Consider the following 72,089-nt stretch of genomic DNA (forward strand, 5'->3'; position numbering starts at 1 on the left):
GTGGAGGGTCTGCTGGTCCCACAGCTTCGGTGCACCTCCTGCAGGCATGCCAGCGGAGGATTCGCTGGTCCCGCAGCTCCACCGAAGAGGTCTACCGGAGCCACGGGATCAGCGGACCTCCGCGGGCATGCTACCGAATGCTGCCTGCCTGCTGCCCTCCCGGTGACCTGCAGAATGCCCCCCGCAGCATGCCACACCAAGTATGCGCTTGGAGTGCTGGGATGTGGAGCCGCCCCTGCCTGTCCCACTGGTTAGGGAGCAAATGGTTTGCAATCTACCCCCAGGATGACCAGCGTCACAGGAAAGAGGGCAAACCTGATTCTGACAGGAGCCCTGCACAAAGGGAAGATCCCCATCAGACACACTCACGGCTCATTCATAGACTTCAGGGTCTGAAGGGTCCATGATGATAATGTACTCTGACCTCCTGCATGCTGCAGGCCACAGAACCTCACCCATCCCCTCCAGTAACAGACCCATAACCTCTGGCTGAGTTACTGACATTCTCAAATCATGGTTTAAAGAGTTCAAGTTACAGAGAATCCACCCTTTGCTCTAGTTCAAACCTGCAAGTGCCCCATGCTTCAAAGAAGGTGAAACCCCGCTAGGGTTTCTGCCAGTCTGAACTAGGGGGAAATTCCTTCCTGGCCCCTCTCAGCTCCCCACAGACTGACCAGGGAAACCCTGAGTATCCTTCTGTCCCTAGTTGCACCCTGCAGCCCAACTGATAGGGACAGGGCTGGCTTTAGAAAGTGCAGGCCCCAATTTGAACTTTTTTGGCGGGGCCCTGGCAGGGATGACTTAAAAAAAAAGTGGAAAAAAAAGCCTTTAATTTCTTTCATGTATTATTTACTTTCCGTAACTATATAAATAATAAAATTATATATTATGTACATTGCATCATATTTGCTGTTGATTGGTTATTAATGACTGCCGTTTCACATGTGTGGGTCCCAGCTGCTCCCTGCCCCCCTCATTGAAGCAGTTGTGCAGGGTTACTGCCCTGGGAACTGCAGGGCACAAGTGGACATGGGGCTGGCTGGAGGCAGGGTCTGGCTGCAGGCAGGGCAAAGGGTGAGGGGCTGGTTGGAGATGGGGGGGTGTGGGGTGGGCTGGCTTCAGGCAGGGCCATGGGGGGATGCAGCAGGGGTTGGCAGGGCTGGAGACAGAGGAGTGTGAGACTGGCTGGCTTCAGGCAGGGGGGTGCAGCAGGGGTTGGCTGGAGACAGGGCAGGGTGTGCAGGGCTGGTGCGGGAAGCAGTGTGTGTGGGGCTGGCTGGCTTTGAGCAGGGCCACGGGTGTGTGGCAGGTGTTGACTGGAGACATGTCAGGGGGTTTGACAGGGACTGTCTGTGGGCATGGGGTGCAGAGCTGGCTGCAGGCAGGGGGAGAGGGGCTGGTGTGGGCAGGGCAGGGGGTGCAGCAGAGGCAGCTGGATCCCCAGTCCTTTAAATAGCCCCCAAGCTCCCTGCTATCCCAGGGATTTGGGGGCTATTTAGAGGGCCCGGGGCTCCCCAGCTTCTACCCTGCCCTGGACCTTTTAAATAGCCGCGGGAGCCCTGGGGAATGCATGGGGGTCGCGGGGCTCTGGCGGCTATTTAAAGGACCAGGGTGGCAGAGGCAGCTGGAGCCCTGACCCTTTAAATAGCCCCTGGAGCCCCTCACTACTCCAGGGCTCTGGAGGCTATTTAAAGGCCCGGAGCTCCAGCCGGGAAAGCAGGGCCATGGGGCTTGCCGCGCTCTGCGGAGCTCCAGCCGGGAGAGCGGGGCTTGCCGTGCTCTGGTAGGGGCTCCAGATGGGAAAGCGGGGCCTCGGGGCTTGCCACGCTCCGGCCGGGGCTCCAGCCGGGGCCGTGGGGCTTGCCGCGCTCCGGCCTGCGCCTAGCTCAAAGGAGTGGGACCACGGAAGACCCCTGAGCAGATCGCAGCCAGGCACCCAGGGTAAGTTTAAAAAAAAAAAAGTGTCTAAGGCGCGGGGCCCGATTCCTGGGAATTGGGCTAATCGGCCTAAAGCCGACCCTGGATAGGGGACAAACCAAGTCTCTGCTGTGTCCCTGCTGCTATGGACTAGCCATAACTCACTGTTCCCAGCCCCTCTCTACAGCCTTGCAGCACAGCAATATCAAGAGGTGCTCTGAGACATATCAACGGGAGAATAGGAAGGGAGACAGAGCAGGAACTGTGATGTTAATATGCATCCTATAGTGACAGAAGAGGCTAGTGTTTCCAGATATGCATGGATTTTCCATGCACCATGAATGTCTCTTAAAATGTACTGCAAGCCCCCATCTCCCACTGTAGGGGATAGCAAAAATGAAACGTCTCTATTTAGCTAAAAATCCCAACCAAAAAAAAAAAAAGCACAGATCCTGAAGTCCAGACTCAAGCAAATCTCCCATTGATCCTGCTCAGTGGGAGTTTTACTGGAGAAAACACTGAGCAAATGAGTCAGAGCACAGGATTTGCCCAAAGGATTGCGGCACTTACTTTTAATCCTGACCGTGAAGTGGCAACTGCTCCTCAGAAGCAGACTGGGCTTGGGAAGATAGAGCTGGTTTTCACTGTCTTTCTGCTTTTCTCGGTCTCTTCACAAGGTCTGCCTCCATCTGCACCTGGTTTCTACTGCTCTGCTTGACTGCATGCATTACACCAAGGTATAGTGCCTCCTAACACAGTCTGCCTTGAGACAGCTAATTTTAATGATCACTTTTAAGTGATAGTGATTTGGGGAATCAGTTATATGTGCTTGTTAAATCAGTGTAATGCAGTGGGCATTCCATTCTCCCTTTTCACCAGGCCCCCCTGGGGAATGAGAAGTAAACAGGTAGTTAGGCACTTAATTTCCCCTGATTTGTGGGGGAGTTAAGTGCCTAAATATCTTTAAAAACCTGGTGGGGGGTTAGAGAATCTTCCTATGGAGCTAGGAGGACTAAGGGATGAGCATTTAAGAGAAATCTGTGATTACCTGGTCATTTCTGGGCTAGGTTATAGTAACATTACTGCAAAAAGACTATTCATTTGAATTAAATTAGGGCTGTCAAGCAATTAAAAAAATTAATCACACAATTAAAAAAATTAATCGTACTTAATCATGCAATTAATTGCACAATTAAATAATAATAGAATATAATTTATTTAAATATTTTTGGATGGTTTCTACATTTCCAAATATACTGATTTCAATTACAACACAGAATACAAAGTGTACAGTGCTCACTTTATAATTATTTTTATTACAAATATTTGCACTGTAAAAAACCATAAGAAATAGTATTTTTCAATTCACCTAATACAAGCATGCTAGTGCAATGTCTTTGTCATGAAAGTTGAATTTACAAATGTAGAATTATATACAAAAAAAACCTGCATTGAAAAATAAAACAGTGTAAAACTTTAGAGTCTACAAGTCCTCTGAGTCCTATTTCTTGTTCAGCGAATCACTCAGACAGAGAAGTTTATTTATATTTGCGGGAGATAATGCTGCCTGCTTCTTGTTCATAACATCACATGAAAGTGAGAACAGGCATTCCCATGGCACTATTGAATGTGGTGTTACAAGATATTTACATGCTGAATGCACTAAAAATTCATATGTGCCTTCATTCTTCAATCACCGTTCCAAAGGACATGCACCCATGCTGATTCTACTTGATAAAAATCCAAACAGTGTGGACCGATGCATGTTCGTTTTCATCATCTGAGTCAGATGCCAACAGTAGAATGTTGATTTTCTTTTTTTGGTGGTTCGGGTTCTGTAATTTCTGCATCAGAGTGTTACTCTTTTAAGACTTCAAAAAAGCATACTCCACACTATGTCCCTCTCAGATTTTGGAAGGCACTTCAGTTTCTTGAACCTTGGGTGCAGTGTTGTAGCTATCATTACAAATCTCACATTAGTACCATATTTGCGTTTTATCAAATCTGCAGTGAAAGTGTTCTTAAAACAAACAACATGCGCTGAGTCATCATCCGAGACTACTATAACATGAAATATATGGTAGAATGAGGATAAAATAGAGCTGGAGACATATAATTCTCCCTCAAGGAATTCAGTCACAAATTTAATTAACATACTATTTTTTTAACGAGTGTCACCAGCATGGAAGCATGTCCTCTGGAATGGTGGTTGAAGCATGAAGGGACATATGAATGTTTAGCATATTTGGCATGTAAATACCATGCAATGAAAACTACAAAAATTCCATGTGAATGCCTGTTCTCAATTTCTGGTGACATTGCAAATAAGACGTGGGCAACATTATCTCCCATAAATGTAAACAATCTTGTTTGTCTTAGCGATTGGCTGAACAAGAAGTAGGACTGAGTGGACTTGTAGGATCTAAAGTTTTACATTGTTTTGTTTTTGAGTGAAGTTATGTAACCAAAAAAAAATCTACATTTCTATGTTGCACTTTCTCGATAAAGAGATTGCACTGTAGTACTTGTATGACATGAATTGAAAAATACTTTTTTTTTTAACCATTTTACATTATAATAATATAAAGTGAGCAGAGGACCCTATGTGTTCTCTGTGGTAACTTAAATCACTGTATTTGAAAATGCAGAAAAACATCTAAAATATTTAACAAGTTTCAATTGGTATTCTATTGATTAACAGCATGATTAAAGTGTGATTAATTATGACTAGTTTTTTTAATCACGATTATTTTTTTGAGTTAATCATGTGAGTTAACTGTGAGTAATCGACAGCCCTAAATTAAATGTATCAGAAACAATTTAAATTGTGAAAAGCAGAATGAATTAGAAGGTCAGAGATTGTGTGCTTTCCTGCCTCCAAAGGATAAGATTGAACCCCTCACTGCTATGTATTTGTACCACGCCCTGAAGATTATCTGATCTGGGTTGTTTTTAATAAGCGTGGGGAGCAAATTCAAAAGCTGAGGCAGGACATAGCAAACCTAAACCATCCCTGGCAGGTGTATGTGCAACCTGTTCTAAAAACTTCCAGTGATGAGGATTCCACACCCTCGCTAGGTAACCAGTTCCAGAGTTTAACTATCCTAAGAGTTAGAAAGATTTTTCCTAATACACCTCTACCTCGATATAACACTGTCTTCCGGAGCCCCAAAATCTTACCGCGTTATAGGTGAAACCACGTTATATCGAACTTGATTTGATCCCCCAGAGTGCGCAGCCCCGCCAACCCCAGCACACTGCTTTACAGCATTATATCCGAATTCGTGTTATATCGAGTGGCGTTATAATGGGGAGAAGTGTACCTAACCTAAACCTCTCTTGTGCCAAATTTAGCTGATTATTTCGTGTCCTATTCTTGGGAGAAAGAAAGAAGGAAAGAAGGAAAGAAAAAGAAGAGTTAGTTAATTCTACGTGGCCGCATCCATGCAGAAGTTACAGCAGTTTAACTGCAACTGTTTTTAAAAACAGTTGAATTAAAGCTGCGTTTTTAAACTGATTTAGTTAGTCCCCTGGGTGAGCATTTGTATCAGTTTAAACCTGGAATGATCAATTTAGTTTGTGCCTGTAAATTTACCTGTGTAAGCTCAGGGATCACATTACATCATGGTCCAGAGGGCTGGTGATTTAACTCATTAAGCACCTTTTTCTCCACGGATCTTAAAAGCACAGAGTAAATATTAAGACATATCAGTTCAGTATTATCTATCTATCTATCTTTCTAATCTGTCCTATATACTGACATATCCTCCAGCGCCATATTAGATGAGGGTCAGATGTTAATACCCTATTAATGTTCAGAAATGCCTTACTACACCTGTTCTTCCATTGATTTCAAAGGGATAACTCTCAGAGTGCAGTCCTATACAGTATGAATAGCATACTGGGTACCTAGAGAACCTGTCTCATGAAGTTATTTTGGGGTGGATATCTGTCCCCATATTCTATGTTAGGGGTGTAGCTCTTGATGTTCTGGGGAATGGGACTATGTGGAGGTGTGGTATTGGCTGCCTGAAATACAACATGACCCCAGGCAGAGAATTGCCATCTGAAGCTGGGTAAGGCAAACCCAACGCTGATCTAGGCAAAATCAATCTAGACATAAGACTCAGAACACATGGCGTTGGCTTGTTGCAAGTACATGTGTGACAGGGTGGATTAGCTCTTTTAGGCTCTGGGTACCATCCTGCCTTAGTTTCCCCTCCTTCACCGAGTGCAAGTTAGATTTTGGAGCTTTCTGAAATGCTGGTGCTCTGTTGTAGAATGTCAAAGAAGCACGCTGAGCTGCTTCAGTTATAATAATACAGAAATGATTAATGAATAGAGCTGGTCAAAAAAAATCCACTAAATCTGTTTTGTGACGGAAAGCTGGTTTTTGACTAAATGAAAATTTTCATGGAAACTGTCCGGTTTTGACTTTTTCTCAAGAAATCTGAAAATCAAAACATTTTTAATTTTCTCGGAGGGGGATTCCCCCACCACCAAGCTCTAGCATTTGTTCGCTACAATCATTGATGGAGCTGTTTAAGCAGTTTTGTTTTAGCCCACAACATACATCATATAAACTTACACAGAATATATAATTGCATGGAAAAGAGCTTGTTTCTGCATCAAAACGCTTTGTAGAGGGGCCTGTCCAGCTATCATCAAAAATATTTAGAAGATACCTGTCAAAATGCATATAACTACCATACCAGCATGTATGTAGCGAGTAGTCAACTACACTGTTGGGCCTGTTTCTCATTTACACTCAGGTCACTTGAAACCATTCTAGGGGTGTTATGGGGCATTAAAATAGGAGAAGATTCTGTTTATGGCATAAAGGGGCCTCACTATAGATGCAAATCAGGATTCTTATGCATTGGCCTCACTTCTCAGATTCTCATGTCAGTATTTTGCATTGTTCAAGACTAAAATGTCTGTCTGTTGGTCTGTTGCTGCTATTCATATCACCTAATGACCAAAAATAATACACTGTATCATCAAAAAATATGGCACATTTGCTGAGGTCAGGAGTCCTGGGTTCAATTCCTGCCTCTTAAACTGATTTCTTGTGTGGTGTTGGGCAAATCACTTCTCCTTCCATTATCCCAGTTTCCCCATCTTAACATGTCTGTGAGAAGTGCTTTGAAAATCCTGGACTGTAACAGTATTGGTCAGAACAAGTATGTAAGTGATGATGTGTATTTCTATGTGAGGGACCTACAAAAGGGTTGTGGCACAGAGCTCCACAATGCCTAACTTTTAGATGCCTACAAAATACCTGGAACAGCAACTGGATCCATAAAAGCTGAATTAGCCACCCAGGTTCCCTAGGCAATGTATGGGGAGAGAAAAGAATTCACAAAAGCCAGCATGCTAGTCAAGGAGCTGTCTCAGTTGGCCAAATGACCTAAGTTATCCTTTCAGAAAATTCAGTGCCTATGGCTATGGCTGTGTTGGCACAACTTATGTTGCTCAGGGGTGTGAATATTCCATAGCTTCTGCTGCTCACAGAGGTGGGTTTTTTTATGCTGATGTGAGAGCTCTCTGCCGTCGGCATAGAGGGTCTTCACCAGAGGTGCTGCAGGGAGGCACCTCTCTCTGCTTATGAGAATGAGTTGGGCATCAGCCTAACTCCACACAAAATGGCTGGGGAAAGGATTAAGCACAAGAAGCCCCATGTTTAGGGTGCTCCTCTGTAACAAAATAGATCCAGGTTCATTTTCTGAGTATGCAAACCTAGGCAAAAGGATTTGAAGAGAGTTCTGCCACTTCTGAGGAGAGCACCCCAAGCAGAAGACCTAGAGTGGTTCTCACTTCTTTTCCTGGACCATTTAATACTTAATTAAAGTGAAAGAACTTCAGTAGGAGACCTGGATAGATGGAGTATAGTCTAGTCCAGATACTCCACTGATACATGGGGAGCCCCTCCTCATCAGTCCGAGAGGGGAATTGAATCAGGATTTCCCACAGATGGGTGAGTACCATCACCGCTGGCCTAAAAGTTATTAAAAGAAAGGTCAGCTGCTTCCTCCTCTCTTTGTGTGTAGGTAGTCATGCTCTGAGAACACCTACTGGATTAGACTCAAAGGCAAGGTATCTTCCCCCAGTTTGAGAATTGTGTTAAAATTTAGGCATGGAATAGGTGTCAGGACAACTAAAGTCAGCAGTGCCTGTGTACAGAGGCTGAAATATAGGTTTCTAAAGAACTTTTACAGTGGAGACTTAGGCACAGAGGGACGTTAGGTGCCTAATGGGTTGGGCAGAAGCCAAAGAGGAGTTTTTTAGATCCCTTGGTGCTTAAATGTGAAACTTGGGTGCCTAAAATTGGGATTTGTAACCTAAGTCCCTTCTGCATTTCTGGGCTAGGGTAGACCATGGTCCATCTTACTCAGTATCCTGTCTCTAAGAGTGGCCCATATCGGAGCTCCAGGGGTAGTGCACAAAACAGGGCAGTTGAAATGATCCACCACTGTCTTCCACTCACAGCTTCTGGCATCAGAGGTTTAGGGTTGCTCCTTCATGAGATTACATGCCTGACCATCTTGGCCAATAGCCATTTATGGACTTGTACTCCAGGACCTTATCAAGTTCTTTTTTGAACCCACTTACATCTCTGGCCATCACAATATCCCATGACAATGAATTCCAAAAGTATTCTGGGTGGAAAAGTATTTACTTTGATTTTTATTAAGCTAGACATCTGTTAATTTAATCAGGTGACCCTTGGTTTTTTTATCAGGTGACATGGAAAACAGCACTTCTTCATTCACTTTTCCTATACCACTCATGATTTAATAGGCCTCTATCATATCCCCCCTTAATAAGGTGAATGACCTCAATCTTTAGTTTTCCTTTCGATGGAAGCCAATCCACATCCTTGATCATCTCCGTGGCCCTTCTCTGAACCTTTTTGATTTCCATTTTATCCTTTATGAGATAGGCCAGCTGGAACTGGACCCAGTATTCAAGGTGTCTCTTAGCACATACACACACAGGGCCAGACAAAAAAAGGAGATACCCTGGGGGGTTCAGTGGGGATTGCACTGGACTTGATGTTTACACTGTTTTAACAGGCAACACAGATTCAATTCTTCCATGATGGCAAGTTTAAGCAGCCTCAAGGGAGATCCAAACAGCAGCCAGAACCAGGATGAGGCTGTTGTCTCCTATAAACCATATAAGAATACAGAGCAGCCAGCACTAAGGTTCTGTGTAATATACACCACAGAGTGTATACAGCAGGAAAGCAAGAGCAGCTGCAGCAAAATGACAGTGTCTTTGCAGAGAGAGTGAGAGTGCATGAGACACTGAAGGGCACAGAGTAATGGTGAAATCCACGTCCTGATCCCCAGACCCAATCACCACTGATGGAGATGTCCCATTTCATGCTGGGGATTAAAGGTAAATCTGATAATTCCTGGGTAAAATCCTGAGGATTTTAGGGAGAAAAGGCTGCACCATAGGAAAGAAGAGCAGCTTGAAACATCTCTCTGATAAGCAATATGCTTGTTCATTTACCACTCTGTATTATTCCTTATACTACACTTGATATGTCTCATATTGCTGAACCCAGACATTACAGAGAGTGGCTGTGAGTAACGCAGAATAGAATTTGCCTACAGTTCCCTGCCAACACACTCACACACGTGAGCTGCGTTACAAGATGCAGCTGGGGGTGGAATGTGTGCCAGGGTCTGTTGGAGAGTCACTTAGGGGTAAGAGTGAGAGAGATCGATGGAGTCTGCTCAGGGAGTTCTTCTTCCCATCTGTGCTGTTGGTCAGTGTCACTATGTAGTTTCAGGCACTAGCATGATACCATCGTATTCACGTCCCTCTCTGGGGAAGCTCATGAGTGTGACCCTGACCACCATCACAGCAAGTTTAGGGGTCAGAGTGGGCAAGGAACTCAACATGAGCTCCTTGTGTGCTGCTGGGACAGAAAGGGTTAATGGGATCTTGTACTGTATAAACTGAGAAGTGTTGAGTAAAGTAGGAAGGTGTTGTAACTCATATTAGACATTTGAGACCGAACAGTATCCAGTCTTTTTCTGTGACCACATTTTAAAAAGTACATTGAGAAACTGGAGAGGGTGCAAGAAAAAGTCATAGTAATATAGGGGCAGAGACGGAGAAAATGCCTTACAATGAGAGTGAAGGAACAGAAATGGCATTACTTATGAGAAAAAAGATTGAGAGGTGACTTGCTTACAGATGATGATCACCTTCATGGAAAGAAAATACAAGGGCTGAAGGGCTCTTTAATTCAGCAGAAAAAAGTCAAAACAAGAACCAGAATTTTTTTTTTTGAGGAATAAGGAACACACTATGAAGGGAGAAGGTGGCTAACCATTGGAACAAAGTGCTGAGGGAAGTTGTGGATTGTCAGCCTCCTGATGTCTTCAAAATTAAGACTGGCAGCCATTCTGGAGGATTTGCTCTCATGCTCCATGGGTATGCTTTCTGTACTTAAACCATTGTCCGCTACCCCAAGCTCTGTGAAATCACGCTCTTCTTACACACATTGAACTTTTCTAGTATCAAATGGCTGGGAATTTACTGTGTTTGATTGCACAGCAAACTTTTTCAATACTAACGACTGTTTATCTGTCATTAGATAATTTCACGGAAAACAGAGGAAGGCGCAATCTACATGGATGTCATGGAGAAAGAAGAAGGGAAAAATGAAACATATATCACAGAATTCATCCTCTTGGGATCTGGGAATCATGTTGAACTGCAGCCCCTTCTGTTCCTGCTGTTTCTAGTGATCTACATTGTGACCATGGCTGGGAACATCATCATCATCACACTGGTTGTCACTGATCAGCACCTTCACACACCCATGTACCTCTTTCTGGGGAACTTGTCCTGCTTGGAGACCAGCTTCACTTCAACCATCCTGCCCAGGGTGTTGGCCAGTCTCCTGACTGGGGACAGAAACATTTCTGTTACTGGCTGTATCACTCAATTTCATTTCCTTGGTCTTTGTTTGGGAGTTGAATGTTATCTCTTGGCACTTATGTCCTCTGACCGGTACTTAGCAATATGCAAACCACTACACTACACAGGTCTTATGAATAGCAAAATCTGCCTGCAGTTAGTAGCTGTGTCCTGGATGAGTGGATTTATGATAATTACCATAGTTACATGTTTAATGTCACAGTTACATTTCTGTGGCCCCAATGAAATTAACCATTTCCTTTGTGATTTTACCCCAGTGATTAAACTCTCCTGCACTGACACCAGCCTGATCACACTCGTGACGTTTATATTGTCTTCCATATACACCCTGCCCCTGTTTCTATTAACTCTGGCATCCTACATTTGTATCATCTCCATCATCCTGAGAATCCCGTCCACCACCGGGAGGAGAAAGGCATTTTCCACTTGCTCCTCTCACCTCATTGTGGTGACAATCTACTATGGGACGCTAATCATTGTCTATATGTTTCCAGACACTGACACACTTAGAGACCTTAACAAAGTGTTCTCTCTCTTCTACACAGTCCTAACTCCCCTGGTCAATCCCCTCATCTACAGCCTGAGAAACAAAGAGGTCAAGGTGGCTCTGAGAAAAGTCATCAGCAATGTATGGAGCTTATAGAAATTGAGAATTAGTGATTGATATGGCAATGAATGAATTTGGAAGAGCTAGAGAGGGAGTTAGCATTTAGGCTGTCTCTAGCTCATGACAATGGGAGCTTTCTTGAGGCACATGAGGACATGCTAATTTGAGGGACGTCTGCATTCCCATTGTGTAAGAGTTGATGCTTGCTTCTCCCCTAGCAGGAATCTTAACTTTCCTGTTCTCTGCATTTAAGTGGAATTCAAAGATATTACTTTCATGTTTTGTTTGCATCTTTCCTGTGAGCTGGGAAAAGTCTAGGTTTTACATTGCAGTGTTCATGAATACCTACAGGTGGATTTGGATTATTAAAGTATTTAGTCTCTCACTTTGGTATCAGGTGTCCTATACAATTTTAGATTTGGGTAGATTGAACTGGTCTTTATAATTTTTTTTTGTTATATATGTTGTCATGAAATGATTAGTGGCATGTAAGATCCTAAATGCATTCCTGGATATTGAAATAGAACAATTAATTGACTTGAATAATTTCTGGTGAAACATCTCTTTACCCTAAAGAACATTTTAATGTCCAATGAAAAAAAAATAATGTGTGGAGAAACTGCTAATCAATTCTATATTTCAAAATTGAATTTGGAAAAAGCACCTAAATGACTAAAGTTCCTAAGTCCCAATGATTTTTCAAAATTTTTTTGAATTTGTAAGGGACAGACTTTGAAAGGTTCTAAAGATGCAGATAAGTGTCTAGGCGTATATCTAAATGTGGCCAGGCCTTAGACTCCTGGCCCACGTCCACAACAAGCATTACAAAAGGGAAGATTCCTGGAGGTTTGGGTGAGGATTGCAATGGCCTGGATTTAATAACCTCCATGAGGGCTATCGACCAATGATCATTATCAGCAATATCAAGGGAGAGACCAATAACAGCCAGGGTAAGTTGCTGTTCTCTGTAGCCCATGTAAGACTCCAGAGCAGGCAGCCCTAAGGTTGGTTGTCATATATCCTAGTGTGTGCATCAAGCAAGAAAGCAAGAGCAGCGCAGCCCAGCAGCAAACTATAGGTGTCTTTGCAGAGTGAATGGGATTGTCTGAGACACTGAGAAGAGAAGAGTGATGGTGGAATACGGATCCCAATTCCAACCCCTAGCCACCATCAATGGAGAAGTCAACACTTCATACAGAGGATTAATGGTAAATCTGACCAATCCTGGATCACATACTAGGGATCTGAGAGAGAAACACCTGCTATATTGGGAAGCAGAACAGGCTGAACTATCTCTCCAGTACACAGTTTCCTTGTGCATTTACGGTGATATATCATTCTGCATTGTCCCCTTGCTATGGCTTATCGCTTCTCTGAATATCATTGATCTGAGACTCTCCAGAGAGTGGCTGTGATTTCTGCAGCAGAGTCCTCCCACAGTTCCACCCCAGCAAATTAAAACACAAGATCTGGGTTATGTTGTGGCTTGGGGATGGAATGTGTCCCCGGGCTTGTTAGAGAGTCACTAATGTGATAAGAGTGAGTGGGATCTGTGGAGTTTATTCGTGTTCGTGTTATTCCCTTTGTGAATTGAGTGAAGTGCTTTTGGTCAGTGTCATTGTCTAGTCCCAGGCACTAGCATGATGCCATCACATTTTTGTCCCTCTCTGGGGTAGTTCATGTATGTGACCTTTACCATCATTAAGCATGCTTGGGGGTCACAGTGGACAAGTAACACAACATAAGCTCCAAGTGTGATATTGTGGAGCTAAAGACTAATATGATCCTACAATGTGTAAATAGAGGAGAGATGAATAGGAGTATGGAGGTGATCTGACCTCTATTAGGGATTGTTGAGACAGAATTGCATCCATTTAAAAAAGGATGTTGAACAATTGGAGAGGGTGTAGAAAAGTGCCACAAAAATGTGAGGGAGGCGTGGTGCAGGGAGGTGCTGGAGAAAATGACTTCCAGGGAGAGCAAAGGAACTCAAACTATTAAATGTATAAGAAAGACATTAGAAAGGTGACTGGACTATAGTGGATTCATAGCTTCCTGGGGATAACATATCAGATACTAAAAGGCCTTGAATCCATCAGAGAATGACAAAACAAGAACGAGTGGCTGGAAGCTGAAGCCAGACGTATTCAATTTAGAAATAAGGCACAAATGACATGACGATTCATGGGAGTGATTATCCACTCGAATAAAGCACAAAAGGAGGTGGTGGATTCTCCAACTTTGATGTCTTAAAAAATCATGACTGGCTGCATTTGTGCAAGATTTGCATTCACTTTCACTGGGCAGGCTGCTCCTTCCTGGAACTTCCTCCAGTTTCCCCAGTACAGCACTTGGAAGTGAGAAGCCTATGCTTCCCCTTCTCTTGGGTGGGATACTGAGATCCAACCATTCTCTGAATCTCCAGATTACCACCTCTTTGGTGCCAGCTGTGTTATCCCACCAGGTCTAACGGGAGTTTGGCCTTGCTATAGATTTCCATCCCTCAGCTGGTGATGGAATGAGCTTGCAGGTCGAGTCCTTCATAGATACAAAATTTGTTTCCACATCTCATCTGCAAATATGACCCACAGATACAAAGCGGATGTCTGCAGATTTGCACGGCTTTAGATATAAAATTTGGATCTGCTTCCATCCGTGATTCGCAGAACTAGTCCTCAGATATCTGCATTCACATCTGCAGGTGCAGATATCTGTGGATATAAAGCAGATATCCACATATATGCAGTGCTGTATTTGCAGGACATAGGAAGAGCTTCCTCAAACCAAAGTGGCATGTATTAGCCCAAGGGATCACAGCATTGAGGAAAATGGGTTAAAACAACAAAGAGTCCTAAATATCTCTTGTTTTGCCTGCACTTAACTCATCTATCTATAGCTCAGGTTCTTCCAGATCCCATTTCTGAGTCTGAGGGATAGTTGAAACCCTGCAGACTCTCTCTCTGTGTCTCATAGGGAATCCTTTACTTGGACAGTTTCTTTTAATCTCTCTTTTCTCAGCCTTGGTAAACAACTGTGTAACCCTGCTGGCTACTGACATGGTCATAGTCTGTGTGCTTTGCCTTTCCTGTCTGGTTCCTCTAAAAACCCCTCTTGATCTCACCCATATAGCAAGCAATCCATCATTATTTAAAATACACAGCTCGGCACTTTACTGATACAAAATAATGCAGATATGTCCCACTTTGTCACATATGGTTTACTTAACCACAAGATATTCGGGGTAAATTCAGCGTAAGTTGGGAAGTGTTATGGTTCCTCACATACAGGAGTCAGGTTAGATGATGCCAGTAGTCCCTTCTGCTTTAGTTCAACCAAGGAATTAATTCAAGGAAGCCCTGTGACATGCAACATACACTCCTCTCTGGCCTTTAGATCTGTGTGTCTATGAATGAAAGAAGCTGGGGGCAGAAATGTGGAGAAAGTAGAAGGGGTAAATAAAATCCATATCACAGAATTCATCCATCTGGGATTTGGGAATCTCTCTGACCTTCAGCCCCTTCTCTTCCTGCTGTTTCTAGTGCTCTACATAGTAACCATGGCTGGGAACCTACTCATTGTTGCACTAGTTGTGACTGATCAGCACCTTCACCCTCCCCCTCCCCCCATATTTTTCTTCTTGGGGATCTTGTACTGCTTGGAGACCTGCTACATCGCCACCATCCTGCCCAGGAAGCTGGACAGTCCCATGAGTGGGCAAAGAACCATTTCTGTTGGTGGGTGCATCACTTATTTTTTTTCTTTTGTTTCATTGTAGGAGATGAATATTATCTCCTAGCACTTACGTACTATGACCAGTATATAGCAATGCACAAACCACTATACTACACAGCTCTTATTAATGTCAGAATTTTCCCCAAGTTAGCACCTGTGTCCTGGATGAGTGGATTTCTAGCAACAATCATAATAACATGTTTAATGTCACAATCACGTTTCTGTGGTCCCAATGAAATTGACCATTTCCTTTGTGATTCACTCCAGTGATTAAACTCTCCTGCAGTACCACCAGCCTGATAAAACTGGTGATCTTTATACTCCCTTCCATATATATCCTGCCCCCATTTCTTTTAACCTTGGCATCTTATGTTGCTATCATCTCCACCATCTGGACAACCCCTTCCACCAGTGGCTGGAGAAAGGCATTTCCACCTGCTTCTCACACCTCGTTGTGGCAACAGTCTACTATGGGATTCTAATAATTGTCTTTGTGTCCAACACACTTAGAAAGCTCAACAAAATGTTACCTCTCTTCTACACAGAAATAACACCCATGGCCAATCTCCTTATATACAGCCTGAGAAACAAAGAGGTCAAGGAGGCCCTGAGAAAAGTCATCAGTAAATGTCCAGTGTTCACTTGGACTCCGATGGAGTGGTTGATATGGGAATAAATCAATCTGGCACACCTTTAAGGGAATTAACATCTAGATTGTCCCTAGTTCATGCCAATGGGAGTTTTCTTGGGGAATACAGCTGCAGTGGCACAGCAGCCAGCAAACAGAGCTGTAAACAAGGGCGTTTCAGAGGGAGTTTATAGGGGGAGGTTTCAGGAGACACTAGGACAGAGGAACTGACAGGCTAGGTAAGGGAGTGGGTGGTGGTCTGGTGCCTGCTGGGGATTTGTGTTGTGTTGTGTTCCGTGGACTACCAGGCTTTAGGTGGGAAGGCTATGACTGATACAGAGGTAGCAGTGAAAGACACAATGAGGATGACTGGATGTGGAAGCTGCAGCATGTACATGATCCTGGAGGGGGTACCTGAAAAGAGTTTTGTCTGCATGAAGTGCTGCCTGATAGAGCTGATGGAGGAAAAGATCCAAGGACTGGAGATGCAGGTGGAAACTCTGGTTGAGTTTAGCAGGGGGTTTGAGCAGATGATGGAGCACAGACACAAGGGGGCTGAAGGGATAAGCTCAGACGTGCAGATGGATGCAGGACCAAAGAATTCAGAGGAGAGACTGCTGGGTGAGGAAAGTGGACGCTGGAAGCATGTGACTAAGAGAACCAGGCAGAGGAAAAGACTGGCCAGTGAAGGAGAAATAGAACTCAGGAACAGGTTTGCAGAGTTGGAAAATGAAGAAGGGGCACAGCAGGTGGTCGCTGAAGGAGAGAGGGTAAGGAAAAAGAGAAGAGCTGATAGTCCTACAAGAGGAGGGGAGGAGTCAATGGAGGCAACACCAAATATAAGTCCCAGGAGGATTGCAAGGGTGAATAGGTATCGAGAGGACTTGCAGCCAGTGGGTGCAGGGGATAGACCGGAGAATCACACTGTCACCACGAAAAGGCAGGTCTACGTGATTGGAGACTCCTTACTGAAAAGAATAGACAGGTCTGTAACTAAAGCTGATCGGGAGAACAGAAGGGTGTGCTGGCTGCCGGGTGCTAAGATACAGGATGTGGACCTGAGGCTGAAAAGGATCCTGGCGGGAGCGGGAAAGAATCCGTTGATTGTTCTTCATGTGGGAACGAATGATACGGCTAGATACTCTCTGGAATGTATCAAGGGAGACTATGCCAGACTGGGGAAGATGCTTAAGGAAATCGAGGCTCAGGTGATCTTCAGTGGGATTCTGCTGGTTCCTAGAGAAGGGCAACAAAGGTGTAACAAGATTATGGCAATCAACAGATGTCTCAGGCAGTGGTGCTATAAGGAGAGCTTTGGGATGTACGGCCATTGGGAAGCATTTAAGGACAGAAGACTGTTTTCTCTGGATGGACTTCACCTGAGTAAGGAGGGAAATATACTTCTAGGATGGAGGCTCGCTGAACTGATTAACAGAGCTTTAAACTAGGAATTTGGGGGAGATGGTTGGGAGATGTCCAGGAGATCTCCACGCCGGAATGTAACCTTGAGAGAGAAGTAAACAAAGTAAGAGGGGATACAGACGTGGACAGAAGAATTGGCATAAGGAGGAAGGGTAATGTAGATAGTAGACTAACAGGTGATGCTGGTGGTAGAATGTCTGTGCCTAACAGGGTAAAGAATGTCAGTGAAGCCAAATGGCAAAAATTAAGATGTCTGTGTCATAACATTTCTTCCCAGATCTGGACCGTAACATCCAAAATATGGGTGTTCGCATGAAAACCTCCAAGCTTAGTTACCAGCTTGGACCTGGTAATTGCTGCCACCAGCTAGGAATTATACAGTGCCTAGCTCACTGTGGTCTCCCTAAAACCTTTCCTGGGGGACCCCCTGTTTTAACCTTAGTCCCAGATTTGTACCTTAGCGTCCAAAATATGGGGGTTAGCATGAAAACCTCCAAGCTTAGTTACCAGCTTGGACCTGGTACTTGCTGCCACCACCCAAAAAATTAGAGTGTTTTGGGGCACTCTGGTCCCCCTGAAAAACCTTCCCTGGGGACCCCAAGACCCAAATCCCTTGAGTCTCACAACAAAGGGAAATAATCCTTTTTCCCTTCCCCCCTCCAGGTGCTCCTGGAGAGATACACAGACACAAGCTCTGTGAATCCAAACAGAGTGACTCCCCCTCTCCGTTCCCGGTCCTGGAAACAAAAAGGACTTTCCTATTCCCCCAGAGGGAATGCAAAATCAGGCTAGCCAATTCAACACACACCGATCTCCCCTGATTTCTTCCTCCCACCAATTCCCTGGTGAGTACAGACTCAATTTCCCTGAAGTAAAGAAAAACTCCAACAGGTCTTAAAAGAAAGCTTTATATAAAAAAGAAAGAAAAAATACAAATGGTCTCTCTGTATTAAGATGACGAATACAGGGTCAATTGTTTAAAAGAATATTGAATAAACAGCCTTATTCAAAAAGAATACAAATCAAAGCACTCCAGCACTTATATTCATGCAAATACCAAATAAAAGAAACCATATAACTTACTATCTGATCTCTTTGTCCTTACACTTAGAAACAGAAGATTAGAAAACAGAACTACTTCTCCAAAGCTCAGAGAAAGCAGGCAGCCAGAAAACAAAGACCTCAGACACACAATTCCCTCCACCCAAAGTTGAAAAAATCCAGTTTCCTGATTGGTCCTCTGGTCAGGTGCTTTAGGTGAAAGAGACATTAACCCTTAGCTATCTGTTTATGACACCCCCAGACTCAGATGCCTTGAGTCTTACAACAAAGGGAAATAACCCCCTCCCCTTGTTTCCTTGTTACTTCCTCCCAGGCTTCTCTCCCTGGACGACCCTAGGAGATTTCCTGCTTCCAGTCCTGGAAACACAAGTACCGAGAGATCTAATCTCTCTTCCCCCTCACCCAGAGGGTATGCAAAGTCAGGCTTAGTAAATCTAACACAAAGAGATTTTCCCCCTGACTTCTTCCTCCCACCAATTCCCTGGTGAGCTGCAGACTCAATTCCCTGGAGTCCCCACTAAAGAAAAACTCCAACAGGTCTTAAAAAGAAAGCTTTATATAAAAAGAATGAAAAAAGGACATAAAAGGATCTCTGTATTAGGTGACAATATATAGGGTCAATTACTTAAAGGAAAGAAATGAATAAACAGCCTTATCCAAAAAGAATACAATTTAACACATTCCAGCAACTACACACATGTAAATACAAAAAAATATATAAACCTATTGTCTTACTATCCTTGTACTTAAAACTTGGAAACAGAAGATTGGAAAGCCTGGAGATAGAAAAATCACTCTCATAGCCGAGAGGGTCACCGAACCAAGACAAAGAACAAAGAACTCACACCCAAAACTTCCCTCCACCTAGATTTGAAAAAGTCTTGTTTCCTGATTGGTCCTCTGGTCAGGTGTTTCAGGTTACTGTTGTTACCCCTTTACAGGTAAAAGAACATTAACCTTAGCTATCTGTTTATGATAGTCTGTACACTAATGCGAGGAGCCTAGGGAATGAAATGGAGGAACTAGAGCTACTGGTGCAGGAAGTGAAACCGGATATTATAGGGATAACAGAAACATAGTGGAATAGTAGTCATGACTGGAGTACAGGTATTGAAGCTATGTGCTCTTTAGGAAAGACAGAAATAAAGGCAAAGGTGGTGGAGTAGCATTGTGCATCAATGAGGAGGTTAACTGTAAAGAAATAAGAAGCGATGGAATGGACAAGACAGAGTCTGTCTGGGCAAAAATCACACTGGGAAAGAAAGCTACTAGAGCCTCCCCTGAGATACTGCTTGGGGTGTGCTACAGACCGCCGGGATCTGATTTGGAGATGGAGAGAGACCTCTTTAATGTTTTTAATGAAGTAAACACTAATGGGAAATGTGTGATCATGGGAGACTTTAACTTCCCAGATATAGACTGGAAGACAAGTGCTAGCAAGAATAATAGGGCTCAGATTTTTCTGGATGTGATAGCAGATGGATTTCTTCACCAAGTAGTTGAAGAACCAACAAGAGGGGATGCCATTTTAGATTTGGTTTTGGTGAGTAGTGAGGACCTCATAGAAGAAATAGACAACCTTGGTTCGAGTGATCATGAGCTAATTCAGTTTAAACTAGATGGAAGGATAAACAAAAATAGATCTGGGACTAGGGTTTTTGACTTCTCGAGGGCTAACTTTAAAGAATTAAGGAAATTAGTTAGGGAAATGGATTGGACTGAAGAACTTGTGGATCTAAATGCAGAGGAGTCCTGGAATTACTTTAAGTCACAGCTGCAGAAACTATCGGAAGCCTGCATCCCAAGAAAGGGGAAAAAAACCATAGGCAGGAGTTGTAGACCAAGCTGGATGAGCAAGCATCTCAGAGCGGTGATTAAGAGAAAGCAGAAAGTCTACAAGGAGTGGAAGAAGGGTGGGATTATCAAGGAAAGCTACCTTAGTGAGGTCAGAACATGTAGGGATAAAGTGAGAAAGGCTAAAAGCCAAGTAGAGTTGGACCTTGCAAAGGGAATTAAAACCAATAGTAAAAGGTTCTATAGCCATATTAATAAGAAGAAAACAAAGAAAGAAGAAGTGGGACCACTAAACACTGAGGATGGAAAGGAGGTTAAGGATAACCTAGGTATGGTCCAATATCTAAATAAGTACTTTGCCTCAGTCTTTAATAAGGCTAATGAGGAGCTTAGGGATAATGGAAGGATGACAAATGGGAATGAGGATATGGAGGTGGATATTACCACATCTGAGGTAGAAGCCAAACTTGAACAGCATAATGGAACAAAATCGAAGGGCCCACACAATCTTCATCCAAGAATATTAAAGGAACTGGAGCATGAAATTGCAAGCCCATTAGAGAGAATTTTTAATGAATCAGTAAACTCAGGGGTTGTACTGTATGACTGGAGAATTGCTAACATAGTTCCTATCTTTAAGAAAGGGAAAAAAGTGATCCGAGTAACTATAGGCCTGTTAGTTTGACATCTGTAGTATGTAAAGTCTTGCAAAAAATTTTGAAGGAGAAAGTAGTTAAGGACACTGAGATCAATGGTAGTTGGGACAACTTACAACATGGTTTTACTAAAGGTAGATCGTGCCAAACCAACCTGATCTCCTTCTTTGAGAAGGTGACAGATTATTTAGACAAAGGAAATGCAGTAGACTTAATTTACCTCGATTTCAGTAAGGCATTTGACATGGTTCCACATGGGGAATTATTAGTTAAATTGGAAAAGATGGGTATCAATATGAAAATTGAAAGGTGGATAAGGAACTGGTTAAAGGGGAGACTCCAACGTGTCGTACTGAAAGGTGAACTGTCATGCTGGAAGGAGGTTACTAGTGGAGTTCCTCAAGGATCGGTTTTGGGACCAATCTTATTTAACCTTTTTATTACTGACCTTGGCACAAAAAGCGGGAATGCGTTAATAAAGTTTGAGGATGACACAAAGCTGGGGGGTATTGCTAACATGGAGAAGGACCGGGATATCATATAGGAAGATCTGGATGACCTAGTAAACTGGAGTAATAGTAATAGGATGAAATTTAATAGTGAAAAGTGCAAGGTCATGCACTTAGGGATTAATAATAAGAATTTTAGATTTACATTGGGGACACATCAGTTGGAAGCAACAGAGGAGGAGAAGGACCTTGGAGTATTGGTTGATCACAGGATGACTATGAGCCGCCAATGCGATATGGCCATTAAAAAGCTAATGCGGTTTTAGGAAGCATCAGGCGAGGTATTTCCAGCAAAGATAAGGAGGTGTTAGTACCGTTATATAAGGCACTGGTGAGACCTCACCTGGAATACTGTGTACAGTTCTGGTCTCCCATGTTTAAGAAGGATGAATTCAAACTGGAACAGGTTCAGAGATGGGCTACTAGGATGATCCGAGGAATGGAAAACTTGTCATATGAAAGGAGTCTCAAAGAGCTTGGCTTGTTTAGTCTAGCCAAAAGAAGGATGAGGGGGGGTATGCTTGTTCTTTATAAATATATCAGAGGGATTAATATTAGGGAGGGAGAGGAATTATTTAAGCTTAGTACCAATGTAGACACAAGAACAAATGGGTATAAACTGGACACTGGGAAGCTTAGACTTGAAATTAGACGAAGGTTTCTAACCATTAGAGGAGTGAAGTTCTGGAACAGCCTTCCAAGGGGAGTAGTGGGGCAAAAAGACATATCTGGCTTTAAGACTAAGCTTGATAAGTTTATGGAAGAGATGATATGATGGAATAGTTTAATTTTGGCAATTGATCTTTGATTACCAGCAGATAAGTATGCCCAGTGGTCGGTCATGGGATGTTGGATGGGATGGGATCTGAGTTACTGCAGACAATTTTTTCCTGAATGCTGGCTGGTGAGTCTTGCCCACATGCTCAGGGTTTAGCTGATCGCCATATTTGGGGTCAGGAAGGAATTTTCCTCCGGGGCAGATTGGCAGAGGCCCTGGAGGTTTTTCGCCTTCCTCTGCAGCGTGGGGAATGGGTCACTTCCTGGTGGATTCTCTGCAGCTTGAGGTCTTCAAACCACAATCTGAAGACTTCAATAACCTGGACATAGGTTAGGGGTTTGTTATAGAAGTGGATGGGTAGGGTTCTGTGGCCTGCTTTGTGCAGGAGGTTAGACTAGATGATCACATTAATCCCTTCTGACCCTAAAGTGTATGAATCTATGAATCTATGAGTCTATATGAAGATATATCATGTTTTAAGAGGACAGCATTTATAGTTGATTATAGCTGATGCTTCCTAATGCCCCAACTAAATTAATAACTCTCATGTGCTCTGCATTCCATGCGGTGGAATTAAAGATTTTCAGTTACACGTTTCATTTACTTCTTTACTCTGAGTGTATTGGGAAAAGTCTATACTTTACATAGTTCTGTTCTGCAATGCCTATGGAATGCCAGCTATCATGCCTCTCCCCTTGGTATCTAAGATCCAGGTTTGTAGATGTATTTATGTACCTAATGGGAATTTCAAAGCATCTAGATGTCTGATTCTCATTGACTTCAGCATATAAAACAACAGGAATGAGAACATCAACCAGCTAATGGAGTCACTCTTTTAGCTCAATTGTAGAAGAATGCTCTGTTTTTCCAAAGCTTCAAAGCTGTAAGCTGACTTCAGTGGCAGTTAGGCTCCTGCCTTACTTGGATTTTTTGGAAAATCTTGCTTGTGCCTTTCTGCATCTTTCAGTGCCTGCATCCCAGACCCACAAAAGGTCCTAGGGCCCTAAAGCCCACAGCTCAGTCCCAGACTTAGATACTAATATGATCCACTAAACCACTGCTCACCTGCCACATAACTCAGTAAGTGCCTAAACTCACTAGGCACACAAATTTTAAAAGTCCCCATAGCTCGTGTGTTATTATGGAATTGTATGTAACTTGTCTAGAAGACATGACTAATGTCACCTTGGGAAATCTTATGCGCTTCAAAGGACATTGTGATGGGGGGACTGGCCCCAGAGGCCTCCCGGGGGCTCTGCTACACTCATCTCAAGAAAAGAGTAGTAGAGGAGTCCTCCAAGCTGCACAAAGTGTCTGCATGGGATGCAGGCAATCGGGGTAGGCTGCAGGGGGATAGCCAAAGAGAGGGTTGCAGGCTAGTGTGAAAGGAGCTACAGTGTGGGAAAGAGATAATTGCAGCTTAGAGCCTGAGGAGTGAAAATGGCCTTCTTAGCAGGTTGAAGGGCTACAGCACCATGAACAGATCAATGCTGAAAGGGACTGGGACAGCGAGGACGAGTTTATGCCTGGCTCCTGGGCTTGAACATAGGAGAACACTGATGTACAGATGAAGCTTTGGTGAAGGCTGGAGCCACAGGGAAGTGGTCCAGGGAACTGAGAACAGTTTCATTAAAGACATATGGTGGTACATGGCTGCTATTCTTAGGGGGCGTTGGCTTGACAAGGTGGATTAGCTCATTCTAGGCTCTGGGTGCCATCTGCCTCAGTTTCTCCTTCTTCACCGAGTGTGAGGTAGATTTGGGAGCTTTCTGAGAAGCTGGTGCTCTGTTGTAGAATGTCGAAGAAGCACGCTGAGCTGCTTCAGTTATAATGATATGGAAAGGATTAATGAATAGAGCTGGTCAAAAAAAAAATCCACTAAACCGGTTTTGTGACGGAAAACTGGGTTTTTGACTAAATGAAAATTTTCATGGAAACTGTCTAGTTTTCACTTTTTCTCAAGAAATCTGAAAAACAAAACATTTTCTATTTTATCGGGGGGGGGGGAAGGAGGGAGGATTCCCCCCCCCAACTAGCTCTAGCATTTGTTCCCTACAATCGTTGATGGAGCTGTTTAAGCAGTTTTGTTTTAGCCCACAGCATACATCATATAAACATACACAGAATGTATAATTGCATGGAAAAGAGCTTGTTTCTGCATTAAAATGCATTGTAGAGGGGCCTGTCCAGCTATCATCAAAAATATTTAGAATGTCAACCTGACATTAAAATGCCGTATAACTACTACACCAGCATGTATGTAGTGAGTGATCAGCTATACTGTTCGGCCTGTTTCTCATTTACACTCAGATCACTGGGGGTGTTAAGAGACATTAAAATAGGAAAAAAAACTGTATACGGTATAAAGGGGCCTCACTATAGATGCGAATCAGGATTCTTATGCATTGGCCTCACTTCTCAGATTCTCATATCAGTATTTTATATTGTTCAAGATGAAAATGTGTGTCTATTGGTCTGTTGCTGCCATTCATATCACCTAATAACCAAAAAATTAACACACTGAATCATCCAATGTATATGCCAGTTGTGCTGAGGTCAGGAGTCCTGGGTTCAATTCCTGCCGCTTAAACTGATATCTTGTGTGGTTTGGGGCAAGTCACTTCCCCTTCCAGTGTCTCAGTTTCCCACCTTTACATGTCTGTGAGAAGTGCTTTTGTAATTCTGGACTGAAACTGCATTGGTTAGAACAAGAATGTTAGCGACAGATGTGTATTTCTATGTGACGGACCATAGACCTTCACAATGTTTAACTTTTCGGAGCCTACAAAATACCTAAAACAACAACTGAATCCACATAAGCTGAATTAGCCACCCAGGCTCCCTACACAATGTATGGGGAGAGAATAGAATTCACAAATGCCAGCATACTAGGCTGGGAGCTGCCTCAGTTGGCCAAATGACCTAAGTCTCATCCTTTCAGAAAATTCAGTGACTAAGGCTATGTCTACATTACAGTCTACGTTGGCATAACTTATGTTGCTCAGGGGTGTGAATATTCCATAGGTTCTGCTGTTCACGGAGGTGGGGTTTTTATGCTGATGTGAGAGCTCTCCGCCGTCGGCATAGAGGGTCTTCACCAGAGGTGCTGCAGGGCACAGCTGTATCAGTACAGCTGCGGCACCGCACGTATAGACATACTGTATGTCAGGGCTGCAGGGAGGCACCTCTCCCTGCTTATGAGAATGAGCTGGGCATCAGCCTAACTCCACACAAAATGGCTTGGGATGGGATTGAGAACAAGGAACCCCACGATTAGGGTACTCCTCTGTAATGTAATAGACTCAGGTTCATTTTCTGCTTCTGCAAAGCTAGGCAAAAGGATTTGAACAGGAATCTGCCAAGCAGAAGACCTAGAGTGGTTCTTACTTCTTTCTCTTTATATGGAGATATACCTATCTCATAAAGCTGGAAGGGACCTTGAAAGGTCATTGAATCCAGTCCCCCCCGCAACCATTTTTCCTACACCACTCATATCATATACCCTCTTAGTAGTAATATCTTTTCTAAAATGAACAACCCCAATCTTCAGTTTTTCCTACAATAGAAGCCAATCCATACCTTTGATCATCTCTGTGGCCCTTCTCTGAACCTTTTTGATTTCCATTTTATCCTTTATGAGATAGGCCAGTCAGAACTGGATCCAGTATTCATAAAATATCAGGGTTGGAAGGGACCTCAGGAGGTCATCTAGTCCAACTCCCTGCTCAAATCAGGACCAATCCCCAGACAGATTTTTATCCAGACTTCCTAAATAGCCCCCTAAAGGATTGAATTTGCAATCCTGCATTTAGCAGATCAATGCTCAGACCACTGAACTATCCCTCCCTCCCTTAGTCAAGGTGTCTCTTGGCACATAAACACACAGGGCAAGACAAAAAAAGGAGATACCCTGGAGGTTTCAATGGGGATTGCAGTAGCCTTGATGTTTACACTGTTTTAACAAGCAACACAGGATTAAATTCTTTCATGATGACAATATTAAAAAGTATCATCAGCAGCCTCAAAGGAGATCCAAACAGCAGCCAGAGCCAGGATGAGGCTGTTGTTTCCTATAAATCATGTACTAATCCAGAGCAGCTGGCATTAAGGTTCTGTGTAATATACGCAGCAAAGTGCATCCAGCAGAAAAGCAAGAGCAGCTGCAGCAAAATGACGGTGTCTTTGCAGAGAGAGTGAGAGTGCATGAGACACTGAAGGGCACAGAGTAATGGTGAAATCCACGTCCTGATCCCCAGACCCAATCATCACTGATGGAGATGTCCCATTTCATGCTGGGGATTAAAGGTAAATCTGATAACTCCTGGGTGAAATTCTGAGGATTTTAGGGAGAAAAGGCTGTACTATTGGGAAAAAGTGCAGCCTGAAATGTTTCTCTGATAAGCAATATGCTTGTTCATTTACCGCTCTGTATTATTCCTTATTCTACACTTGATATGTCTAATATTGCTGAACCCAGAGACTACAGAGAATGGCTGTGAGTAACACAGAACAGAATTTGCCTACAGTTCCCTGCCAACATGCTCACACACATGAACTGGGTTACGAGATGCAGCTGGGGGTGGAATATGTCCCAGGGTTTGTTGGAGAGTCACTTAGGGGATCAGAGTAAGAGCAATCTGTGGAGTCTGCTCAGGGTGTTCCATTTGCACATGGGGCAGAGTCTTCCCATCTGTGCTGTTGGTCAGTGTCACTGTGTAGTCTCAGGCACTAGCGTGATGACATCACATTCACATCCCTCTCTGGGGAAGTTTGTGAGTGTGACCCTCGCCACCATCACAGTAAGTGTAGGGGTCAGAGTGGGCAAGGAACTCAACATGAGTGCTGCTGGAACAGAAAGGGTTAATGGGATCCTGTGAGAAGTGGTGAGTAGAAGTAGAAAGGTGATGTAACCCATCTCAGGCATTTGAGACCAAACTCTATACAGTCTTTTACTGTGTCCACATGTTAAAAATTACATTTCAAAACAGGAGAGGGTGCAGGAAAATGTCATAATAATATAGGGTTGGGATGGAGAAAATGCCTTACAATGAGAGTGAAAGAACTGAAATGGCATTACTTATCAGAAAGAAGATTGAGGGGAACTTGCTTACAGATGATGAGCACCTTCATGGGAAGAAAATATCAGGGCTGAAGGGCTCTTTAATAAAGCAGAAAAAGTCAAAACAAAAACCAGAAAAAATAATTTGAAGAATAAAACACACATTATGCATGGGAAGATGGCTCACCATTGAAACAAAGTGCTGAGGAAAGTTATGGATTATCATCCTCCTGATGTCTTCGAAATTAAGACTGGCAGCCATTCTGGAGGATTTGCTCTCATGCTCCATGGGTATGGCTTTCTGTACTTGAATCATTGTTTACTACCCCAAGCCCACCCCTTTCAAGTGACAAGCCAGTGCTTTCACTTCTCTTGGGTGAGATCGTGAGATCCAACCATTCTTCTAATCCCCAGTTTACCACCTTTTTAGTTCCAGTTATGTTATCGCAGCAGGTCTAACTCTAGTCTCACCCTGCTATAGATTTTCCTCCCTGAGCGTGTGACTGAATGAGTTTGGACAAACACAGGATCAGCATCTTCAGAACAAAGTATTATTTATTTGCTAAAAGGAACACAGCATTGAGGAAAATGAGTTTGTCATAAACAGATAGTTAAGGATTAATGCCTCTTTTACCTGTAAAGGGTTAAGAAGTTCACCTAGCCTAGCTGACACCTGACCAGAGGAACCAATGGGGGAACAAGATGTTTCAAAAGGAAGGAGGGAAGTTTTTTCCTTTGTTAGTTTTCAGTTTCAGCCCGAGTGAAAAAGATCAAGGAACCAGCCTCTTATCAGAGTAGTAAGTTTTAGAAAGGAATAAATAGGTTTATGTTTATTTCTTTGTAACCTATCTTATGCAATTAGAGGTAGCATCAAATTGGGGATTTGGGTATTTTCATTGGTGTACTAAGTTTTTGCCCAGAGGAATATCCTCTGTGTTTTGAATCTGTTGTCTGTGAGAGTAGCTGGTATGCTAATCTCTCCCAGAGGGTTTTCTTTTACCTTTATTTTCTTTAATTAAAAGCCTTTTTCTTAATACCTGATTAATTTTTCCTTGTTTTTTAGATACAAAGGGGTTGGAACTGGATCCACCAGGGATTGGTGGGGGGGAAAGGAGGGAGAATGGTTAATTTCTCCTTGTTTTAAGATCCAAGGGGATTGGATCTGTGTTCACTAGGAAATTGGTGAAGTTTTTCAAGGCTACCCAAGGAGGGGAGTGCTTGTGAATGGTGGCAGCCAGACCAGATCTAAGCTGGTAATTGAGCTTAGAGCTTTTCATGCAGGTCCCCCACATCTGTACCCTAAAGTTCAGAGTAGGGAAGGAACCTTGACAGGATTCAAACAGCAAAGACCCCTGATGCCTCTTTTCCAGCATAAACTCTGTCCATAGCTCAGGCTATTCTAGATCCCATTCTGAGTCTGAGGGATAGTTTTCATCCCCGCACACTCTCTCTGTGCTGTACATTGAATCATATGCTTAGCCAGTGTCTTCTGATCTCCCTCTTCCCAGCCTTAGGAAAACAGCTGCACAACTTTGCTGGCAAATGACCAGATTATTATATATAAGTGTTTGCTTGGAAACGCCTTATCTAAGTTATTGTTTTGCCCTGCCTGTCTGATTCCCCTAAGAACCCATTTTAATCTTAACCACACAGCAAGCAGTCCATCCTAAAATTAACACATAGAACTATGCAGAGCATTGATACAAAAAAAAATGCAAAAGATATTTCTGGCTTTAAGACTAAGCTTGATGAGTTTATGGAGGGGATGGTATGATGGGATAGCCTAATTCTGGAAATTAATCAAAGATCAGTTGCCAAATTATCAGCAGGTAGGTATGCCCAGTGGTCTGAGATGGGATGTTAGATGGGATGGGATCTGAGTTACTGCAGAGAACTCTTTCCTGGGTGCTAGCTGGTCAGTCTTGCCCACATGCTCAGGGTTTAACTGATCGCCATATTTGCAGTCGGGAAGGAATTTTCCTCCAGGGTAGATTGGCAGAGGCCCTGGAGGTTTTTCACCTTCCTCTGCAGCATGGGGCACGGGTCACTTGCTGGAGGATTCCCTGCAGCTTGAGGTCTTCAAACCACAATTTGAGGACTTCAGTAACTCAGATGTAGATTAGGGGGTTGTTACAGAAGTGGGTGGGGGAGATTCTGTGACCTGCATTGTGCAGGAGGTCAGATTAGATGATCATAATGGTCCTTTCTGACCTTAAAGTCTATTAGTCTATATTTCCAGGCTTGTTACATATACTTAACTCAATGCCTAGGTAACTGGAGAAGTGCTATGGCTCTTCATATCCATGACCACAGCCTACATGATTACGGTATTGTCTTCTGGCTATATTTCTAAATTATAGGCTTTAGTTAAAAAGGAATGAATTCAAGCAAATGTTAAGGCCTAAAATACACTGTCCCAGTGACCTTTCCATCTCTGCACATTTGAAAGAAAGACGTTTGGGGCAGAAGAGTGATAAATAACCAGTGTAGCTGGCAAGTGGGGAATCTCTATTCCAAAATCTTGTGAAAAGTCTGGAAGGGGGGAGCAGTGTCTGTTTCTGTGAAAGCTTATAAATCATGCTCTTCTTACGCATATTGAACTTTTCCAGAATCAAATGGCTGGGAATTTACTGTGTGTGATTGCACAATAAACTTCTTCACTGCTCACAACTTTTAATCTGTCACTAGATAAATCTCATGGAAAACAGAAGAAGAGGCAATCTACATGCATGTCATGGAGAAAGTAGAAGGGGAAAATGAAACATATATCACACAATTCATCCTCCTGGGATTTGGGATTCATGCTGAACTGCAGCCCCTTCTCTTCCTGCTGTTCCTAGTGATCTACCTTGTGACCATGGCCGGGAACATCCTTATCATTGCACTGGTTGTGACTGATCTGCACCTTCACACCCCCATGTACTTCTTTCTGGGGAACTTGTCCTGCTTGGAGACCAGCTTCACCTCAACCATCCTGCCCAGGGTGTTGGCCAGTCTCCTGACTGGGGACAGAAACATTTCTGTTACTGGCTGTATCATTCAATTTTATTTCCTAGGTCTTTTTTTGGGAGTTGAATGTTATCTCTTAGCACTTATGTCCTATGACCGGTACTTAGCAATATGCAAACCACTACACTACACAGGTCTTATGAATAGCAAAATCTGCCTGCAGTTAGCAGCTGTGTCCTGGATGAGTGGATTTATGATAATTACCATAGTTACATGTTTAATGTCACAGTTACATTTCTGTGGCCCCAATGAAATTAACCATTTCCTTTGTGATTTTACCCCAGTGATTAAACTCTCCTGCACTGACACCAGCCTGATCACACTCGTGACATTTATATTCTCTTCCATATACACCCTGCCCCTGTTTCTATTAACTCTGGCATCCTACATTTGTATCATCTCCATCATCCTGAGAATCCCGTCCACCACCGAGCGGAGAAAGGCATTTTCCACTTGCTCCTCTCACCTCATTGTGGTGACAATCTACTATGGGATGCTAATCATTGTCTATATGTTACCAGACACTGACACGCTTAGAGACCTTAACAAAGTGTTCTCTCTCTTCTACACAGTCCTAACTCCCCTGGTCAATCCCCTCATCTACAGCCTGAGAAACAAAGAGGTCAAGGTGGCCCTGAGAAAAGTCATCAGCAAATATATGGCACTTATAGAAATTGAGAAGTAATGATTGATATGGCAATGAATGAATCAGGGAGAGCTAGAAAGGGATTTAGCATTTAGGCTGTCCCTAGCTCATGACAATAGGAGCTTTCTTGGGGCACATGAGGACATGCTAATTTGGGAGATGTCTGCATTCTCGTTTTGTAAGAGTTGATGCTTGCTTCTCCCCTAGCTGGAATCTTAACTTTCCTGTTTTCTGCATTCAAATGGAATTCTAGATTTTACTTTCATGTTTTGTTTGAATCTTTGCTCTGAGTTGGGAAAAGTCTACGTTTTACATAGCCGTGTTCTTGAATACCTAAGGGTGGATTTGGATTTTTAAAGTATTTAGTTTCTCATCTTGGTATTAAGTGTCCTATACACTTTTAGATTTGGGTAGATTTCACTGGTCTTTATAATGTTTGTTTGTTATACATGTTGTCATGAAATTATTAGTCATGTGTACTATTCTAAATGCATTCCTGGATATTGAAATAGAAGATTTAACTGATATGAATGATTTCTGGTGAGACATCTCTTTACCTTAAAGAACACCTCAATGTCAGGAAAAAAAATTGCATGGAGAAACTGCTATTTAATTCTACATTTCAAAATTGAATTTGGAACAAGCACCTAAATGACTAAAGTTCCCAAGTCCCAGTGATTTTCAAAATTATTTTAATTTTTAAGGGACAGATTTTGAAAGGTTCTAAAGATGTAGATAAGTGTCAGTGTTTTCTATACAATTTATATGTGGGAATATTTTATTTGTCTTAACTTTTCTTTGTTATGTATGTTATCATGCCACAATTGGAAGGTGTGAAAGATCATTAATGGATTACTGGATGTTGAAATAAAATTAATTCACATGAATGATTTCTGGTGAGACATCTCTTTATCCTAAAGACCATTAATTGTCAGGTAAAAAAAATAATAAATAAGAGTGGCGAAATTGCTAATTAATTCTGCATATGAAAAGTGCCAGGACCTTTCAAGAGCACTAAAATGACTAAGGTTCCTGAGACCCAATAGCTTTCAAAGATATTTGGATTTGTACGGGGCCTTCTTTGAAACATTCTAAACATGCAGAGACGTGTCTAGATGTATATATACATGTGCCCAGGCCTTAGACTCCTGGCCCACATGTATACAGGGCATTACAAAAAGGAAGATTCCCTGGAGGTTTGAGTGGGGATTGCAATGGCCTTGATGTTTATGTTGTTTAAATAAACAAAATGGGATTTTAATACTCTCCATGAGGGCTAGCGACTAATGATCATTATGAGCAGTATCAAAGGAGAGACCAATAACAGCCAGGGTGAGTTGCTGTTCTCTGTAGCCCATGTAAGAATCCAGAGCAGGCAGCACTAAGGTTGGTTGTCATATATCCTAGCGTGTGCATCAAGCGAGAAAGCAAGAGCAGTGCAGCCCAGCGGCAAACTATAGGTGTCTCTACAGAGTGAATGGGATTGTCTGAGACACTGAGGAGAGAAGAGTGATGGTGGAATATGGATCCTGATTCCAACCCCTAGCAACCATCAGTGGAGAAGTTGACATTTCATACAGAGGATTAACGGTAAGTCTGACCAATCCTGGGTCACATACTAGGGATCTGAGAGAGAAACACCTGCTATATTGGGAAGCAGAACAGGCTGAGTTGTCTCTCTAGTACACAGTTTCCTTGTGCATTTACAGTGATGTATCATTCTGCATTCTCCCCTTGCTATGGCTTATCGCTTCTCTGAATATCATTGATCTGAGACCCTCCATAGAGTGGCTGTGATTTCTGCAACAAAGTTCTCCCACAGTTTCACCCCAGCAAATTCAAGCACAAGAACTGGGTTATGTTGTGGATCGGGTATGGAATGTGTCCCCGGGTTTGTTAGAGAGTCACTGATGTGATAAGAGTGAGTGGGATCTGTGGAGTTTGTTCGTGTTATTCTCTTTGCGAATTGAGTGGAGTCATCTTCCCGTCTGTGCTGTTGGTCAGTGTCACTGCCTAGTCCCAGGCACTAGCATGATGCCATCACATTTTTATCCCTTTCTGGGGAAGGTCGTTTGTGTGATCCTCACCACCATCACTGCACGCTTGGGGGTCAGAGTGGACAAGTAATACAACATAAGCTCTAGGTGTGATACTGTGGAGCAAAGGACTACTGTGATCCTACAATGTATAAATAGAGGAGAGATGAATAGGAATATGGAGGTGATCCGACCTCTATTAGGCATTGGTGAGACTGAATTGCAACCAGTCCTGGTCTATGTGTGAATTTAGAAAAGGATGTTGAACAATTGGAGAGGGTGTAGAAAAGTGCCACAAAAATGTGGGGAGGTGCAGTGTGGGGAGGAGCTGGAGAAAATGTCTTCCAGTGAGAGCAAAGGAGCTCAAACTATTAAATGTATAAGAAAGACGTTAGAAAGGTGACTTGACTACAGTGGATTCATAGCTTCCTAGAGAGAATATATCAGATATTAAAAGGCCATTGAATCCAGCAGAAAATGAAAAAACATAAAGGAGTGGCTGGAAACTGAAGCCAGACATATTCAATTTAGAAATAAGGCACAAATGACATGATGATTCATGGGGGTGATTATCCACTCAAATAAAGCACCAAAGGAGGGAGTGGGTTCTCCACCTTCGATGTCTTCAAAAATCACGCCTGTCTGCATTTCTGCAGGATTTGCATTCATTTTCACTGGGCAGGCTGCTCCTTCTTGGAACTTTCTCCAGTTTCCCCAGCACACCACTTGGAAGTGAGAAGCCCATGCTTCCCCTTCTCTTGCTTGGGATACTGAGATCCAACCATTCGTTGAATCTCCAGATTACCACCCATTTAGTGCCAGCTGTGTTACCCCACCAGGTCTAACTGGAATTTGGCCTTGCTATAGATTTCCCTCCCTCAGCCGGCGACGGAATGAGCTTGCAGGTTGAGTCCAGCACAGATAAAAAATTTGTATCCACATCCCATCTGCAAAAATGACCCACGGATACAATGTGGATGTCTGCAGATTTGCACATCTTTTGATATAAAATTTGGATCTGCTTCCATCCGTGATTCGCAGAACTGGTCCTCAGATATCCGCATTCACATCTTCAGGTGCAGATTTCTGTGGATATAAAGCAGATACGCAGTACTGTATTTGCAGGACATAGAAAGAGCTTCTTCGAAACAAATTGGCATGTATTTGCATAAGGGAACACAGCATTGAGGAAAATGGGTTAAAACAACAAAGAGTCCTAGATGCCTCTTGTTTTACCTGTGCTTAACTCCTCTATCCATAGCTCAGATTCTTCCAGATCCCACTTCTGAGTCTGAGGGATAGTTGAAACCCTGCAAACCCTCTCTCTGTGTCTCACAGGGAATCCTTTACTTGGACAGTTTCTTTTAATCTCTCTTTTCTCAGCCTTGGTAAACAACTGTGTAATCCTGCTGGCTACTGACATGGTCACCGTTTGTGTGCTTTGCCTTTCCTGTCTGCTTCCTCAAATCTCACCCACATAGCAAGCAATCCATCATTCTTTAAAATACACAGCTAGACACTTTACTGATGCAAAATAATGCAAGATATGTCCCACTTTGTCACATATGGTTTACTTAACCACAAGGTATTGAGGGTAAATTCAGGGTAAGCTGGGAAGTGTTATGGCTTCTCGCATACAGGAGTCAGATTAGATGATGCCAGTAGTTCCTTCTGCTTTAGTTCAACCAAAGAATTAATTCAAGGAAGCCCTGTGGCATGCAACATACACTCCTCTCTGGCCTTTAGATCTATGTATCTATGAATGAATGAAGCTGGGGGCAGAAAAGTGATAAATTAACAGTCTGGTTGATTTTGTGGTGGGCAAGCAGGGAAAATCTATTCCAAAATCTTGTCTAACATCTCGGATAATAGCCAAGTAATGGCTCTGGGAAAGCTTATAAAACATGCTTTCCTTATGAGGTTTGACCTTTTCTTGAATCAAATGAATGAAAATGTAGTGTACAGCTAGCTCTCTAATGTTTCTTACATTTTTATGTATCACCAGATATATCTCATGGAAAATGGATGAAGGAGCAAAGTCTAAAGCACTTGAAGAAAAGAGAGGAGTAAAATAAAACCTATATCACAGAATTCATCCTTCTGGGATTTGGGAATCTCCCTGAACTGCAGCGCCTTCTCTTCCTGCTGTTTCTAGTAATCTACATAGTAACCATGGCAGGGAATCTCCTCATTGTTGCACTAGTTATGACTGATCAGCACCTTCACCCTCCCCCCATATTCTTCTTCTTGGGGAACTTGTCCTGCTTGGAGACCTGCTACACTTCCACCATCCTGACCAGGGTACTGGCCAGTCCTATGAATGGAGACAGAACTATTTCTGTTGGCGGGTGCATCATTCATTTTTTTTTCTTTTATTTTCTTGTGGGAGATGAATGTTATCTCCCAGCGCTTATGCCCTATGACCAGTATTTAGCAATATGCAAACCACAACCCTACACAGCTCTTATGAATGGGAGAATTTTCCTCAAGTTAGCACCTGTGTCCTGGAGGAGTGCATTTCTAGTAACAACCATAACAACATGTTTAATGTCACAATCACATTTCTGTGGTCCCAATGAAATTGATGATTTCCTTTGTTATTCACCCCAGTGATTAAACTTTCCTGCAGTGTCACCAGCCTGATAAAACCAGTGACCTTTATACTCTCTCCCATATATATCCTGCCCCCATTTCTTTTAACCTTGGCATCTTATGTTGCTATCATCTGGACAATCTCTTCCACCAGTGGCTGGAGAAAGGCATTTTCCGCCTGCTTCTCACACCTTGTTGTGGCAACAATCTGCTATGGGATCCTAATAATTGTCTATGTGTCTGACAAACTTAGAAAGCTCTGCAAAGTGTTATCTCTCTTCTACACAGTAATGACTCCGATGGCCAGTCCCCTTATATACAGCCTGAGAAACAAAGAGGTCAAGGAGGTCCCTAAGAAAGGTCATCAGTAAATGTCTAGTGTTCACTTGGACTCCGACAGAGTGATTGATATGGGAATGAATCAATCTGGCAGACCTTTAATGGAATTAGCACCTAGGTTTTCCCTAGTTCATGCCAATGGGAGTTTTCTTGGGGAATATGAAGATACACTATGTTTTGGGAAGGCAGCATTTATAGTTGATTATAGCTGATACTTCCTAATGACCCAACTGAAATAATAACTCTCATGTGCTCTGCATTCCACACAGTGGAATTAAAGATTTTCAGTTACATGTTTAATCTACTTTGTTACTCTGAGTGTACTGGGAAAAGTCTATACTTTACATAGTTCTGTCCTGGAATCCCTGAGGGGGGGGTTTCAGATTGTGTAAATATTTTTCTCTCATCTTTTTGTCAGGACTTCCAATATAATTTTCTATTTGTGAAGATTGTACTGGACGGCTGATATTTTGTTTGTTACATATGCAATATTGCAATGATCAGAAGGTTTGTAAGATCCTAAATGGATTCCTGGATGTTGAAATAAAATATTAATTGAGATGAATGATTTCTGGTGGAACATCTCTTCATCCTAAAAGTCATTTCAATGTCAGGTGAAAAGAAAAATGTGTGTTGAGAAATTGATATTGATTTCTGCATTTGAAAAGTGTCAGGCTCTTTGAGAAAACACCTGGGTGACTTAAGGTACATCTACATTGTGATAAAAGATTCATGGCTGGCCTCAGTCAGCTGACTCAGGATCATGAGGCTCAGGCTGCAAGGCTATAAAATTTCCTTTCAAAAGTTTTGGGCTCAAGCTGGAACCCTGTCTCTGAGGCCCTGGGAGGTTTAATGCTGCAGTGTAGATATACCCTTAGGTTCCTCAGCCCAACTACTTTCAAACATAGTTGGATTAATCAGGGCCAGAATTTTAAAGTTCCTAAATATGCAGATAGGTACTTAGCTGGGGTTTCAAATGTGCCTGACTCCCTTTAATTGTTATATGTTTTCATACTTTATTGAAAAGTGTTGGGATCTATCTGAAGCACGTCCATGACTTCATTTCCTTCATCCCAATCATTTTGAAAGTGATCAGATTCCTAAGGGCCAAATTATGAAATGTTCTAAAGATGCAGATAAGTGTCTAGGTAGATTCTCAAATTTACCCAGGCATTTAACTCCCATTTATTATAGTATGCTTTATTTAAAAAAGATGAGACCATATATCTGTCTGGAAAGAAGACTGGTTTGGGGATTAAAGCACTGTGCACACATTTATGACTGTGGCACAATCTGACTGTTTGATCCTTCAGAGGTCATTTGGAAGAGAATTTCCAAAACAGCTTACGGAAGTAAGAGCCAAATATTTTCAATGGGATTTTTACGATAGTTTGAAAATTCCAGCCTGGTGCTCTGTTAGCTTGCAGGAGCTCAGGTTCTGGATTAGGATATTTGGGCACCAGCTAAGAGCCATTTAAAATAGAAAATAAAATAATGTAAAATAATGATGCTTTAGGGGTGGCGGTATGGTACAGTGAAGAGGGTACAAGATTGGAGCTCAGAAGATGGGGGCTGTAGTCCTGCTGCTGAGTGAGCCTGGGTAAATCACTTTTCTGTGCCTGTCTCAGGAAGGTGAGCTTGTTACCCAGGGTTCTTTCAACTGAAAGCTCTTGGTAACTTTTACTCTGTGTGAGGAGGTCTTAGGAAATAAATCAGGGGAGACATGGCTGTATGACCGATGGGTGGCTGGCACAACAGGACAACACAACAGTGCTTTCACTTAAAGCTAAACTTTACTTAGTCTCAAAAATTTACACATGTCCTCAACAAGATTAGTAAAACACCTCCAACCCTCGTACTTACCAAAACTGAGTGTGGCTTTCGAGTGACATAGCGGCAGGCTTTCGGTGGCCAAATCTTTCATCTGCTGATGAGGACCGCAAGACGTATCCAGAGGGAGAGTCCAAAAAGAGTCCCTAAATGTGTCCAACTATCTTAAGCTTTTTCCTCTTATTTATACATTAGTAATAGAATGACATGTCCCTTAACGAAACCTTGTTAAGTAAGCAGATTCAATGATCAAGCAAGAGGTTCCTTCTGATATTGATTAACCCCAATAGACATTCCTGGGGCATATCTTGCTCTTTTAAAATGTATCAGCAACTTCAACACAATTCTTATTAGGAAGGACGCGGGATCAAACTGCCCTTTTTGTGGCAGCCAAAAACCCCTCCCCTCCTGCTTTGATCAAGCTGAGATTTCTGATTGGCCAATTTACAGCTTGCAGACTAGGCCACCTTTAACAATAACCCATAGTGGTTTTAAGCACTTTACTGGTTTGCCAAAGTCTCCCTGTACAGGCTCATCAGTTGTTGCAGGCAGTGCACCTAGGAGAAGGAAAACTTCCATTTCCAACCAAGATCATCAGCTGCTTTGTAAATATTAGAAATATCGCAAAAGCTCTAGGGGTCTGCACCACTGTCCCTGGCTAATGGGACAAAGTTGTTCATTGGGGTTTAGGTTCCAGAATGGAATGGATGTCTGCTAGATTGCCACAGTAATCTATTCTGCTAATCACATCAGAAGTCTCTGTTATTTATGCCAGGATGAGTATGGAGACATGACATCAGCTTCAATCAAATTGCTCCATACTCACATCAAAGTAACTGGGTTTGTGTTTTCCAAAAGAGGTGAGTAACACACGGGATCACAGGCATTGTTTCAAAGGTTTAATATAGTGAGCTAAAACTACCTTCCTGCTTGTACTTCATAGTTCTTTGTACGTCCAAGAGTACGTTAGCTCTTTTGGCTATAGCATTCCATTGAAAGACCACGTTCAGAGGTTTAATCACCATGAATCATAGTTACAATATGTATCTTAGTTATACACAGCTATCCTACCTCTCCCCTTGGTATCTAAGATCCATATTTGTAGAAGTATTTATGTACCTAATGGGATTTTCAAAGCATCTAAATGCCTAACTCCCATTGACTTCGGTATATAAAACAACAGGAATGAGAACATCAACCAGCTAATGGAGTCACTCTTTTAGCTCAATTGTAGAAGAATGCTCTGTTTTTCCAAAGCTTCAAAGCTGTAAGCTGACTTCAGTGGCAGTTAGGCTCCCGCCTTACTTGGATGCTTTGGAAAATCCCACTTGTGCCTTTCTGCATCTTTCGGTGCCTGCATCCCAGACCAACAAAAGGGTCCTGGTCCCTAAAGCCTACAGCTCAGTCCCAGACTTAGATACCAATATGATCCACTAAACCACTGCTCACCTGCCATATAACTCGGTAAATACCTAAATTCACTAGGCACCCAAATTTAAAAAGTCCCCATAGCTCGTGTGTTATTATGGGATTGTATGTAACTTGTCTAGAAGACATGACTAATGTAACCTTGTGAAATCTTATGAGCTTCAAGGGACACTGTGATGAGGGGACTGGCCCCAGAGGCCTCCTGCTGGAGGTCTCAAGGCCCTGCTACACCTATCTCAGGAAAAGAGTAGTAGAGGAGTCCTCCAAGCTGCACAGAGTCTGCATGGGATGCGGGCAATGGGGTAGGCTGCATGGGGATAGCCAATCAGGGGGCTGCAGGCTGGTGTGAACGGAGCTACAGTGAGAAAAGGGGGCAGTTGCAGCTTAGAGCCTGAGCAGTGAAAATGGCCTTCTTAGCAGGTTGAAGGGCTACAGCAGCATGGACAGATCAGTGCTGAAAGGGACTGGGACAGCGAGGACAAGCTTAGGCCTGGCTGCTGTGCCTGAACATAGGAGAACACAGAGGTATGGATGAAGCTTTGGTGAAGGCTGGAGCCATGAGGAAGTGGCCCAGGGAACAGAAAGCAGTTTCATTAAAGACATGTGGTGGCACATGGCTGCCATTCTTAGGGTTTCTGGCCTTGGACCCAGAATAGTAGGTTGACCTGGGTCCCCCCCATAAACCACTGGGGAAGTGGCCTACAATTTGACAATGATCAACCCCCAGAAGGGGATATGAGCTATTAAGAAGCCCAGCTGGACAGCTGGGGCCAGAAAAGACTAAAGTGGTTGAAGTCAGAGGTTTAGGATCACCCTATGCATGGGATTGCATCCCTGGCCGTCTTGTCCAACACCCATTTATAGACCTGTCCTCCATTAACCTATCCAGGGTTTTTTTTAACAATTACAGTTCTGCACATCAAAATATCCCATAACAATGAGCTTTACAGGTATGTTGTATGAAAAAGCCAGATACCTATGAATTTCTTCAGGGGACTCCTAGTATTTGTATTGTGTGAAGGGGTAAATTATTTCTTAAGCTTTTCCACTCTATTCATTAATGTATAGACCTCTATCCTATCCTGTCATTTTTCTAAGATGAACAGTCCTAATCTTTATTCTCTCATTGGATGAAAGCCATTCCATACCACTAATCAACTTTATTGCCCTTATCCAAAACTTTTCCAGTTTCACTATGTCCCTTTGGATACAGACCAGCAAGAACTGGATCTCGTATTCAAGGTGTCAGTTATTGCACACATACACACTCCATATGATTTTTGCCATCCATGTCAAAAAGGTTTCAATGGGGATTTCAGTGACCTTGACTAATGTAACCTTGGGAAATCTTATGAGTTTTAAAGGACACTGTGATAGGGTGGACTGGCCCCAGAGGCCTCCTGCACATCAAAATATCCCACAACAATCACAGGTATGTTGTGTGAAAAAGCCAGATACTTATGAATTTCTTCAGGGGACTACTGGTATTTGTGTTGTGTGAAAGGGTAAATTATTTCTTCACTTTTTCCACTCTATTCATTAAGGTATAGACCTCTGTCCTATCCTGTCAATTTTCTAAGATGAACAGTCCTAATCTTTATTCTCTCCTTGGATGGAAGCCATTCCATACTATTGATCAACTTTGCTGCCCTTCTCCAAACCTTTTCCAGTTTCACTATGTCCCTTTGGATACAGACCAGTGAGAACTGGACCCCGTATTCAAAGTGTCTGTTATCACACACATGCACACCACGCAAGCCATGGCAAAAAGGGACATTCCCTGAAGGTTTCAATGGAGATTGCAGTGACCTTGATGTTTACTCTGTTTTAACAAGCAACACAGTATTTATTTCTGCATGAAGGCAGTATTAAAACTCTCATTAGCAGCAGCCTCAAGGGAGATCCCAAGAGCAGCCAAAGCCAGGATGGGGCTGTTCTCCCATATAACCTCAGGAAGAATCTAGAACAGCTGGCAGTAAGGTGCGGTGTAACACACACAAGAGTATGCATTTAGCGAGAAAGCAGAAGCAGCTTCAGACAAATGTAAGTGTCTTTCCAGAGAGAGTGAGAGTGAGACGAGGAGGAGAGCAGAGCGATGGAGGAAACCAGATCCTGATCACACACCCAGTCACAATCAAGGAAAAGGTTGTCCCTTTATGCTGATGATTACAGGTAAATCTAATCATTGCTGGGTGAAACTGTGAGGGTCTTAGGGAGAAAAACACTGTGATATTGGGATAACGAGTACCCTGAAATCTCTCAGGCAAACAGTTTGCTTGTTCATTTCCTTCTGTCCATCATTCCCCATTCTCTCCATGATATGTCTCATTACTGCTTCCTATGTTGCTGAACAGAGACCCTAGAGACAGTGACTGAGAGTATTGCAGCACAGATTCTGCCTATGAGCAACAAGGATAATCGAAGGGATGGAATAGAAGCCATATGAGCAAAGGCTGAAGGAACTGGGTATGTTTAGTTTAGAAAAGAGGAGATTAAAGGGGTACACAATAGTGGTCTTCAAATACTTGATAGGCTGCCAGAAAAAAGATGGAGAACGTTGTTATCTGTAAGTACAGAGGGCAGGACAAGAGGCAACAGGTTCAAACTATAGCATAGCAGATTTATATCAGTGGTTTTCCACCTGTGGTCTGCAGACCTCTCGGGATCCACAGACTATGCCTAAGATTTCCAAAAGACTCCACAACTCCATATGATTTTTTTTAGGGATCCACAAATGAAAAATGTTGGAAAACCATTGATTAAGATTAAATTTCTGGGGAAAAAAAATCCTAACTGTATGAATAGTAAGACAATGGACGAAAATGCCTGTGGAGAGCTTGGAGTCTCCTTCCCTGAAGGTTTTCAAAACAGAGATTGGGTAGTCACTGATGAGATAAGAGTGAGAAGGATCTGTGGAGTCTGGTCGGGGTGTTCCCTTTGTGCATGGGGCACAGTCATTTTCCCATCTGTGCTGTTTGTCAGTGTCACTGCCTAGTCCCACGCACTAGAATGATGCCATTACATACATATCCCTCTCCCGGGAAGCTGATATGTGTGACCCTCACCACCATCACAGCAAGTTTAGAGGTCATATTGGACAAGCAACTAAACATGTGATGTTATGGCACAAAGGGCTAATGCAATCCTGTGATGTATAAATGGAGGAGTGATGAGAAGGGGATTTTATCTCTCTACCAGGCATTGGTGAGACTGAAACGCATCCAGTTCTGGTGTATGTGCACACTAAAAAAAGAATGTTGAAAAAATTGGTGGGGGTGTAGAAAAGAGCCACAATAACATAGTAGATTGGAGAAAATGCCTTGCAATGAGAGTGAAGGAGCTAAAACTGTTTAATTTCTAAGAACAATCATAGAATCATAGAATATCAGGGTTGGAAGGGACCTCACGAGGGCATCTAATCCAACCACCTGCTCAAAGCAACACCAATCCTCAACTAAATCATCCCAGCCAGGGCTTTGTCAAGCTTGACCTTAAACACCTCTAAGGAAGGAGGTTTCACCACCCTCCCTAGATAATCCATTCCACTGCTTCATCATCCTCCTAGTGAATTTTTTTTCCCTAATATCCAACCTAAACCTCCTCCACTGCAACTTGAGATCATTACTGTTTGTTCTGTCATCTGGTACCACTGAGAAAAGTCTTGATTCATCCTCTTTGGAACCCCCTTTCTTGTAGTGTGGGGCCCAAAATTGGATACAGTACTCCAGATGAGGCCTCACCAATGCCAACAAGGGCACACTGTTAACTCATATCCAGCTTCTCGTCCACTTTAACCCCTAGGTCCTTTTCTTCCGAACTGCTGCCTAGCTACTTGGTCCATAGCCTGTAGCAGTGCATGGGATTCTTCCGTCCTAAATGCAGGACTCTGCACTTGTCCTTATTGAACCTCATCAGATTTCTTTTGGCCCAATCTTCTAATTTGTCTAGTTCCCTCTTTATCCTATCCCTGCCCTCAAGTGTATGTATCACTCCTCCCAGTTTAGTGTCATTTGCAAACTTGTTGAGGGTGCAATTCATCCCACCCGCCAAATCATTAATGAAGATATTGAACAAAAGATTGAGAGGCGAGTTGAATACGGTCAGTGAGTACCTTCTTAGAAGAAAATGCAAAGTACTAAGGGGCTTTTTAATCCAGCAGAGAAAGGCAAAACAAGAACCCATGGCTGGAAAATGAAGCCAAAAAAATTCAGTTTAGAAATAAGGTGCATGTTATGAAAAGTGAGGATGACTAACGAAATCAAGAACAGCTGCTGTCCTGAGTAGACTGTCCATTCTTGAACCCTTTAACCAGTCCCCCCCAAGTGCACCCCTTTCAAGTGAGAAGACCATGCTTTCACTTCTCTTTGTTTGGATCTCAGGATCTCACCCTTCTCCTAATCCCCAGGTTAACACCTCCTTGGTACCAGCTGTGTTACCCCAGCTGGTTTATCTGGAGTTTTGCTCTGCTCTAGTTTTACCTCCATGAATCTGCTACAGAAGGAGTTTGCAGTGATGCAGGATTAAGTTCTTCAATACAAAGTGTTATTTATATGCCCAAGGGAACACAGCATTCAGGAAAATGGGATAAAACAACCAAGTGTCCTAGACGGCTCTTGTTTTGCCTGCGCTTAACTTCTCTCTCCATAGCTCAGGTTCTTCCAGATGCGACTTCTGAGTCTGAGGGACAGTTTGCCTCCCTGCAGAGCCTCTCTCTGTGGGTAGGTCTACACCACCACGTAAGTGGATGTAATGTATGTCACTCAGGGGTGTGAAAAAGATACCCCTGTGCAAAGCAAATTACAGCGATTGAAGCACTGTTCACTCCGGCCCTATGTCAGCAGGAGACACTCTCCCATGAACATAGCTTCTGCCTCTGGTGGAGGCGGCATAATTATGTTGATGGGAGAGTGTTCTCCTGTCAGCATAGAGCATCTTCCTTCAACACACTGCAGCAGTGAGCTGCAGCAGTGCAGCTTCATTGCTGTAATGCTTCTAGTGTAGACCGGCCTGTGCCTCACAGTGAATCCTTCAATTGGCCAGTGTCTTTGGATGTGTCTTTTCCCAGCTTGAGTCAAAGAACTGGCAACGTTGGTGTCTCATGACCTGGTTAATTGTGAATGAAAGTTTGCTGCACTGCTCCTTATCTTGGTCACTTTTTTTTTCTTTCTTTCTTTTTTTCTTTTTTTTTTGCCTTTAATGTTATGTTCCTCTTACAACCCCTTTTAATCTTACCCCATAGCAAGCAATCCATCATCAATTATCAGATTGAGATATGCACAGAATTGTTATAAAATAATGCCAGTATTTCCAAGTTCGTTACATATGCTTAACTCAAACACATGCTTAACTCAATGCAGAGGTTATTGGAGAAGAGCTATGGCTCATGTGATCCAGGGGCTCAGAACAGGTGATTACAGGATTCCCTTCTGGATGTACTTCAAACAATTATGCCCTAGGTCAAAGAGGAATGAATTGAAGGAAATGGTATGGCTTACGATATACTGTCCTGCGTGACTTTCATATCAATGCATCTATGAAAAAGAGCTATGTCAGAAGAGTGAAAAATTAACAGTGTAGCTGCCATTTGGAGCTTGCAAGTGGGGAATCTCCATTCCAAAACACTGTGTACAGTATGTGATTAAACCAATGTCTTGGCTTTTGAACATTTATAAATCATTCTTTCTTTATACAGTTTGAAGTTTTCTACAATCAACTAGATAAAAATCTGATTTCAATTATACTGCAATCTCTTTCAACGCTTGCTACTTGTTAATAGATAAATTTCATGGAAAATTGGGGAAGACGGAATATATATTCAGCTCATGAAGAAAGGAATAATCAAACATATGTTACAGAATTCAACCTCCTAGGATTTGGAAATCTCTCTGAACTGCAAATTCTTCTTTTCCTTCTGTTTCTAGTGATCTACATTGTGACTGTAGGTGGGAACATCCTCATCATGGTTCTAGTGGTGGTTGATCAGAACCTACACACCCCCATGTACTTCTTCCTGGGGAACTTGTCCTGCTTGGAGACCTGCTATAGCTCCACCATCCTGCCAAGGATGCTGGCCAGTCTCCTGACCGAGGACAGAACCATTTCTGTTAGTGGCTGCATCACTCAATTTTATTTCTTTGGTGTGCTTGCAGCAAGTGAATGCTATCTCTTATCCATGATGTCCTATGACCAGTATTTAGCAATATGCAAACCACTACACTATACGGTTCTTATGAGAGGTAGAATCTGCCTGCAGTTAGCAGCTGTGTCCTGGATGGGTGGATTTATGGCAATGACCATAGTAACATGTTTAATGTCACAATTACATTTCTGTGGCCCTAATGAAATTGACCATTTCCTTTGTGATTTCACCCCAGTGATTAAACTCTCCTGCAGTGACACCAGCCTGATCACACTGGTGACCTTTATATTATCTTCTATAGACACTCTGCCCCCATTTCTATTAACCGTGACATCCTATGCTTTTATCATCTCCACCATCCTGAGAATCCCATCCACCACCCAAAGAAGAAAGGCATTTTCCACCTGTTCCTCTCACCTTATTGTGGTTACAATTTTCTATGGGACCCTGATGATTGTGTATATGTTACCAGACACTGAGACACTGAGAGAACTCAACAAAGTGTTCTCTCTCTTCTACACAGTCTTGACTCCCATGGTCAATCCTCTCATCTACAGCCTGAGAAACAAAGAGGTCCAATGTGCCCTAAGAAAATTAATTGCGCACAGAAATTGAGAAAACTAGTCACTCCTTTACCTTAAAGGTAGAGCTCTGTTGTGCAGATCTGAAGATCTCACTTGGGAAGCTGGAAGTTGACCTCAGTGGGCGTTAGGCACATATCCTGCTTGGGGGCTTTTGAAAATCCCATTTCTGCCTTTATGCATCTTCAGGTCTCTATGTCCCAGATCCACAAAGGAATTTAGGTGCCTAAAGCCCAAATACAGGCACCAAAATTCCAGACTGAGCTCCTCCTGTAACTCAGATGGTGCCTATCTATATAGGTGAGCTATCACTAGGCACCTCAATTTATGCTGTAAAAGCCCCTTAGCTCTTGTGTCTGGACATATGAGCTACTGCCTATGGCAGGCTCCTGGGCAACCCTCTCAAACCTCAACCCTAACACAACCCTTAAAGCAGATGAAGTCAGGCATTGTGGTGCCTGTGATAGCTACGGTGATTTCCTGCATTATGCTTGATGGCCCTTATGGAATTAAGTTACAATGAATTAAGAGGAAGTGTCTTAGGAGCTCATTGTTTTAAAATGCAAATGTTTTGGTATTAATATAAGTCTGTATGACTTGTCCAGGAGACATGACTGCTGTAACCTTTAGAAATTGTTTGAATTTTAAAGGACAATTTGAAACAATGGGATCAAATGAGAATGAAGTGTTAGTTGAATAGTTTTTCTAAGAAATGCTGGGGAGGAGGCAAATGGAAACGACCCACCTCTCAACCAGATCTTTGGAAGCTTTTTCCTGGGGAGGGGATCTTTGACTACAAATTATGTATTCCCAGGATCCAAAGGCCCAACAACATGAAGAGGGGACTCTCAGAGTCATCGGGGGCGACTTGTTCTGAACAACAGGTGCTTGTAGGCAGAGGAAAATCCCAGTGTGAGATTTGAAGAGCTGTTTGACAGTGAGAGCCCAAGATTAGAGTTAGGGTGGTCTCTGGAAATTGTTTTAGCATCTGTATAGGATCTTCCATTGTGTTAAGCTTTTCTCTGTGATGCTTTTACCTTAAGAATAAATGAGCTTTGATCGAAGGGTTGTGTGGTAACAACTGTGTCAGTTACACTGTTTCTCATCTCTGAGGAGAAAGCTAATGTGGCCTGCAAGGGCAGCGTGCTTACTAGGGAACTCAGAGCTATGTAGCCTGCAAAAGCCCTGGTCAGGAGAAAGAGAGCTGTGTGTCTCTGCCCAAGAGAGATGATGCCTAGAAGGTGAGCATCTTTGGCTGGCAATAAAGGGGGGGATATAGGTGCAGTTGCCCTGAACTGTGACACTGTTCATATCTAAAATGTGTTGCTGTTTTTTCTATTCATATCAGCTAATAACAAAAAATAACCTCCCACATCGACCAATAAATATGCTCCATGTGCTGAGATGAGGAGACTTATGTTGTAGTCCCAGCTCTGATCTCTTGTGTGCCCTTGGAGAAGTCTCTTCCCCTTCCTGGGACTCAGTTTCCCCTTTGCAAAGTGGCAATATTAGTAGTTATGTGCCTCTGGAAATTACTTTAAAAATGCTGGAATAAATATGCAGAATAAGTGGTAAGAACTATGATTGAAAAGAGGAACATTCATGTCAGTGTCACGGACCTATGAAAAGGACGTGGGCACTGCAGCATCCAGGTTACATGTATAATAAATGAGGAGAGACAGGCTCCTAATAATCCAGACAGCTAGGCAGCAGGCAGCCTATGCTAGCCAAGGAGAGACAGTAAAGATAAAAGCGTGGCCTAAGTCTCACCCCACTCAGGGAGTTTGGTGCCTAAATCTGGCTGCAGGGATGTGCCAATCCCTCATTATGATCCACAGACAGGATACCATCTCCTGGAGTCAAGCAATTTGGGCAACTCAGTAATTTGAGGTGAGAATGAGTTCAACACCTGGCTCAGCCCAGAAAAAAATAGCTGGGGCAGGGCATGAGTATAAGTAGGGCTTGTAACCTTTAGCCCCATGGTTAGGGTACTCATCAGTAATGTGATAAACCCAGGTTCAATTTTTCTTCATGCTAAGATAAGAGAAAGGATTTGAACAGGGATCTGCCACTTCTCAGGTTGGTGCACCAACCCTTGAGCTACAAAGTGCTTCTCAGCTTCTTTTTCTGATTATTTAATTAAATTGAAAGAACTTCAATAGGAGAGAGAAAGACAGAGCCCCCATTTCAGGATATCCTCTAGTTCAGTGGCGAAGGCATTCAGCTGACACATGGGGAATCTCTAGTCATATATCTTCTCCAAATCAGTCAGAGGACAGAACTGAATTAGGATCTCTCATATCTTGGGTTTTTTCCCTCACCAATGGGCTAAAAGTTATTGAAAGCGAGATCAGGTGCTTCATACTCCATTATTTGGTGGTAGGAATGCTCTGACCCCACCTACCAGATAGAGCCATGAAGGTGATATATCTCTACCCCGATTGAGGAGCCGGTACAGGGGCTGCAAGCTGACACACTGCAAGTAAATGTGCGCCAGAGTCTCTCTCATGCCACAGAAGGGGCAGGTGTCTGGTACAGGGGCAAACTGCGCCAAATACATGCCTGTGCTTACGCTCCCCTGAAGAAACCACCAGCTGATATCCCCGGTGGGCCTTGGGACCAGAGTGGAGTATAGGCGGGCCCACTGGGGCTCCTCACCCTCTAGAGTGTCAGGAGGTCCTGCCACTTTGAGTCAAGGTGGGACGTGAGGGTGAGAAAGTGAATGGCTTGGAGCATGAGCATGTATAGATGCTTCTGTGGCGTGGTCTGGACACGGACTAGCTGAAAGCCGTGCAGCCGGCTCCCAGAGAAGGGGTGGGTGTGGGGCTGGTTTGGTCCACAGGGCAGAGGTCCCATGAAAAGTTCCGGAGGGCGGTCAGGGCGTGCCCTCATGCAGGATTTGGTTGAGGTAGACCCCGAGCAGTGGGCGGCAAAGCAGCCCTCACCTCCTGAAGTACATGCCAAGGAGTACAAGGCCTAGAGAGCCCCATACGCTGAGTGCACCTCAGGGGATCCAGCCAGTCTCCCCAGTTGTAATCCAGGGGGTCTCTGACTCTGGTGATTCCTGCCAGAACCAACCTCTGGTGCACCGCAGGGGACTCCACCACCTGCACACAGAGCTGGGGACTGTGTAGCAGGGGCTCTGCAAAGAGATCTGCCCCCTCAGTGGCCGCCACAGCCCTGGTTGCTGAGAACAGTTTCCAGATCCAGAGGTGGTCCTGGTAGAAGACCAGCAGCCCAGAGAGGTCTCGCAGTAGACCTCTCGAATCCAGATAAAGGAGCTGCCGGAAAGGATTTGAACAGGGACCTGCCACTTCTCAGGAGAGCACCCCAAGCAGAAGACCTAGAGTGGTTCTCACTTCTTTATATAGAGATATACCTATCTGAAAGAGCTGGAAGGGACCTTGAAAGGTCATGGAGTTCAGTCTCCTGCATTCACAGCAGGACTAAATACTGTCCCTGACAGATTCTTTTTTTCACCAGATCACTAAATGGCCCCCTCAAGGATTGAACTCACAACCTGGGGTTTAGCAAGCTGTCAAGGTTTTTTCCCCACTTTGAACTTTAGCGTCCAAAAAGTGGGGACCTGCATGGACCCTTCTAAGCTTAATTCCTAGCTTAGATCAGATAATGCTTCCACCAGCCAAAATATAGTATTTGGCACACTTCCTGTTCCCCCAAAATCTTCCCTGGGGAACCCAAGACCCAACCCCCTTGGGTCTTAAAACAAGGAGAAATAAACCACTCCCGCTGCTTTCCCCCCCCCAGGCTTTCCCCTCCCTGGGTTGCCTTGGGAAGCTATACAGATCCAAACTCCTTGGATTTTAAAACAAAGAGGAATTAACCATTCCCTTCCTTTCCCCCCCACCAATCCTTGGTGAGTTCATACCCAATCCCCTTTGGTCTCAAAACAAGAAAAAAATTACTCAGCTTCTTAAAAAAGAAAGCTTTTAATAAAAGAAAGAAAAAAGTAAAAATTATCTCTGTAAAATCAGGATGTAAAATGCTTTACAGGGTATTCAGATTCAAATTGCCTAGAGGGCTTCCCCCCTCCCTTAGCCTGAGATTCAAAGTTACAGCAAACAGAGGTAAAATTTCTTCCAGCAAAATACACATTTACAAGTTAAGAAAACAAACATAAGACTAATCCACCTTTTCTAGCTAGTACTTACTCTTTTGAAATATGAAATTGATTCAGAAAGATTGGAGGAAACCTGGGTGCACATCTGGTCCCTCTTAGCCCCAAGAGCGAACAACGAACAAAACAAACAGCACAAACAAAGACTTCCCTCCACCAAGGTTTGAAGGTATCTTTTCCCCCCGTTGGTCCTCTGGTCAGATGTCAGCCAGGTTCACTGAGCTTCTTAACCCTTTACAGGTAAAAGAGACATTAACCCTTAACCATTTGTTTATGACACAAGCCAACACTCGAACCACTGAACTATCCGTCCCCCCGGGCCATTCAATATTTAATTAAAGTGGAAGAACTTCAGTAGGAGACCTGGCTAGACAGAGTGCACCCCACTTCAGGGTATCATCTAGTCCAGTGGCTAAAATAGTCCACTGACACATGGGGAGCCTCTCTTCATCAGTCAGAGGGGGGAATTGAATCAGGATCTCCCACAGCCGGCTTACCCTCACCGATGGCCTAAAAGTTATTAAAAGACAGGTCAGTTGCTTCCTCTTCCACTTTGTGTGTAGACAGCTGTGCTCTGAGAACACCTGCAGGATTAGACCCGAAGGCAAGATAGAATGAACAATCCCAATCTTTAGTTTTTCCTTCGATGGAAGAAAATCAATACCCTTTATCATCTCCATGGCCCTTCTCTGAACCTTTTTGAGTTCCATTTTATCCTTTATGAGATAGGCCAGACAGAACTGGTCCCAGTATTCAAGGTGTCTCTTGGCACATACACACACAGGGCAAGAAAAAAAAAGGAGATACCCTGGAGATGTCAATGGGGAATTCAGTGGACTTGGTTTACACTGTCTTAACACGCAACACAGGATTCAGTTCTTCCATAATGGCAAGTTTAAAAGTATCATTATCAGCAGCCTCAAGGGAGGTCCAAACAGCAGCCAGAGGCAGGATGAGGCTCCTGTCTCCTATAAACCATATACGAATTCAGAGCAGCCATCACTAAGGTTCTGTGTAATATATACAGCAGAGTGCATCCAGCAGGAAAGCAAGAACAGCTGCAGCAAAATGACGGTGTCTCTGCAGAGAGAGTGAGAGTGTATGAGACGCTGAAGGGCGCAGAACAATGGTGAAATCCAAGTCCTGATCCCCAGACCGAATTACCACTGATGGAGATGTCCCATTTCATGCTGGGGATTAAAGGTAAATCTGATAATTCCTAGGTGAAATGCTGAGGATTTTAGGGAGAAAAGGCTGCACAATCAGGAAGAAGAGCAGCTTGAAATGTCTCTCTGATAAGCAATATGCTTGTGCATTTACCACTCTGTATTATTCCTTATTCTCCCCTTTGTATGTCTAATATTGCTGAACCCAGACACTACAGAGAGTGGCTGCGAGTAACACAGAACAGAATTTGCCTACAGTTCCCTGCCAACACGCTCACACACATGAGCTGCCTTATAAGATGCAGCTGGGGGTGAAATGTATCCCAGAGTCTGTTAGAGAGTTACTTAGTGGATAAGAGTGAGAGGGATCGGTGGAGTCTGCTCAGGGAGCACTTCTTCCCATCTGTGCTGTTGGTCAGTGTCACTGTGTAGTCTCAGGCACTAGCATGATGCCATCACATTCACGTCTTTCTCTGGGGAAGCTCATGAGTGTACCCTGACCACCATCACAGCAAGTGTAGGGGTCAGAGTGGGAAAGGAACTCAACATGAGCTCCCCGTGTGCTACTGGGACAGAAAAGTTTAATGGGATCCTGTGCTGTATAAACTGAGAAGTGGTGAGTAGAAGTACGAACAGGGCCGGCTTTAGGCCGATTCGCCCGATTCCTGGGAATCGTGCCCCGCGCCTAAGAAGGCCCTGCGCTTTAGGCGCCTTTTAAATTTTTTTTACTTACCCTGGCTGCAGTCTGCTCCGGGGTCTTCCATGGCCCCGTTCCCCTGACCAAAGCGCCGGTGGGAGCACGGCTACCCCACTGCCCCGCTCTCTCAGCTGGAGTTCTGGCCGGAGCGCCACAAGCCCCGCGGCCCCGGCTAGAGCTCTGGCCGGCGTGCGACAAGCTCCGCGGCCCCGCTCTCCTGGCTGGAGCTCCGGCTGGAGCGTGGCAAGCCCCGTGCCCCCGGCTGTGGCTTTGGGCCCTTTAAATAGCCCCCAGAGCCCTGGAGTAGCAGGGGGCTCTGGGGGCTATTTAAAGGGCCAGGGCTCCAGCTGCCTCTGCCACCCAGGTCCTTTAAATAGCCGCCGGAGCCCCGCCGCCCTCATGCATTCCCCAGGGCTCCCACAGCTATTTAAAAGGTCCAGTGCGGGGGTTGAAGCAGGGGAGCCCCAGGCCCTTTAAATAGCCCCCAGAGCCCTGGGATGGGGGGGTTGAGGGCTTTTTAAAGGGCTGGGGCTCCAGCTGCCTCTGCTGCACCCCCTGCCCTGCCCGCACCAGCCCTGCCCCCACTGCCTGCAGCCAGCTCTGCACCCCCTGCCCACAGCCAGCCCCTACCAAACCCCCTGCCGTGTCTCCAGCCAACCCCTGCCCGCACCAGCCCTGCACTGTCCGCCCTGCCCTGTCTCCAGCCAACCCCTGCTGCACCCCCCTGCCTGAAGCCAGCCAGTCCCATGCTCCTGTCTCCAGTCCTGCCACCCCTGCTGCACCCCCCTGTGGCCCTGCCTGAAGCCAGCCCGCCCCACACTCCCCTGTCTCCAGCCAGCCCCACACCCCTTGCCCTGCCTGCAGCCAGACCCTACCTCCATTCAGCCCCTGCCCTGCCTCGAACCAGCCCCATGTCCACTGCTGCCCTGCAGTTCCCAGGCCAGTAACCTGCACACCTGCTTCAATGAGGGGGGCAGGAAGCAGCAGGGACCCACACATGTGCACATCCCCAGGGAGTGGCGGGGACCCACACATGTGAAATGGCAGTCATTAATAACCAATCAACAGCATATATGATGCAATGTGCATAATATACAATTTTATTATTTATATAGTTATGGAAAGTAAATAATACATGGAAGAAATGAAAGGCTTTTTTTTACACTTTTTTCTTTTTAAGTCATCCCTGCCAGGGCCCCGCCGAAAGTGTTCGAATTGGACCCCGCACTTCCTGAAGCTGGCCTTGGTCTGTTGCATGTGTGATCCACACAGATGGGGTTGCCAGAGACTTAAAGAGGTTCAGACCCCCCGCAAAAAGGGGGTGCTCATAAGTGGTGGGTGCCACCCCCTTAAGACACTTTGAAACAATTGGCCAAGATGAGAATGTCTTATTAGTCAAATAGTTTTCACAAGAAATATTGGGGAGAAATGGAGTACAAATGACCCACCTCTGAACGTCTTATTTGGAAACTTTCTCCTGGGAAGTGCACCTTTCTCTATGATATATGTATTCTCAGGGTCAAAAAGCCCAGGGAGCATGAAGAAGGGACTCTCAGAGTCACTGGGGGGCTTGTCTCAAGCAACAGGGGTTAGGAACATGTATCCAGAGGATATTTGAAGGTCTATCCAATGTCCAGAGCCCAAGGTTGTAGTTGGATTGGTCTCTGGTAAGCATATTGGTATGTGTGCAGGTTCTTTAATTGTTTTAACGCTATCTCTGATGCTTTTGCCTTAAGAATAAATGAGCTTACATCAAAAGAGCCATGTGATAACAACTGTGACAGTTTCAAACTTAACCATCTCTGGGCAGAAACCAAAGCCAGCCGTCAAGGGCAGCCTGGCTTATTGGGAACACATAATGCAGACAGGGAGCTGTGCAGCCTGGAAAACCCTTGGTGTGGAGGGAGAGATGGCGTGTCTCTACCCAAGAGAGGTGATTGTTGTGCCTTTGGTGGATGATAGAAGGGAGAATACAGGTGCAGTTGCTCTGAACTGTAATTCTGTTGCTGTCTAAAATGTGTAGCTCAGATCACGTAAAACCAAAAGTCAACTTGCTTCATCAGCCAATGAATATACCTCATGTGGTGAGATGAGGACAGTACTGTTCTAGTCTCAACTTTGATCTCTTCTGTGCACTTAGACAAGCCCCTTCTGGTTATTTTTTTTTCTAAAAATATATGCTTTAGTTCAACCAGGAATTAATTCAAGATAGCTCTGTGGCATGCAATATACACTCCTTAAATCTATGCATCTTGAACAAAAGACGCTGGGGGAAGAAAAGTGATAAATTAACAGTATCTGATTTTGTGGTGGGCAAGTGGAGAATATCTATTTCAAAATCTTGTCTGAAGTCTGGGATAACCTGGCTCTGTGAAATCTTTTAAATTGTGCTTTTCTTGAGAAGTTAGATTTTTTTTCTTGAATCTAATGGATGTAAATTTAATCAGTTTATCTGTACAGAAAACTCTTCTAATGCTCCTTACATTTTCATGTATCACTAGATATATCTCATGGAAGATGGAGAAACTTGTGTACAGCTCTTAGAGAAAGGAGAAGGGGAAAATTTAACATGGATAACAGAATTCATCCTTCTGGGATTTGAGAATCTCCTTGCACTGAAGTCCCTTCTCTTTCTGCTGTTCCTAGTGATCTACATTGTGACCATGGCTAGGAATAGCCTCATCCTTGTGCTAGTTGTGGCTGATGAGCACCTGCACACCCCCATGTACTTCTTCCTGGGGAACTTGTCCTGCTTGGCGACCTGCTACACCTCCAACATCCTGCCTAAGATGCTGGCCAGTCTCCTGACTGGGGACAGGACTGTTTCTGTTAATGGCTACCTCACTCAACTGTATTTCTTTTTGGCTTCTTTGTGGCAATTGGCTATTCTGTTATCCAGGATGTCCTATGACTTGTATTTAGCAATATGCATACCACTACACTACACTGCTCTTATAAATGGCACAGTCTGCCTCTAGTTAGGAACTGTGTCCTAGATGAGTTCATGTATTTCAGCTACCATAGTACTATATTTAACATCACAATTAATTTCTGTGGCCCTGATCAAATTGACCATTTCCTGCAGTGACACCAGCCTGATCACACTGGTGACCTTCATAATGTCTTCTCTATTCACCCTGCCCCCATTTCTATTAACTTTGGCATCCTATGTTTCTATTATCTGCACCATCCTGAGTATCCCTTCCACCAGTGGGTGGAGAAGGACATTCTCCACCTACTCTTCCGATCATACTGTGGTTACAATCTACTATGGGACCCTAATCATTGTCTACATATTACCAGATGCTGACAGTCCTATAGACTTCAACAAAGTGTTTTCTGTCTCTTACACAGTCCTGACTTCCTGAGCCAACCCCTCAGCTACAGCCTGAGAAACAAAGATATCAAGTTGGCCTTGATGTTTATGCAGCTTCAGTAAGTAAAATAGGATTTAGTATCACCCATGAGGACTACTGACTAATTATCATTATCAGGAGTCTCAAGGGAGAGACCAACAGCGACCAGGGTGAGGCTGCAGTTCCCTATAACACATAAGAATCCAGAGCAGGCATCGCTAAGGTTGAGTGTGATATACTCCATCGTGTTCATTGAGTGAGAAAGCAAAAGGAGCACAGCCCAGCAGCAACATACAGGTGTCTTTGCAGAGTGAAAGAGATTGTCTGAGACACTGAGCAGAGTGATGGTGGAATCTGGATCCTAATACCCACACCCGGTCACCATCAGAGGAGAAGTGGCCACTTCATGCTGAGGACTGAAGGGACCTGGGTCACATACTAGGGATCTGAGGAAGAAACACCTGCTATGTTGGGAAGCAAAACAGGCAGAACTGCCTCTCCAGTACTCAGTTTCCGTGTGCATTTACTGCTGTGTATCATTCCCCATTCTCCCCTTGCTATGGCTCATCACTGCTCTGAATATTGCTGAACTGAGACCCTCCAGAGAGTGGCTGTGATTTCTGCAGCACAGGATCCCCCTGCAGTTCCACTCCAGGAGATTCACACACATGAGCTGGATTATGGGGTGGGCTGGGGATGTTGGAGAGTCACTGAGAAGAGGGATAAGAGTGAGAGGGATCTCTGGAGTCTGGTCATGTCATTCCCCACTGCCTAGTCTCTGGCAGTAGCATAATGCCATCCCATTCATGTCCCTCTCTGGGGAAGTTCATGTGTGAGACCCTCACCACCATCACAGCAGGTTTAGGGGTCAGAGTGGACAAGCAACTCTACCTGAGATCCTGGTGCGATAGTGCGGCACAAGGAGCTAATGTGATCCTATAATGTATAAAATAGGGGAGAGATGTGATCCAACCTCTATTAGGCCGTGGTAAGACTGAATTGCATCCAGTCTTGGGGTTATGTCCGCATTTTAAAAAGGATGTTAAACAACTGGAGAGGCTGTAGAAAAGAGCAACAAAAATATGGCGGGTGGAGAGGGGGAGCAATGAGGCGCTGGAGAAAATGTCTTCCAGTGAGAGTAAAGGAGCTCAGACTATTAAATTGATAAGAAAGAAGCTTCAGAGATGACTTGATTACAGTGGATACATAGCTTCCTGGGGAGAACATAGCAGATACTAAAAGGCCCATGAATCCAGCAGAGAATGACAAAACAAGAATGAGTGGCAGGAAGCTGAAGCCAGATGTATTCAGTTTAGAAATAAGTCACAAATTACATGATGATTCATGGGAGTGATTATCGACTAGAATAAAGCACCAAAGGAAGGGCTGGATTCTCCACCTTTCATGTCTTCAAAATCACGACTGGCTGCATTTCTGCAGGATTTGCATTCACTTTCACTGAGCAGGCTGCTCCTTCTGGAACTTTCTCCAGTCTCCCCAGAATGAGCCTGCAGGACAGAAGAACCATTTCTTCAAAACAATGTGGTATTTATTTGTTTGAGGGAACAGAGCACTGAGGAAAATTTGTTAAAACAGCAAAGAGTCCTAACTCCTCTTGTCTTACCTAAGCTTAAATCTTCTATCCTTAGCTCAGGTTCTTCCAGATCCTACTTCTGAGCCTGAGTGATAGTTGAATCTCTGCAGACCTTTTCTCTGTGTCTCATAGTGAGTCCTTTACCTGGCCAGTTTCTTTTAATCTCTCTCTTTTCAGCCTTTGTAATCAACAATGTAACTCTTCTAGCTAATGACCTGGCTATTGTGTGTGTGTGTGTGTGTTTTCTGGCATGCTCCTTATCTAGGTCACTGCTTTGCCATTCCTGCCTGGTTCCTCTACTGACCCCCTTGTATCACACTGACATAGCAAGCAACCCATCCAAAATTAAAACACAGAGGTAAACACATAACTTGTACAAGAGTATGCCGATATATCCTAGTTTATGACATATGATTTACTCAACCACAAGTTAATTGGATAAATTCAAGGTTAAGTAGGGAAGTGTTATTGTTCCTGACGTACAGGAGGTCAGATTAGATGGTCACAGTGGTCACTTCTGCTTATTTTTTCTAAAGTATTTGTTTTAGTTCAACCAGGAATTAGTTCAAGGAAGTCCTATGGGATGCAATATACACTCCTGTCTGGCCCTTGAAGCTGGGGACAGAAAAGTAAAAAATTAACAGTGTAGCTGATGTTGCCATTGGCAAGTGGTGTACATATAGTCCTAAACCTCATCTGAAGTCTGGGATAATAGCAGTGTCATAGCTCTGTGAAAGTTTATCAATTGTGCTTTTTTTTGTGAGGTTAGAACTCTTCTAGAACCAACTATGTGACATTGCATGATTTTCTGAAAGTATGCTGATAAGTGTGAATATATTGTAACTAAATTATGCTTCATACAAAAGATCTCTTGTAAGGTATCATTACAAAGCTTATTGGCTTATTGTCTACTGAGTGTGGTCAGTAGATAGATGTATAGATGTATCACTCTTGTATGTGAAATTAGAAATATGAAACATAACTCTGACGGCCTATTGTAATTATGCAAAGTGTGGACCGTTAATGGTGGTTTGAAATCTTGATGGCTCCCATCAACCAGGGCAATTGACTTTAGATGGCTTTGTTTGCAGGCAGGCCTTCCTGTGAGTCAGGCTGGGAGGAATGAAGGCTTGGTGTCTTACAGTGAAAAGAGATCAAGTCACCTGAACTGGAATCCATCATTAACCTGGTGCTTTTCTATTTAGAGGGCCGGGGGCGGGGGAGCAGGGAGCAGAGGGACAAAGGATTCCCACCTTGTTGAAAAGATATTTAAGTGGGTGGAACAGAACAAAGGGAGAGCCATCATGACAAATCCCCTAGCTACCACCTGATCTGGAACAAAGGCTGTACCAGGGACAGGATTGTGCCCAGACTAGGAAGGTGTCAAGTCTGTGAAAGAAACTTACTGAAACATCGCTAATGGTGAGATATTATCTGTATTCAGTTTTCTTAGATATAGACTTGCGTGTTCTATTTTATTTTGCTTGGTAATTCTATTTGTTCTGTCTGTTACTGCTTGAAACCACTTAAGTCCTACTTTCTGTATCTAATAAAATCACTTTTACTTATTAATTAACCAGAGTAGGTATTAATACGGAGGGGAGGGGAAAGGCAGGGGCGGCTCCAGGCCCCAGCATGCCGAGCACATGATTGGGGCGGTAAGCTGTGGGGGGCGCTCTGCCAGCGCCGCGGGGGTGGCAGGCAGGGTGCCTTCAGCAGCTTGCCTGCAGGAGGTCCTCTGGTCTCATGGCTTCGGTGAACCTCCCGCAGGCGTGCCTGCGGAGGGTCCGCTGGTCCCGCGGCTTCTGGACCTCCCGCAGGCACGGATGCGGTAGGTCCGTCGAAGCAGAGGGGCCAGTGGACCTCCCGCAGGCAAGCCACCAAACGCAGCCTGCCTGCCGTGCTTGGGGCGGCAAAATGCCTAGAGCTACCCCTGGGGGAGGGGAGAAGCAAACAGCGAACAATGTATGTGTTTACATATATTTATTTGGGGTTTAAGCTTTTAAACTTTATATTGGGTAAAACAGATTTATTTGGAATTTGGACCCCACTGGGAGTTGGACATCTGAGTGTTAAAGACAGGAACACTTCTGTAAGTTGCTTTCAGTTAACTCTGCAGCTTTGCGACACATGGTTCAGACCCTGGGTCTGTGTTGGATCAGATGGGCATGGATGGCTCAGCAAGACAGGGTGCTGGAGTCCCAAGCTGGCAGGAAAAGCAGGGGCAGAAGTAGACTTGGCACATCAGGTGGTAGCTCCCAAGGGGTTTACTATGATCCAACCCACCACAAACTGGATGCAAATGTAATGAGTTCATCTTTACAGCTAACTCTTCCAATGCTCCTTACTTTTTCATGTATCACTAGACATACCTTGTAAAAAATGCATGAAGGAGGAACCCATATACGCTTCTTGGAGAAAGAAGAAGGGGAAAATAAAACCTATGTCACAGAATTCGTCCTTCTGGGATTTGGGAATCTCCCTGAACTGCAGACCCCCTTCTTCGTGCTGTTTCTAGTGATCTACCTTCTGACCATGGCCGGGAACATCCTTATCCTTGTGCTAATTGTGGCTGATCAGCACCTGCACACCCCCATGTACTTCTTCCTGGGGAACTTGTCCTGCTTTTATACCTTCTACACCTCCACCATCCTGCCCAGGATGATGGCCAGTCTCCTGACTGGGGACAGAACCATATCTGTGGGGGGCTGCATCACTCAATTGTATTTCTTTGGTTTTCTTGTGGTAGTTGAATGTTTTCTTTTATCTATTATGTCCTATGATCGGTATTTAGCAATTTGCAAACCACTGCACTACACTGGTCTTATGAATGGCAGAATCTGCCTCCAGTTAGCAACTGTATCCTGGATGAATTCATTTATTTCAGCTACCATAGGAGTATAGTTAATGTCACAATTACATTTCTGTGGCCCCAATGAAATTGACCAATTGCTTTTGTGATTTCACCCCAATGATTAAACTCTCCTGCAGTGACACCAGCCTGATCATACTAGTGACCTTCATAATTACTGCCATATTCACCCTACCCCTATTTCTATTAACCTTGGCATCCTATGTTTCCATCATCTCCACCATCCTGAGTATCCCTTCCACCAATGGGTGGAGGAAAGCATTTTCCACCTGCTCCTCTCTCCTCACTGTGGTTGTAATCTATTATGGGACTTTAATCATTGTCCACATGTCACCGGATACTGACTCACTGCGAGACCTCAACAAAGTCTTCTCCCTCTGTTACACAGTCCTGACTCCCATGGCCAATCCCCTTATATACAACCTGAGAAACAAAGAGGTCAAGAAGGCCTTGAAAAAAGTCGCCAGTAAATGTCTAGTGCTCACAGGAACTCAGAAGGAGTGACTGATATGGGAATGAATCAATTTGGCAGACTCTGCTATGGAGTTAACATCTAAGTCGTCCCTAGTTCATGCCAATGGGAGTTTCCTTGGGAAATGTGAGGATATGCTATGTTTTGGGAGGGCAGTGTTTAGAGTCGATGACATTGATATTTGCTAATGACCCCATGATCGGATCCCTCGGGTGCAGCCTGGGACTGTGGATCCACTGTGCCCCTTTAACTCTCCAGCCTCCACTCTCTCTCACAATGCTTTGCTAATGACAAGCAGCAAGCCCCTCCAGGTACTATTATCACTCAGGACAGCTGCATGTGAAGCCCCACACCCACCTAGATTGCATGAATGTTCCCAGAGCCACTCATGAATCACACAGAGAAAGGCACCAACCAAATACCCCAGCTCCCAGACTTGTGCCTCAGGAATATACCATCTTGCCCTGTTCAAGATGAGCATTTCAAATTTATTAATTGGTTCACCACTTCATCAATGGAAAGTGAATGTACACCAGCCTTTGCAAACCTGAGCAAACACCCTTGCCAAACACTTCAGGCAAAGTCACTGGTAAGGATAAACAGTGAAACAAGTTTATTGACTACAAAGATAGATTTTAAATGATTATAAGTGATAGGATAAAAGTCAGAGTTAGGCACGAAAAGGAAATAAAATATATTCATGCCATCTAATCTCTCAGTACTATTAGTTTGGGTAACATCTAAGTTAAGCAGTTTTTGCTCATCCCACTAGCTATTACAGTTCATAGTACACAGGTTTCACCCTTGAAAGCTGGGCCAGTCCCCTCTGTTGGAGTCTTCAGTCTTCTGAGTGTCCTTTTTTCTTGGAGCATAGTTGGGGGAAGGAGAAAGGCCAAGCATGGGGCCCCATGTGTTCTGTTTTATACCCTCAGTCCCACATGCTTGGAGAAAACCAGTGCAGGAATGTCTGGTGGGCACTGCTGGGTCACCAGGCAAGGTTGAGCCGTTCGCCTGCTGTGGCTTTGTGCAAGTGAGTCATTTAATTGTATCTCCCTTGTTGGACAATGGCTGGTTGTTTGATACCCACCCAGGCATTATCTCTGGAGAGCTAGTATCTGAGCACTTTCCAAACCTACCACATATTTTAGTGTAAGCCATATAACACAATTTTCATAATTTCATATGCATTATATATATATGGAACAGTGGGTTTCAGCAGATTAGAACCTTCCCCATGATACCTCACATGGCCTGCTTTATATGCAAGATCACAATTATATAATAATGAGGAATATGGGGGTTACAGGGCACTCCCCTAAAGTATAGAACAGGGGTAGGTAACCTTTCAGAAGTGGTGAGCCGAGTCTTCATTTATCCACTTTAATTTAATTTCACAGGTGAATTGGAAAGGACTTTTCAAAATAGTTCAAGTGAATTAGCTCCAAGTATTTCAATGTGCTTTTGAAGATCTTTTGAAAAGCCCAGCCTGGTGCTCTATTAGCTTGCAGCAGCTCAGGTTCTTGACCAGGATAGCTGAGCACTAATAGCCATTGAAAATAGTTAATTAAAAAAAATTAAAAAAAAATTGAAAAAGAGCTCTGTTTCAGAGGAGGAGTGTGGTACAGTGGAAAGGGTACAAGACTGGGGCTCGGAACATGTAGGCTCTAATCCTGCTGCTGAGTGAGCCTAGGCAAATCACTTTTCTTCTCTCAAGAAGGTGAGCTCATCAGCTGTGTCAGCTAGTGGACATAGGAGAAGGAAAACTCACATTTCCAACTATGATCATCAGCTACTTTTAAGTTATGAACATTGCACATGCTCTATGGGTCTGCACCACTGTCCCTGTCTAATAGGACGAAGCAAATCCATTTCAGTGGTTTGATCTTTCTTGTCAAGCTCTAGCTGGACACTGAATTCCTAAAGTTGTTCATTGGGTTTTAGACTCCAGAGTGGAATAGATGCCTGTTACATTGCCATGGTAATCTATTCTGCTAATCAGAGCAGAAGCCTCTGTTATTTATGCCAGGATGAGTAGGGAGACAAAACGTCAGCTTCAATCAAATTTCTCCATACTCACATCAAAGTAACTGGGTTTGTGTTTTGCAAAGGCGATAAGGGAGTAACGTGCCCAAGACTCACTGACATTTAATAGGGTGCCTAACTCCTTGGGGTTTGTTAAAAAATCTCAGCTGAAGGCTAGAATCAGTTCCAGAGATATTGGCTACATAAAATTTCTCAGTTTCAGTTTTAACATCTTATCTAGACCTGGAACAAAAATGCATGTTTTCAAAAACTTTAAATCTGGGCATTAAATTATTTGGTTTTCAGCAACTGAAAATACTCGGTTTTCAGTTTTCCAATGAAAAACCAAAGCTCCATAGGAACATGGAGAAATTTCCCCTAAAGAATTGCATTTAATCAAATACCCAATATTCTGTTGGGGAAAAGAGAGCTGTTTCAATGGATTTTTTTTTACTTCAACTCTATTTTTATTAGATCCTGGCCTGTCTTCACACAGCGTGGAGACTGGCTAAGGCTGAAGAAATCTTTCCCTAAACTTGGGCCTGATCTAAATCCAAAGTGGGTGAAGTCAAAGGTTTAGGATCACCCCGTGCATGGGGTTATATCTCTGACCATCTTGTACAACACCCATTTCTAGACCTGTTCTCCATTAACCTATCATTTTTTTAACCCAACTTCAATTCTGCACATCATAATATCCCATTACAATGAATTCCACAGGCATGTTATGTGAAAAAGCTAGATACCTATTCATTTCTTCAGGAGACTCCGGGCCTTTGTATTGTGTGAAAGGGTAAATTACACTTCTTTCTTCACTTTTTCCACTCCATTCATGAAGGTATAGACCTCTATCCTATCCTGTCATTTTTCTAAAATGAACAGTCCTAATCTTTATTCTCTCCTTGAACAGAAGCCATTCCATACCATGGGTCAACTTTGTTACCCTTCTCCAAACCTTTTCCAGTTTCACTTTGTCCTTTTGGATATGGACCAGCCAGAACTGGACTCCTTATTCAAGGTGTCCATTATCGCACACATACACACACCACGCAAGCCATGGCAAAAAGGGACATTCCCTGGAGGTTTCAGTGGGGATTGCAGTGACCTTGATGTTTACTCTGTTTTAACAAGCAACACAGGATTTATTTCTGCATGAGGGCAATTTTAAAACTCTCATTAGCAGCAGCCTCTAGGGAGATCTCAACAGCAGCCAGAGCCAGGATGAGGCTGCTGTCCCGTATAACCTCAGGAAGAATCCAGAACAGCTGGTAGTAAGGTGCCATGTAACACACACAAGAGTGTGCATCGAGTGAGAAAGGAAGAGCAGCTTCAGTAAAATGTAAGTGTCTTTTCAGAGAGAGTGAGCATGTATGAGACACCGAGGAGAGCAGAGAGATGGAGGAAACCAGATCCTGATCACACACCCAGTCACAATCAAGGAAAAGGTTGTCCCTTTATGCTGATGATTAAAGGTTAATCTGATCGTTCCTAGGTAAAACTGTGAGGGTCTTAGGGAGAAAAACACTGTGCTATTGGAACAACAAGTACCCTGAAATCTCTCAGGCAAACAGTTTGCTTGTTCATTTCCTTCTGTCCATCATTCCCCATTCTCTCCATGATATGTCTCATTACTGCTCCTTATACTGCTGAACAGAGACCCTAGAGACAGTGACTGATAGTATTGCAATACAGAATCTGCTTGTGAGCAACAAACATAATTGAAGGGATGGAACGCAAGGTGGAGGAAACTGGGTATGTTTAGTCTGGAAAAGAGGAGATTAAGTGGGTACATGATAGAAGTCTTCAAATACTTGATAGGCTACCAGAAAAAAGATGGAGAAAGTTGTTATCTGTCACTACAAAGGGCAGGACAGGAGACATTGGGTTCAAACTATAGCGTAGCAGATTTATATCAGTGGTTTTCAACCTGTGGGCTGCAGACTTCTCGGTGTCCACAGACTATGCCTAAGATTTCCGAACAACTCCATACCTCTACATGAGATATCTATCTATCTATCTATCTATCTATCTATCTATGTGTATATATATGTAGGGATCCACAAACAAAACATGTTTGAAAACCCTGATTTAGATTAAATCTCAGGGGGAAAAAAATTCCTAACTGTATGACTAGTAGGACAATGGAATAAAATGCCTGTGGAGAGCTTGGAGTCTCTTTCCCTGGAGGTTTTCAAAACAGAGACTGGGTAGTCACTGATGGGATAAGAGTGAGAAGGATCTGTGGAGTCTGGTCGGGGTGTTCCCTTTGTGCATGGGGCAGAGTCATTTTCCCACCTGTGCTGTTTGTCCGTGTCACTGCCTAGTCTCAAGCATTAGAATGATGCCAATACATTCACATCCCTTTCTCAGGAAACTCACATACATGAACCTCACCACCATCACAGCAAATTTAAGGGGCATATTAGAAAGGCAACTCAACATGTGATCCTATGGCACAAAAGGCTAATGTAATCTTATGATGTATAAATGGAGGAGTGTTGAGAAGGATGAGATTTTGGCTCTCTGCCAAGCATTTGTGAGACTGAAAGACATCCATTTCTGGTCTATGTGCACACTAAAAAAAGAATGTTGAAAAAATTGGAGAGGGTGTAGACAAGACCCACAATAATATGGCGGGACTGGAGAAAATGCCTTAAAATGAGTGAAGGAGCTCAAACTGCTTAATTTATCAGAACAAAGATTGAGAGGCAAGTTGAATATAGTCAGTGAGTACCTTCTTGGGAATAAAATGCATGGAATTAAGGGACTATTTAATCCAGCAGATAAAGGCAAAACAAGTACCCATGGCTGGAAGATGAAGCCAAAGCAATTCAGTTTAGAAATAAGGTTCATGTTTTGAAAAGTAGGGATGGCTAACCATTGGAAGAAAGTGTCACAGGATGGCATGGATTATCTCCCTCGATGTCTTCAAAATCAAGGACAGCTGCTGTCCTAAGTAGACTGTCCATTCTTGAATCTTTCTCCAGTTCCCCAAGAGCACCCCTTTCAAGTGAGAAGCCCATGCTTTTACTTCTCTTTGGTTGGATCTAAGGATCTCACCCTTCTCCTAATCCCCAGGTTAACACCTCTTTGGTACCAGCTGTGTTACCCCAGCTGGTCTATCTGGAGTTTTGCTCTACTATAGTTTTACCTCCATGGGTCTGCTACAGAAAGAGTTTGTAGTGACACAGAATTAACTTCTTCAGTACCAAGTATTATTTATATGCCCAAGGGAACACAGCATTCAAGAAAATGGGATAAAACAACCAAGTGTCCTAGACAGCTCTTGTTTTACCTACACTTAACTTCTCTCTCCTTAGCTCAGGTTCTTCCAGATCCGACTTCTGAGTCTGAGGAATAGTTTGCCTCTCCGCAGAACCTCTGTCTTTGAGCAGGTCTACACTACCTCTTAAGTGGATGTAATGTATATCACTCAGGGGTGTGAAAAAGATACCCCCTGTGCAAAGCAAATTATAGCGATTGACGCACTGTCCACTGCCGCCCTATGTCAGCAGGAGACACTTTCCCATGACCATAGCTTCTGCCTCTGGTGGAAGTGGCATAATTATGTTGATGGGAGAGTGTTCTCCTGTCGGAGCATCTTCACCAGACGCACTGCAGCAGCGAGCTGCATCGGTGCAGCCGCACTGCTGTAGTGCTTCTAGTGTAGACCGGCCCTGTGCCTCACAGTGAATCTTTTACCTGGCCAGTGTCTTTTGATCTGCCTCTTCCCCCCTTTAGTGAAAAAAACCCTGGCAACTTTGGTATCTAATGACCTGGTTAATTATGAATGAGAGTTTGCTGCAATGATCCTTATCTTTGTCATTTTTTTTGCCTGTATTGTCTGGTTCCTCTAACAACCCCTTTTAATCTTACCGCATAGCAAGCAATCCATCATCAATTAACAGATTGAGATATGCACAGAATTGTTAAAAAGTAATGCCAGTATTTCCAGGTTTGTTACATATGCTTAATTCAACCACATGCTTAACTCAATGCAGGGGTTATTGGAGAAGAGCTATGGCTCATGATATCCAGAGGCTCAGAACAGGTGATTATAGGATTCCCTTCTGGATATACTTCAAACATATATGCCCTAGGTCAAAAAGGAATGAATTGAAGGAAATGCTATGGCTTACAATATACTGTCTTGTCTGACTTTCACATCTATGCATCTATGAAAAAGACCTAGGTCAGAAGAAGGATAAATTAACAGTGTAGCTGCCTTTTGGACCTTGCAAGTGGGGAATCTCCATTCCAAAACACTGTGTACAGTATGTGATTAAACCAATGTCTTGGCTTTTGAACATTTATAAATCATCCTCTCTTTATGCAGTTTGAACTTTTTCTACAATCAATTAAATAGAAATCTGATTTCAATTATACTTCAATCTCTTTCAACACTCACTACTTGTTATCTATGAATAGATAAATTTCATGGAAAATTGGGGAAGACAGAATCTATATTCAGCTCATGGAGAAAGGAATAATCAAACATATGTTACAGAATTCAACCTCCTAGGATTTGGAAATCTCTCTGAACTGCAAATTCTTCTTTTCCTTCTGTTTCTAATGATCTACATTGTGACTGTAGTTGGGAACATTTTTATCATGGTTCTAGTTGTGGTTGATCATTACCTTCATACCCCCATGTACATCTACCTGGGGAACGTGTCCTGCTTGGAAACCTGCAATAGCTCCACCATCCTGCTCAGGATGTTGGCCAGTCTACTGACTGGGGACACAACCATTTCTGTTAGTGGCTGCATCATTCAATTTTATTTCTTTGGTGTGCTTGCAGCAAGTGAATGCTATCTCTTATCCATGATGTCCTATGACCGGTATTTAGCAATATGCAAACCACTACACTATACGGTTCTTATGAATGGCAGAATCTGCCTGCAGTTAGCAGCTGTGTCCTGGATGGGTGGATTATGGCAACGACCATAGTAACATGTTTAATGTCACAGTTACATTTCTGTGGCCTTAATGAAATTGACCATTTCCTTTGTGATTTCACCCCAGTGATTAAACCCTTCTGCAGTGACACCAGCCTGATCAGACTGGTGTCATTTATGTTATCCTTCATAGGCAACCTGCCCCCATTTCTATTAACCCTGACATCCTATGTTTTTATCATCTCCACCATCCTGACAATCCTGTCCACCACCAGGAAGAGAAAGGCATTTTCCACTTGCTCCTCTCACCTCATTGTGGTTACAATTTTCTATGGGACTCTGATGATTGTGTATGTGTAACCAGACACTGACACACTGAGAGAACTCAACGAAGTGTTCTCTCTCTTCTACACAGTCTTGACTCCCATGGTCAATCCTCTCGTCTACAGCCTGAGAAACAAAGAGGTCCAATGTACCTAAAAAAATTAATTGTGCACAGAAATTGAGAAAATGAGTCACTCTTTTACCTTAAAGGTAGAGCTCTGTTGTGCAGATATGAAGATCTCACTTGTGAAGTTGACCTCAGTGGGAGTTAGGCACATATCCTGCTTGGAGGCTTTTGAAAGTCTCATTTGTGCCTTTATGCATCTTCAGGTCTCTATGTCCCACATCCACAAAGGAATTTAGGTGTCTAACGCCCAAATACAGGCTGCTACTGTGACTCAGATGGTGCCTATCTTTATAGGTGAGCTATCACTAGGCACCTCAATTTATACTGTAAAAGTCCCCTTAGCTCTTGTGTCTGGACATATGACCTGCTGTCTACGGCAGGCTCCTGGGCAACCCTCTCAAAACTCAACCCTAACACAACCCTTAAAGCAGATGAAGTCAGGCATTGTGGTGCCTGTGACAGCTATGGTGATTTCCTGCATTATGCTTGATGGCCCTTATGGAGTTAAGTTACAATGAATTAAGAGGAAGTGTCTTAGAACTCATTGTTTTAAAAATGTAAATGTGTTGGTATTAATATAATTTGTATGAAACTTATCTAGGAGACATGACTGCAGTAACCTTGGGAAATTGTTTGAGGTTCAAAGGACAATTTGAAACAATGGAATCAAATGAGAATGAACTGTTAGTTGAATAGATTTCCTAAGAAATGCTGGGGAGGTGGCAAATGCAAATGACCCACCTCTCAACCAGATCTTTGGAAGCTTTTTCCTGGGGAGGGGATCTTTGACTACAAATTGTGTATTCCCAGGATCCAAAGGCCCAACAACATGAAGAAGGGACTCTCAGAGTCATGGGGGGAGGGGCTTTTTCTGAACAACAGGTGCTTCTAGGCAGAGGAGAACCCCAGTGTGAGATCTGAAGAGCTGTTCAAATGTGAGAGCCCAAGGTTGGAGTTAGGGTGGTCTCTGGAAAGTGTTTTAGCATCTGTATTGGATCATCCATTGTGTTAAACTTTTCCCTGTGATGCTTTTACCTTGAGAATAAATAAGCTTTGATCCAAAGGGTTGTGTGGTAACAACTGTGGCAGTTATACTGGTTCTCATCTCTGAGGAGAAAGCTAACGTGGCCTGCAAGGGCAGCGTGGCTTAAGAACATAAGAACAGCCGTACTGAGTCAGACCAAAGGTCCATCTAATCCAGTATCTGTCTAGCGACAGTGGCCAATGCCAGGTGCCCCAAAGGGAGTGAACCTAACAGGCAATGATCAAGTGATCTATCTCCTGCTATCCATCTCCATCCTCTGATGCACAGAGGCTAGGGACACCATTTTTACCCATCCTAGGTAATAGCCATTTATGGACTTCACCACTATGAATTTCTCCAGTTCTCTTTTAAATACTGTTATAGTCCTAGCCTTCACAATCTCCTCAGGTAAGGAGTTCCACAAGTTGACTGTGCGCTGCATGAAGAAGAACTTCCTTTTATTTGTTTTAAATCTGCTGCCTATTAATTTCATTTGGTGACCCCTAGTTCTTGTATTATGGGAATAAGTAAATAACTTTTCCTTATCCACTTTCTCAACATCACTCATGATTTTACATACCTTTATCATATCCCCCCTTAGTCTCCTCTTTTCCAAGCTGAAGAGACTCTTTAATCTTTCCTCATATGGGACCATCTCCAAACCCCTAATCATTTTAGTTGCCCTTTTCTGAACCTTTTCTAGTGCTAGAATATCTTTTTTGAGGTGAGGAGACCACATCTGTACACAGTATTTGAGATGTGGGCATACTATGGATTTATACAAGGGCAGTAATATATTCTCAGTCTTATTTTCTATCCCCTTTTTAATGGTTATTAACAACCTGTTTGCCTTTTTGACCACCTCTGCACACTGTTTGGACATCTTCAGAGAACTATCCACGATGACTCCAAGATCTTTTTCCTGACTCGTTGTAGCTAAATTAGTCCCCATCATATTGTACGTATAGTTGAGGTTATTTTTTCCAGTGTGCATTACTTTACATTTATCCACATTAAATTTCATTTGCCATTTTGTTGCCCAATCACTTAGTTTTGTGAGATCTTTTTGAAGTTCTTCACAATCTGCTTTGCTCTTAACTATCTTGAGTAGTTTGGTATCGTCTGTAAACTTTGCCACCTCACTGTTTACCCCTTTCTCCAGATCATTTATGAATAAATTGAAAAGGACTGGTCCTAGGACTGACCCTTGGGGAACACCACTAGTTACCCCACTCCATTCTGAGAATTTACCATTAATTCCTACCCTTTGTTCCCTGTCTTTTAACCAGTTCTCAGTCCATGAAAGGACCTTCCCTTTTATCCCATGACAGCTTAATTTACATAAGAACCTTTGGTGAGGGACCTTGTCAAAGGCTTTCTGGAAGTCTAAGTACACTATGTCCACTGGATCCCCCTTGTCCACATGTTTGTTGACCCCTTCAGAGAACTCTAATTGATTAGTAAGACACTATTTCCCTTTACAGAAACCATGTTGACTATTGCTCAACCGTTTTTCTATGTGTCTGACAATTTTATTCTTAACTATTGTTTTGACTAATTTGTCCGGTACTGAAGTTAGACTTACCAGTCTGTAATTGCCGGGATCATCTCTAGAGCCCTTTTTAAATATTGGCTTTACATTAGCTAACTTCCAGTCATTGGGTTCCGAAGCCGATTTAAAGGACAGGTTACAAACCTTAGTGATAGTTCCACAACTTCACATTTGAGTTCTTTCAGAACTCTTGGGTAAATGCCGTCTGGTCCCGGTGACTTGTTAATGTTGAGTTTATCGATTAATTCCAAAACTTCCTCTAGTGACACTTCAATCTGTGACAGTTCCTCAGATTTGTCACCTACAAAAGCCAGCTCAGGTTTGGGAATCTCCCTAACATCCTCAGCCGTGAAGACTGAAGCAAATAATCGATTTAGTTTCTCCGCAATGACTTTATCATCTTTAAGAGCTCCTTTTGTATTTTGATTATCAAGGGGCCCTACTGGTTGTTTAGCAGGCTTCCTCCTGATGTACTTAAAAATATTTTGTTATTACCTTTGGAGTTTTTAGCTAACCGTTCTTCAAACTCCTCTTTGGCTTTTCTTATTACAGTCTTGCACTTAATTTGATAGTGTTTATGCTCCTTTCTATTTGCCTCACTAGGATTTGACTTCCACTTTTTAAAGGAAGTGTTTTTATCTCTCACTGCTTCTGTTACATGGTTGTTAAGCCATGGTGGGCTTTTTAAATTTCTTTTACTCTGTTTCTTAATTTGGGGTATACATTGAAGTTGGGCCTCTATTATGGTGTCTTTAAAAAGCACCCATGCAGCTTGCAGGGATTTCACTTTAGTCACTGTACCTTTTAACTTTTGTTTAACTAACTCCCTCATTTCTGTATAGTTCCCCCTTTTGAAATTAAATGCCACAGTGTTGGGCTGTTGAGGTGTTCTTCCCACCACAGGGATGTTAAATGTTATTATATTATGGTCACTATTTCCAAGTGGTCTTGCTATAGTTAGCTCTTGGACCAGCTCCTGCACTCCACTCAGGGTTAAATCTAAAGTTGCCTCATTCCTTGGGGTTCCTGTACCAGCTGCTCCATGAAGCAGTCATTTAAAGTATCGAGAAATTTTGTCTTTGCATTTCGTCCTGAAGTGAAATGTTCCCAGTAAATATGGGGATAATTGAAATCCCCCATTATTATTGGGTTCTTAATTTTGATAGCCTCTCTAATTTCCCTTACCATTTCATCATCACTATTACTGTCCTGGTCAGGTGGTCGATAATAGATCCCTAATGTTATATTTTTATTAGAGCATGATATTTCTATCCATAGAGATTCCATGGCACATGTGGATTCGCTTAAGATTTTTACTTCATTTGAATCTACATTTTCTTTCACATATAGTGCCACTCCTCCCCCTTCATGACCTGTTCTGTCCTTCCGATATATTTTGTATCCAGGAATGATTGTGTCCCATTGATTGCTCTCAGTCCACCAGGTTTCTGTGATGCCTATTATAGCAATATCCTCCTTTATCACAGGACACTCTAGTTCACCAATCTTATTATTTAGACTTCTAGCATTTGTCTACAAGTGTCATAGTATAATTCCCAGTTCTGAACCTTAGCGTCTAAAATATGGGTACTAGCATGAATTCCCCTAAGCTTAATTACCAGCTTAGATCCTGTAGTGCTGCCACCAATCAGGACTTAGAGTAGAGTGCCTGATAAACTCTGGTCTCCCCCAAAACCTTCCCTGGGGACCCCCAAGACCCAAATTCCTTGAGTCTCACAATAAAGGGGAATAAACCATTTCCCCTCCCCTACAGGTGTTCCCTCCCTGGGCTCCTGGAGAGATATACCGATTCAAGCTTTGTGAATTTAAACAAAGGGATTCCCCCTTCTCCTTTCTTCCTCCCAGATCTTTCCCACCCTGGGTACACTAGGAGATCACCATGATTCTAACTCCTTGAATCACAACACAGAGAAATCAGGTGGGGTTCCCCCCCTTTCTCTCCCCCTCCCTTCTCCTTCCCTGTTAAGTACAGACTCAATTCCCTTGAGCCTCAACAAGGGGAAAAATCAGACAGGTCTTAACAGCAAAACTTTTAATAAAAGAAAAAAAAGAATAAAGAAAATCACTGTAAATTCAAGATATTACAGGGTCTGTCAGC

At 43.4% G+C, this 72,089-nt stretch overlaps 3 protein-coding genes and 1 pseudogene across 3 annotated transcripts; all 4 read left to right on the top strand.

Moving 5' to 3' along the window:
* Positions 1–10,762: 10,762 nt before the first annotated feature.
* Positions 10,763–11,524, top strand: LOC115638098 (olfactory receptor 11L1-like). The gene has a single exon (XM_030539682.1). The coding sequence runs from the start codon at positions 10,763–10,765 to the stop codon at positions 11,522–11,524; it is 762 nt and encodes a 253-aa protein (XP_030395542.1).
* Positions 11,525–29,853: 18,329 nt separating this feature from the next.
* On the top strand, positions 29,854–30,822 carry LOC115638099 (olfactory receptor 1020-like). The gene has a single exon (XM_030539683.1). It carries the CDS (start codon positions 29,854–29,856, stop codon positions 30,820–30,822), a length of 969 nt encoding a protein of 322 aa, XP_030395543.1.
* A 13,971-nt stretch (positions 30,823–44,793) lies between these two features.
* LOC115638100 (olfactory receptor 11A1-like) lies at positions 44,794–45,762 on the top strand. The gene has a single exon (XM_030539684.1). The coding sequence runs from the start codon at positions 44,794–44,796 to the stop codon at positions 45,760–45,762; it is 969 nt and encodes a 322-aa protein (XP_030395544.1).
* A 20,894-nt stretch (positions 45,763–66,656) lies between these two features.
* Positions 66,657–67,303, top strand: LOC115638101 (annotated as a pseudogene).
* Positions 67,304–72,089: the final 4,786 nt, after the last annotated feature.

Source organism: Gopherus evgoodei, chromosome 21 (assembly GCF_007399415.2).
Source record: "Gopherus evgoodei ecotype Sinaloan lineage chromosome 21, rGopEvg1_v1.p, whole genome shotgun sequence".
Lineage (NCBI taxonomy): Eukaryota > Metazoa > Chordata > Testudines > Testudinidae > Gopherus > Gopherus evgoodei.

What these genes read in the sequence shown, in the direction of transcription:
- LOC115638098 (XM_030539682.1), top strand. Translation starts at nt 10,763, where the DNA reads ATGTACCTCTTTCTGGGGAACTTGTCCTGCTTGGAGACCAGCTTCACT.
- LOC115638099 (XM_030539683.1), top strand. Translation starts at nt 29,854, where the DNA reads ATGCATGTCATGGAGAAAGTAGAAGGGGAAAATGAAACATATATCACA.
- LOC115638100 (XM_030539684.1), top strand. Translation starts at nt 44,794, where the DNA reads ATGGAAAATTGGGGAAGACGGAATATATATTCAGCTCATGAAGAAAGG.